At 51.2% G+C, this 71,502-nt stretch overlaps 2 gene segments (V, D, J or C); both read right to left on the minus strand.

Moving 5' to 3' along the window:
* Positions 1-11,759: 11,759 nt before the first annotated feature.
* On the minus strand, positions 11,760-24,673 carry LOC138401630 (immunoglobulin lambda variable 1-40-like). The segment is given in 7 exon segments: positions 11,760-11,787; positions 12,169-12,233; positions 12,799-12,932; positions 17,150-17,205; positions 18,411-18,441; positions 24,229-24,519; positions 24,628-24,673. Coding segments are annotated over 7 exon segments (651 nt in total).
* Positions 24,674-30,520: 5,847 nt separating this feature from the next.
* LOC138401631 (immunoglobulin lambda variable 4-69-like) lies at positions 30,521-37,480 on the minus strand. The segment is given in 2 exon segments: positions 30,521-30,855; positions 37,435-37,480. Coding segments are annotated over 2 exon segments (381 nt in total).
* Positions 37,481-71,502: the final 34,022 nt, after the last annotated feature.

The raw sequence follows: 71,502 nt of genomic DNA on the forward strand, positions 1-71,502 counted from the left end.
AGGAGCTCCTCCTGGACACGTCCCTGCCCCAGTGACCTGAGGCTCAGGTCAAGGGCAGCTTTTCTCAGTTGTGCAAATGAGCGATGTCTCTTTCTGTGGCTTCTCAGCTGTGAGTGGTACATTTGGACCCCCACCCTCCATCCATCTCCCTCCTGCTTATCCTGAAAGTCCCACAGGAGACCCCACCCTTGAGGATTAGGCCTCTGTGGCCCAACTCCCCACCCACCCGCATACACACACCACACGGACCCCTTCCCTGCATGGATCTCCAGCTCCACTCCTCACCTCTGCTCTCTCAGCTCCTCTCCCTGGCTGACGGTAAGAAACTGCGTTAGATCTTTAAAGGCACACATGACTGAGCTTTAGTTTTGGTTTTAATTGGGAAAATATTCATAATACCATCAGATGAAAATACACTTGCACAATGTCCTGGGGCCTCTACCCTTATTCTCAGCTTGGAGACCCCCAGCCTCAGGATACAGCACTTCACCCCCTGCTGGGTCTGTGACCACAGTCCCTCAGGGCCTATGACCTGCCTGAGGACTGTGGTACTAGCTCCACAATTGTGCCCATGACCTTGGATCTCCCTGGTTAGGGGCCCGTAATTTTGGGCCACACGGAAAATAGAAAGGACCATTCTTTCTCCTCTAAGAGGGATCTTATCAAAACATTTATGTTGCAGAAAGGAGAAATCTTCAAGTGATGGGACAGATTGCTCAACAACACAAGTTATTTAAACACAGTAGCCCTCGCGACTCTTGCGGAAGAGGGCTAAGGTTTGAGGCAAGAGGCAACAGAACCTAAATGTGCAACCAAACCGCCGGCTCCTTAAGGGCCCTTAGTGGCCCATAGGGAGGACTGGGGAGTCCAGGTGCAAGGGGGACACTCCCATCTAGAAACAGCCCCACCCTTTTTCTACAATTCTCTCACAGGCCTTGGCCCTTGGTGAACTTTTGACGCCAGGTTTCCTGGGAGCTGGCCACCCTGCCAGGACACATCTACCTAAGCCAGAGTAGGGGCCAGTAGGAGGCTACTGTGGGTGTGGAGCTTGGCTTATGGTTCCGACCTCCCGCACCTTCTGCCCTCCCCACAGGCTGCTCCAGCCTCCAGGCCTTTGCACCTGCTGGTCCCTCTGCTGGGATGTCCCCACCCCACGCCAGCTTGGCTCACTCCACCTCTTCTGCAGTGTAATTTCTATCCAGTCATATTTTCCCTTTTGAGTATCCAATTTATTCTGTTGCATTTATTTTTCTCTTACTTTTGCTGATTTCCATATTTTTTATGTACGCTAGGTGTCACTCATGTCATTATATGGGAATTATTGTTTCTTGTTCCACTGTGTGTTGATCAATTTCCCCCAGAACTCTGAATGCTTATTAATCTAATGTGGTTTTTTTTCCAGTACGTTTATTTGATTTTTCAGTTTTTAGAGACATAAACTGCAACTTTGCAATAACATAAATATTCTCAACAATTTATTTAGGACCTAATGATGATTTTTCTCATTAGCTTTTTGAAGACTATTTTACAGCAGTTTTAGGTTTATAGAAAAAGTCATCAGAAAGTGCAGAGAGTTCCTGTGTATCCCTCCCACCCACTCCCGCAAGCTCCCCTGTTTTTATATCTTCCATTGATGTTGTACATTTGATAGCACTGTATAAATCAATATTGACAAACCAATAGTGATACATCACCATGAAGTTATGTCTATGGTCTATGTCAGGGTCCACTTCTTGCGTGGTGCAGTTGTGTTGGTTTTGCCCGATGCACACTGGCATCTACCCCCCCACCCTCCATGACAACATGCTGGACAGCATCACTGCCCTCAAAATGTCCTGTGCTCTACCTGTTGATCCTCCCTTCCCTACCCTACCTCCTGGTGAACAGTCATCCTTTTACCATCTCTATGCTTTTTACTTTTCCAGAACGTCTTATTGCTGCAGGTAAACAGTGTGTACTGTGGTCATATTGGCTTCCTTCTCTCAGCAGTACACACTTAAGTTCCCTCCATGCCTTCTGTGGCCCAATAGCTCATTGATTTTTAATCATTGAATAATATTCCATTGTATTATATGTCAAACTCTGTATACCTGTTCACCTATTCAAAAACATTTCATTGCTGACAGGTTTTAGAAATTATTAGTAAAGCTACTATAACCATATATGTGCAAATCTTTGTGTGGACATGTTTTCAACTGATTTGGGTAAATATCTAATGTGATTTCCAGATTCTATGGTAAGAATCTGTTTAACATTTCAAGCATCAGCTGGGCTGTATTGTAAGGAGGCTGTGGCATTTTGCATTGTCATGGACGATGAAGGAGAGTTAGTCCATGGCTGGTTTAGCACCATTACTAGGTTCGCACATGTTTTCAACAGGAACTCTCTACTCTGGCAGGTTAAAACTCAGATATCCAGAAAAATTTTCATCAAATTCTTAATGTCAAACCTAGTCATTCGACCTCTCTGACATCTTTAGTCCACTACAGCTCTGCTATTTCCTGTGGCCTGGACGGTGGCTCTCTGATGGTGCAAACATATCATTCAGAAATTCCTACAGGGAATAAGCACGTGGAGAGATAATTTGAAACTCTTTCCCTCCCAACTCCTACCCCATCCCTTTCATTATTTCAACAGCTTTCTGATGTCCTATATAAGATGATCATATAATTTGCAATTACAATTCACTAATTGTAACTTGTAACAATTCACCTATGATATAAATCTCAGCAGAGAAAATATTTTACCACACACAAGTAGAATTTCAGGAAGGTTATTTTGAAAAGCTATTTCAGCCTCGGGTGAAAATCTGGTACACCTCTCTGGTCACTCGTATCTGGGGTAAAGAATATGGAGACCTGAAGACTGTCCCGTTCCTCCCCATACCCTCAGACTGATGCACAAAGTCAGGACTTTCCTCCCTCAGGGGTCACCTCTGTGTCAACTCCACCCGCACTCCTCAGTCCAGGGCAACGGCTGAGATTGGGGGAACTGTCCCCCCCTGAACAGGAGGCCAGTATTACTAGGCTACAAAGTTAAGTGTTGAAAATGGTGACAGCCACCAGGGGGTGCTGAAGTTTGCATTTAGTCTCCAGCCAAGTCCCTTTCGTGACTCAATAAAGCTCAACACACCCACAGTGCTCCCCTGAGCAGGACATTGCCTGATAACAGGCTTCAGATCACAAAGGCCAGGCTGCTCTAGCCATGAGGATGGTGCCCTACAGGGGCTGTGAAAGAACCTCCACAATACTGAGTAGCATCAAAGAGAAGACATCTGACCTTAACCGAGTTCCTCAGCACACCTGAGGGTCCAGGGCACCTGTGATACTGAACATAACCCCATTGCCACATGGTCAGTGACAATCCCAGCCAAGCAGCTCTCCGCCAACACAAGGGTGTGCCTCCCCTACCCAACTCATCAGCACAGCCGGTCCATGCTCCCCAAAATCCAATTCAGGAGGCCCATTGTCCTCACTGGGCACTGCCTGCAAATGCAAACAGCACAAGGTCCTGTGGTGTCAGCACCAATCAGGCTTTATTGGTGACACTTCCAAGAATGGGCTCAGCAAGGCTCACGGCTCTTCCACCTCTCCTGCGTGTCACAAGGGGCAGAGCTGGACTGGGCCGGGCTGGGAGCTGGGCCTGGTGTTACATTCCAGGACAAGCGCCCTCTGGAAGCTCCACCTTTTCATAAATTGGGAGGTGAGAGGGAATAAAGGGAGCAGTGAGGGGAGGAGAGTCAGCAGCTACTCAGGGGAGAAGCACAGCCAAGCCTCGGTCAGTGCCCCTGGCCCCCGGGGGACTCGGGGGGAGCTGAGGTCACTGTGGGAGGAGCAGAGGGCGGTCCAGGTTACCCCGGCCAGGCCATCCTGTGAGGGCCTTTGGCGTCACCCACAGACTGTCTTCCTGACAATCACTATTATTTGAAGCCAGCACAGAGGCCCCACCCTGCACTGGGGCTGACAGAGGGACAGTGGAGTCACTCCTGCTGAGCCGTTGCCAGCACCGCTTCAGTCTGTCCCTGTGCAGAGAGGGGGGTGAGGCGGGGAGGCCAGGCCCGGGTAGGTGTCCCCGGACTCACTTACTGAAACACCACAGCAGGGACACAGCTCTCCTATGTAACATGCTCATTCTTTTCAGTGCTTTCTGGGGAGTGCATCTTTTTTTATTTTAATATCTTTAATCCCTGGGTGTCCCCCACAGCACTAAAGACAGCATGAGCAGCAGGTGACTTTGGGATGCCGAGGGGGTGGTTGTGACAGGCCCTGACTCAGTGGGAAAGGAGAACTGATGCCGGGTGTCCTGTGCACACCGGGAGGGCACAGACACAGTCGCCTCTCACCATGGAGAAGACTGTTTGCCCAGCACCCCAGGAGCTCCAGAGACCTGCTTCCTCCGAGCCTCAGGAGGGAGGGGCAGCCCCAGAGACAGGCTGGCATGATCAGTAGCAGGGGGAGGTGGCCTCCCTGGAGCTGGTGAGCGGAGCTGGTCTTGGGGTGCTGGACCCAGTGGCCAACCAGAGGGCACAGCCCTGTCCTGAGGGTGGACACAGCAGCAGAGGGCAGTTGTTGTGGCCATGGAAGTGCCCACTCAGACCTCCCTCTAAAAGAACCTGCAGGGAGGAGCACAGGGGACTGAGCCCCTGACCCTGGGCTAGCTCAGGCAATGATGAGCCCGGGGTCCCTGTAGCCAGGTCTTCCTGCAGGTAGCAGCATCCTCTAATGCACACGCCATGGGCAAGGACCCGCTCAGCCTGCTGGGGCATCCTCAGACCTGCCTGTGGCCTGAGGCTCGTCCTGCCCATCCTTCCTCCCTCTCTGCTTTCACAGGGGTCAGAGCTGTGGTCTGCAGCCCCCTCCTGCCCCAGCCAATTCCCCATGTGTCTATCAATTGTGCCACACACACACAAAAAAAATCACTTTCTTGTCTAATTCCTTGTTGTCTCTGCTTCACAGAGGCTCCAAACTGAAATCAATTTTAAGGTAGGAACAAAAGCTCATCCATGGCACCGTGAGGAGCACGGTGTTTTCATGAATAGCCTTGTCCCCAAGCCGGAGCCCAGAGATGAACTGAGCCCAGCACTGGCGACGTCGTCCTTGCATCCAGAGAAGAGGCTGGAACCTGAGCCCTGGCGCTCACCTGAGTCTGAGTAGAGCCTCAGTAGCTATCAGACAGGGCTCTCCCTTGCTTGTCCTGTTTCCAGGAAGCGTCAGAGCCAACGCCATTTATGTCACCTCCCTCTGTTTTCTGTCAAACATCCCTGTCCTACGTTCTGTGCTGTCTACGGTTTTCAAATTCTTTAAAGAAGTTATTGCCCACTTCTCAAGTGGTTCATGAATTCAAGGTTTTCCATGTTATTCCATCAGGGTTGGAACTTTTGTTCCTTTAAATTTACATAAAAAGAGTCTCCTTAGATAGTCTCAATCTCACTTTGTTTTAAAATTGGAAGCAAATTTTACAATGTTCCATGCTTCTATTTGGACATGGATCCATTGTGTTTGTTCATGGAATTTGAAACCTATCCTAAGCCCCTTGCATGCCTAGTTCTGTTTCTGAACTGTTAATGAACCTTTCTTCCATTCGTTCCAGCAACAGCCTTATACTGTTTAAAGTAATTTTGCTTTAAGATAGGTCTCAAAATTTTAGTGTGTGTCCCACTCATTTTTTGTTCATTTGAGAAATATTTGAGACTATTTCCTGAATTTAAATTTTTTCATATTATTATTAGAAAAAAAAGTCAACATTTCCCAAACTTCTATCATTTATTAAAATATATTTATTATAGTGATATATAAAATATGCATAATTTTTACTTTGGTAATATAAAACCATCCTACCCATCCATGTAGCCTAAATCTATGTTTACTTGAGTCTCATTTTATTCCATTTAATAGAATTTTTATTTTTCCTCAGACTATTATTTTGCATTCTTTGTGACGAGACTGTCTAGTTTCTGTGCGGGCTGTGTGGTTAGTGATGCTGGCACCGTGTGAGCACAGAGAGAAGTTACTGCAGTCACGTCCCCATCCAAGTCCCAGTTCCCAGTGGAAGGAACATCCCCTGCTGAGGCATCAGGGGACACTCACTGGACCTGCTGTGTGTCCCCCTGTGGTGACCGAGGGAGTGGCACGCTCAGGAGCAGGCTGCAGACAGGCCTGGAGGCCAGTGTAGCCCTGGGCTGCTGTGCCCAGCACAGGCGGCGTCGGGAACACGCTGTGTCTGCTGGGCCGGGCCTGGGTGGACGCCTCCCTCCGCCCATCCACTGTCCCTGGCAGGAGCTCTGCTCGTGAACAAGCATGTTCTGCTTCACGGAGGGGAGCAGGCTGAGTGTGGGACTCAACACTGCCCCAGTCTAACGTGGCCTGAAGTCAGTGACTCACGAAGGGCCTCAGACCTTCAGCTGCTCATGTGTGATTAGAAACAGGTTGGCGTATGAAAAGGTTCTCGAAACCATTAGCCATTAGGGAAATGCGATCACATCTACAGTGGGATACCACCGCAGTCCCATTAGGGAGGCTACAAACAAAATGATGGATACTAACAAATGTTGATGAGAAGGTGGAGAAATCAGGACTCTCATATGGTGTTCATGTAAATGTAACCTGGGGAAACCCTTTAGAAAGGCAATCAATCATTTACTGCACAAGAGTTACTATGTCACCTGAAATTCCACAACTGCTGATCTAGCAAAGATCAATGAGCACACATGTCCACAGGGAAATTTGAATCTTGTCTGCCAGCGATTACAGTGACATTACTCATAACATCAAAAGGCTTAAGCAACACAAATGTCCGACCACTGGTGAATGGTTAAACAACCTGTTGTGTATTCATACTATTAGTATTTGAAATAAACAGAAATGAAGTACTTACATCAATAAATTACATTTTTATACATTGATGTCCAAAAAATTAGACTAATATTTTAATGTATTAATCTCTTAAATTATGTAGAAAATAAAAAATCAGATTTACAACCCACAGTTACAGTAATATTAGCTATTAGACTAATAATTGTTCCCTTGTATGGGATGAAAATATTCTAAATTTATATTATGCTGTTAGTAGCACAACTCTGTAAATACTAAAAAAATTGAATTGTATAGTTTACGTGGATGAAATTTATGATATGCAAATTATATCTTAACAGATGTTTTTAGAAAAACACTATGAAAGACAGCAGTGTCACGGATCCTGCAAAACAGGTCTGTGTTCTGACAGGCAGACCCTGTGATGTGGAACCTCTAGTGTTGGCCACAGTTGGTCTGTTGGCTGCTGTTTGTCACAGGCAGTCATGAGGGTGATCACAGGGGAGCAACAGCAGGTTTTTGTCTCAGTTCTCCCTGTGTCTGGAGCACTGTGTCAGCACTCAGGCTTTTGTCCCATGTTGAACAGTAATAATCAGCCTCGTCCTCAGGCTGGAGGCCCGAGATGGTCAGGGAGGCCGTGTTCCCAGACTTGGAGCCAGAGAAGCGAGCAGGGATCCCTGAGGGCCGAGATGTCCCAATCATCACAGTTTTGGGGGCCCCACGAGAAATCTGCTGGTGCCAGCCCACAGCATATTTTCCAACATTGTTGCTGTTCCCAGTGCAGGAGAGGGTGACCTTCTGTCCCACAGACCCTGACACCGAGGCTTCCTGGGTGAGTCCAGACTGTGCCCAGGACCCTGGAACAGAGCAGGTGGAGACACAGAGGTGAGTCTGGGGTCACTGCCCACCCCATGCTCTCCAAATAAATGGGGAAAGGCAACCCAGGTGTCCCCCAGAAACCCTTCTGCTGTCCACAGCCTGTCACCTGAGCAGAGAGTGAGGAGGGGGACGAGGAGAGGGGCCCAGGCCATGGTGGAGACTCCTGTGAGCTCTGATTCCTCAGGACCCACAGCTGCCTCAGAGATGCCCAGGGTCTCTTGTACCCACTTCCCCCACTGGAGGGGACTGAGGGGCCTTCCATGCAAATTAGTCCCCTCCCCACTCATGGCCTCTCATACCCTGAGCTCTCAGGCTTCTCTGCTCTGAGCCTCCTCAGGGCTGAGATGCAGCAGCCAGTTTGCCCCGGGGGACAGACGACAGAGAGCACCAGGTCCCCAACAGGGAGCAGGTGGCTGGTCTCCAGCTGGGCAGGCCCACAGCGCCCCCTGCTGCCCCAGGGATGGATTCACTGGGGTCTGGGATGCCCAGCAGGGGACCCTGGGACACACTGGCCTCCCCACCCTCTGGCCTGCTGCCCCCTCCTCAGAGAGAGGGACCTCTCCACCGCCGGCACCTGCTCGACAGGTGCTTCTTTACCTTGGCTCAGCCCTGATTCCAGTGCCGGGGCCTCCCCAGCAGTTGACACTGTGGCCATTTCTTCCACTGTGGATGTTCTGGAGTCAGTACAGCAGAACCACACAGGGGCAGGACAGACCAGACAAGAGCTATTGGTTGGAAAGTTCTAGAATCCTGAGTTTGTTCTCTCTTCTGCCCACATTACTCCAGGACTGGGGGTTTGTCTTTTTATTTTTAGTGGTGAGATTTTCTTGTGTGCTCTAGATGTCAGAGCTTTCTCAGAGATGCTGTCGGCACATATTGCCTCCACCAGTCGTTGGCTTTTCATCTGTTTGTGCCCTTTGCAGCCCCCTTTTTGAAAATTTCCATCAAGTCAAATTTAAATCTTTTCTTGTACGTTGTGATTTGGTGTCATATCTAACAACCCATTGCAAAATCCATGCTTGTTAAGATTTCTTTCTATGTTTTCTCTTAAGTGTTTTATACTTTTAACTATTGAATTTAGATATTTAATCCATTTTGAGTTAGTTTTTGTATGTTGTGTAAGTTAGGGGTCCCTGTTTATTATTTATCCCGTATCTATCCAATGACTTCAGCAGTGTTTCCTGAAGACCTGAGGAACCTGTCGTGTCATCTTGGATGTTAGATGCACTGTAAGTGTGTGGATTCATTCCTGAGCTCTCAGTAATGTCCCACTTAATTGCATGGCTGTCCTGATGCCTGTTCTACACTGTTTCGATTAATATAGGTTTATTGTCCGTTTAGAAAGTGTGAAGTGGAAGTTCTCCAACTTTGTTCTTCTTTTATGAGACTGTTTTGACTATTTAGGATTCTTTGCAATTTCACATCACTTTTAGGGTCAAATTTTCTATTCATGAAAGCAACAGCATCAACAGGAACAAAATGTGGGGCTTGATAGAGATTGTACTGAATCTGTGGCTTGCTGTTGGGGTACAGTTGACCCTCATTATCCAGAGTTTCCAAATCCATGGATTCAGAAAAATGCAATAAAAAATACATAGAACAAGCAACAATGCACGATAACACAAATAAAAATACAGCATAACAACTATTTGCATGCTTTCTGTATTGTATCTGGTACTGCAAGTAACCTAGAAATGATGTATACAGTAGGAGGTGCACAGGTTCAATGGAAATACTATGCCATTTTATAAATGACTGGAGCATGTATGGATTTAGTTATTGCAGGTGGTCCTGGAAACAACCCCACATAGATACAGTAGCACAACAGAACAGTATTCACTCACCCAGTTCATGGATACAAGATGTCTTTCCATCTACTTAAGCCATTTTTAATTTCTTTCACAAATATTTTGTAGTTTTCACCGTACATTCTTTTCACTTCCTGGTTAAGTTTATTTCTAAGGATTTTTTTTTTTTTTTTTTTGAGACAGAGTCTTGCTTTGTTGCCCGGGCTAGAGTGAGTGCCGTGGCGTCAGCCTAGCTCACAGCAACCTCAAACTCCTGGGCTTAAGCCATCCTCCTGCCTCAGCCTCCCGAGTAGCTGGGACTACAGGCATGCGCCACCATGCCCGGCTAATTTTTCTATATATATTTTAGTTGGCCAGATAATTTCTTTCTATTTTTAGTAGAGACGGGGTCTCGCTCTTGATCAGGCTGGTCTCGAACTCCTGACCTTGAGCGATCCACCCGCCTCGGCCTCCCAGAGTGCTAGGATTACAGGCGTGAGCCACCGCGCCCGGCCTCTAAGGATTTTTAATGCTATTTTAAGTTGAAATTTTCTCTTAATCTCCTATTTAAATTGTATAATACTCATGTATAGAAATATAACTTAATTTTTCATGTTTATTTTATATTCTTCAAATCTCACAAATGTATTAATTAACTGTGATATTTAATAAATTGTTTAGGAATATATGATTCATCATTTGGGGATGGAAATAGGCTTATCTTTTTTCCCCCCAACATCAGAGAATTTTGCTTGTTTTCTTGCCTAATTTCTCATTGATTTCACTTTCAATAGAATGTTCAATAGATATGGTGAAAAAAAGAACATTTCTGTCCTGCTTGTGATTTAAGGGAGGTAACCTTCAGTCTTTTACAATTGAAAACAATATAAGCTCTGAGTGTTACCTAAAATGTCTTTATATTTATTATATATAATGTTTAAGATAGATATATATATGAAATATGGAAGTTTGCTTCTGTTCTTATTTTATTGTCAAAATATTTTCTGCATCAATGTAGATGATCAGGTTCCTGCATTAATCATTCTATTAATGTCGTGTTATGGAGTTGGATGTTCTTTTATTGAACCACCTTTACATTCCTGGACACATCATGCTTGTTCATAACGCACAATCCTTTTAATATCCTGCTGGATTCAGTTTGCTAGTATATGCTAAGATATTTTTCATGTATATTCATACAGGCTATTGGTATTAATATTCTTTTTCTTTTAATGCTTTTGGATTTGATATCAGGTAATGCTCACTTAATAGAATGAGTTAGGATGTATTCTCACCCTTGCTATTTGTTAGAAGAGTTTGAGAATGACTGGATGTTATCCTTTAACTGTTTGTGTTTGTGTTGTGTTTCAGAAATTCTGTTTGAAACTACACATATACACTGCGGACTGATTCTAATGATATTCGATGACCAGCCTTCAAGATATGGAAGGACAAATTGGTATTTTGTCAGCAGACACACACAACTCAAGTGTTGAGGAGGGACAGGGAAGAGCTGCACACCCTGGTGGGGACAGGCTGAGGGCAGAGCCAGGGTGAGGATGCTCTGGAGGGTTCTTGTCTCACTTCCCCATGGTCTGGAGCACTGTGTGACTGTCGCTGCTATCATAAGACAGACAGTAGTAGTTGGCCTCGTCCTCAGACTGCAGCCCAGAGATGGTCAGGGAGGCAGAGTTGGAGGAGCTGTCGATGGAGCCAGAGAACCGATCGGGGACTCCGGAGGGTCTTTTGTTGTCCTCGTAGATCACAGTGGTGGGGGCACTGCCCAGGCGCTGCTGGAACCAGCTGACATAGTAGCTGCCAATGCTACCGCTGCTGCGGGTGCAGGAGATGGTGACCTTCTGCCCTGGAGACCCCGACACAGAGCTGGGCTGAGTCAGGACAAAGTTGGCCAAAGACCCTGCATAGCGGGAGAGACACAGAGATCAGTGAGAACAGACCAGACCCTGTTTCCAAAGAGGAGGGAGAGACCATCTTCCCAGGTGACATGCAGAGCCCTCCCTGAGTTCCCTGCAGGCAGCCACCTGTGCAGTGAGCGAGGAGGGTGAGGAGAAGCAGAGCCCAGGCCATGGTGGGGACACCCCAGGCTGTGTTTCCTGAGCTGATAGCCAGGACTGAGCCCACCAACCCTCCTTATCTGACATCCTAATGCCCAGGGTGGGAGGTCTCCATGCAAATTTCTTCCTTTCTGGAAGCTGCACAAGCCCCACCTTAGACTTCACAGTAGCTGTGGCTGAGAGATGGAGACACTGTCCCAGGGGGAGGGCTACACCACACAGAGGACACAGGGACACCTGCAGGTGGGGCAGGGGAGACAGCTGAGGCCCTGGGGAGCCTGAGCAGGCCCTGAGACCACAGCGCCCTCTGGTGGACGCGGGAGGCACAGCGGCCCTGGGAAGGGGCTGGTGCTCAGGACTCTGCCCTCCCCACCCCCACCCCTCACAATTCCAGCCACTGTCCCAGGGTCTCTGCTCAGCATCCTGTGCTCCCTGCACTTAAACCTCCAAAGCTGTCCAGCTGGTCCAACGGCCACTACTCTGGTGAAGACATCCTGATTCCCGTTCTGTCCTTGGAGGTGTGAATGTCACAGCAGAATGGGCTGTGTGGAAGGAAGGGAGGGGAGGGCTCCGCCTTCTCCAGGAGGGACCTCACGACCGGGGCTGCAAGCCCAGCACGGAAAGGCCTGAGAACGAGGGAGCAGCGCTCTGATCAGGTACCAGATTCCACCGTCAGAGACACCCTGAGAGCAGAAGGACCCTGAGGGCAGGGAGGGGAGGGCCCAGGTGCGAGTCAGGGGACAGTTTCACCAGAGCCCTTCGCCGGCCAGTGCCATGAAGGCAGGAGGGAGCGTCGGTAGACCAGGTGGGTGCAAAGGGGTCTGGAGAGAGACTCTGCAGGGCTGGCGATCGATGGCTGTCTGGGCGAGGGGAAGGTCAGGGTCGATGTCAGTGTGTGGTTCTCGTGTGCAGGTCAAGCGGGTGTCACGGCTGCCGCCCTAGGACACAGTATGTAGAGCCTGTTTTGGGTCCTGGGATGAAAGTTTGCTTCTTCCAGTGGGGACAACCGGGTAACAGGCAGTGGAGCAGGCGACAATGTGAAAGCAAAGCTCTGCAGTCCCTCGCCGTGGGCTGTGCTGTGTCAAGGGCGCGCTGTGTGGACAGTGAGTTGGAGGACGGAGACGGAACCTCAGGGGCCTCCGCTGCCTCCGTGGGGACAGAAGACCCTGAAGCTGCTTTTGTGTTCGGGAAAACCTGTCATTTATTTATGAGAGAAGCTACGCGAGCACGTGTGAAACAGACACTCACGAGGCACGTCCTCTCCTCTGCCCGGCGCCAGCGGAGCTGGGGGACCCGACGCTGTGCTGCGCTCACGCCGGGGTCTGTCGGGGCTGAGGACGGAGAACCTGCTGCCAGCTCGCCACGGCTGGAGGATTTGGGCCCTGGAGGCAGCGTCAGCGTCCTCGTCCCTCTCAGGTCCCTCTGCCAGGTGACTGTGTCACACTTTCCCCTCCAACCTCTGACATCACCCAGATTATCCACCTTGTATTTGACGCTGGTTCATCTTTTGTTTGACAAAGTTGGGGACATAAATCGATAATTTTCATAAACTTTTGTATGCACCTTGCAGTGTGGGATTCTGTGGAGGTGGGAAGACAGACTTTATCCAATGTCACTTGTTCATGATTTTTTAAATGCGTGTTGCACCTGGATTTGCCATGATTTCCCTATAATTTAATATTTACAAGTTTACTCTGAGATGTCTTCCCGTACTTTAATATCTATATGTTCACTCCAATATATTTATAGATTTATTTATTCATTCATCTGTTCCTGTAATAAATCGTTTTCAATTATGTTTTTACATGTTTTTAGGAAAGATTGAGTATTTACCTTCTGACAGGGTCACAGGCTCCAAATGTGTGTAAGTTTTAAAATAAAGGAAGGACATTTGCACCATGGGTTAATGTCCAGAAAGGCATATATTGTGTCCATAAGTGAGGACGTTTGCAAAGACGAAAGTGCACGGATTTATTCCAGAGCGATTTCATGCTCAGAGGAAATGGGACCATGTCAGTGAATGCTCAGGTGTGAAGGTGGCCATGGGTCATGTCTGTGTCTGCCCCACCTCCACCCTCCTTGGATGAGGGAGGAGAGAAATAAGGACACTTGGGAGGACACTTGGTATCCCCCATGACATTGATTCCCGTGGGAGGGGAATCTTCTCCATGTGTGGTGGTTGTCAAATCCCTGCGTCTACTCCACAGAGGACAGCCAGCCTCTGCCTTCTGTCCTGGACAGTCAGTGTGGCACTGAGGTTGCTATGAGAGGAGAAGCAAAGACAGAACAGAGGAGCAGACGCGATCAGAGGGGCGGCGAGGAATGTGGTCCTGGCAGGGCTGTGTCTGGGGAAACTGACCAAGGAGAGCGGGCTCCGCCAGGGCCCCAGGGGAAGTCAGGATGCTCTTCCTGTGCCTGAGAGTGACAGGTGTGTTAGGGCTGGGAGGAGCTGGTCAATGACCCTGAGGGACAAGAGTTCAGAGGTTTGGGTTCTCCTGGGGAGGCAGAAAAGGCAACATGGGGAGGACCAGGGGAGGGAGGAGCATCCCTGGCCCAGAGGAAGCCACCATGGGATGTGCACAGAGAGCCCTGCCCTCCAGGGGAGCCTCAGGGACCTGCAGAAGGGGATGGAGTGAATGGCTGGGGGTGAGAGGCAGCTACAGGCACAGAAAACCTGTGGGAAGATCGACCCGGTCACAGCACAGTCTGGTATCAGCTCAGTGAAGCCTCTGTGGGCTCACATGCCTCCATCTGTCACCTAGAGCATGACTTACAATGTGGGAAAGTTCCACACCCTTCATCCTCTCAGGAACCTAAAGATCCTCTTTCCCTCAAAAGGTCACTGTCCCCACCTGTCCTCCCTGGTCCTCTGGTCACTCTGGGCAGGGACCTGACTGTGCTGACTGACTTTGCTGCTGCTGCTCAGGTCTTCACAGTGGGAGCAGGTGGCAGCTCAGGAATTGCACACGGGCTGCGGGTGGGGAGGGGGGGTCACCTCATTGGTAGTGGGGACAGGAACCTGCCTCTGAGCTGCACTTGCATAGCTCACAGTGTTGTCATGTGGAGTGGATATGACATGTGAATGTCCATGGGGCCCTGTGGGGACACCCAGCCCGCAGCTGAAGCAGCTTCCCCAGGTCTGTCCTTGCCCTCTTCATACCCTGAGAGGGGAGGCTCCCTCCATGCAAATGAGCCCCAGCTTTCTGCCCCCACCCTGGGCCCTGGTCAGGCCCCTGTGCCTGAGGGTGTCAGGGGTGGGTGGGGGCAGGGCTGTGTGGTCCCAGGGGGTGGGGAGGTCACAGCTGTGCCCTGAGCAGAGGGCACCAGGCAGGGCAGGTGGCTTGTCCCAGCTCTGATCACCCACCCCTCTCAGGAGCAGGCCCCAAGCGCCCCCTGATGTCCAGTCCCAGACACACCATCGTGTGACCTGGTGACCATAGTGTCCCAGAGCCAGCCCTGTCTCCCGACTGCTCTGTCCACTGCCCAAGTGTCATATGACCCTGATTTGTGAGCGACATTAGGAATGACCCTTCAATACACGAGGCTAGGAGAAAATAGGGTTTGTACTGAATGAGGAGTGCTGTCAATCTTCTTAATACTGACAACATTTTAACAATTATCACCAAAAAGAATATGCAGTGTATATTATTTTGTCATAAAAATAAGAAAGCCTAGCAGAAAAGATAGTTCAAATTACTTAAATCACAAAAAAAGAAACAAGAGTTTGTGTCTGACTAGACACCCGTGCAAGTATTGTATCTGCCCCAGCCTGGCGTGCGTGACCGTCACAGTGAATTCCGATTCCCTTTTTCTCCCACCTGAATGAGCAGGGACTCACCCAGGCTGGGCAGTGTCTCTTGTAGAGAGGACGAGGCAGCCCGTGTCCCCTCCCTGCCCCTGAACATTCTCCCTGGGGGCTGTCCCCAAGCCTCAGGCTGAGGACAGAGAGAGGAGCAGGGCCACAGCTGAGTCCCCAGGTCAGCCCCACTGTGTCTGGGCACAGTGTGTGCGGTGTGGGGAGAGGCGGGGCTGCGTTTGGTAAATAGATACCGGGCACCTGCCTTGTGTTGGGTGCTTTTCAGCGCTGGGTGTGTCACTGTGCAGTGAACAGCCTTGTCCCTCCTCAGGGAGCTGCCCCTGATGGAATGACAAGGTGTGATGCTCACGGGGGCCTCCCTTCCTCATGTCACCACTGCAGGCAGAGACCAGGGGCCGCGGCTGCACTCCGGGTTCTGAGTGGGACGGAGGCTCCTGACAACACAGGGGAGGAGGGAATCAGAGCAAACGTGAGCTGAGGGACCATTTCTGGGTTCCAGTGAAGATGAGGAGAAGTTGGCAAAGTAGATCTAGAAGGAGCAGCTCGGGGATGAAGGGTGAGACCCAGGAGAAGGGGCCGCCAGGGACCGAGGACTGGGGTTCAAGGGGAGAAGGAGCTGGCAGGATCAGGGTCCCAGCCATCCGGGAGGTTGGATTTGTCAGGCCGAGGAGCTTGCTGACGGGGTGTCATGATCCACAGAGGTCGTGGGGCTGCAGGACAGGATGGTGGAAGCCCTGCCTTAGAGGGGGTGGCGAGAACGATGCAGGAGACATTGAAGAAGGGATGCAGATGCCCATTCAGGGGAGACTGGCTGGGAAGGTTCACACGGACAACGTCCAAAACCCACGCATCCTTCTCGGGTCCAAAACCCACACATCCTTCTCGGGAAACTTCGTACACATGGAATCGTGCTAATTTGCAGAATCTGTCAGAGGAGAAGATGAACATAAAGTTTCTGGTTTTATTAACAAGCAGGATGTCAACTAGCTCATCTCCAACACAGGCAGTTTGCTTCCAAGGTCCTTTCCTTTTGGTTTAGATGCAGTGATTTAAAAACCCTCATTGGCCAAGTTTCACCATCTCGCCGGTCTCCTTGGTAACATACCAGCTGAACAAAATATTGACACATGTTCATTCCATATATTATTAAGCAATGTGATCATTATTTTGAAAATTACACTCTTACCCCTGTTAAGTGATCCATTGAGAGTTCCAGAGAGATCCACCTGCCCTGTCTCCTTAAACTACGGCAGCAGAGATTTTACTATCTTTAGGCTCTGGGGTCTCTGCTTGGGCTCCCCAGAGGCACCACGTGCTCACTGTAGCTGCCCCTGCTGTTTTCTAGGGACCCTGCCCTTCTCAGGACAGTGGCCGTGGATGAAGGTTTGGGGTCATCAGCCTGCAGGTGAGGACTGGGCAGGGAAAGGGGACGGGACGCTAAGAGTGTATCATGTGAGACATGAAGTGGCCCCAGGCCTGAGGACACGCCACAGAGTCGGGCAGTCACTGAGCAGCCCCAATAGGAAGCTAGAAGGAGAGTCCAAGGTCAGGCGATGCAGGAGGGGGCAGTCAGGGCTCTAAGAGGTGGCTTTGTGTCCTGACGGGGCAGAGTCACAGCTGACTCAGGGCAAGGCCGACTCTGATCCCAGCCCCCAGGACACGGAAGAGGAGGGGGCAGAGGTAGCACCCCTGTGCAGAGGACCCCATGAGGGGGACCCTCAGCAGTGCCCAGGGATGACCTGGAAATGGCTGGGCTGGGCTGGGAGCAGAAGGGGACCTCACATGGCGGTGTGTTCCGGGGAGGGCTGCAGGTGCTGAGCCCCTGGGATGGTCCCCACCTGAGGAGGGGCAGGTAGAGGAGAGGCACCCGGAGGTGGCGGGCATTTGAGCCTCGGGTTCCATCACTGGGCCTTCTCCGTCCTCCTCACCTGCTCTGGGAAGACGAGGCCGCCGTGAGCGCTGTTGGCTCCTTTCTGCGTCTCCTGAGATCACTGAATTGCAGGTCAATGTCTCGCGGGCGAGAGTGGCTGGGACTTGACCTGGGACTGGTCAGTTGTGGGGACATGAGAAAGGTCAGAGGGCCTGTGCTGTTGCTTTATGAGATGGGGACACCTGGACAGTGTCCCTGCTCAGCTCCCAACATCCACAGGACATGACCCAGCAAGGACTCATGATGGGGGTGGAGGACAAAGTAGTGCACGTGGGGGGCCACTTAGACAAACCTCCTGTCCTTACTCTCTCCTGTCTGGGCCCCACATCCCCTGGCCGTGTGGGTACCAGGGCACTGACCCCAGCTGCGACTCCAGCGATGGACCCTGTGTTGCCGAAACCAGTGGGAAAAATTACCCCTGGTCACCATGACAGTGTCGTGGGAGACGGTGGAGTGATCTGGTCCAGTCGTCCTGAATGCCGGGGGTTCCTGGTCATGGGACAGGAGGGCAGGGCTCCGTCATTGTGGGGTTTGGTGTGTGGCTGTGATGTTGGGCACACGGAGGCATCTTGTCCCAAAGTGGGAATTCAGCCTGGGCACCAGGTCCTCACAGAGGAGGGACAGAGAACCTCAGAGAACCAGGCAGCCTCCATCAGCCCTGCCTTGTGGCCACTCTAACAAGTGGCCACTCAGCTTCCTGACAGCAAAGGCCAAATGTTAGAGCCAACTGTGACCTTACAGGTCTGAAGCAGAAAAACAGTCACCTCTGGTCCTTCTCCCTCTCAGAGGATTTTCCACAAACATGGTAAGAAAACACCCAGGCTGGAGCTCTTGCAGGGCAGGGCTCCCTCGTGCATGACAGGGGACCTGTGCCTGGGTCAGTGCTGGCTCTGTCAGTTTCATGTATGTTTCATCCAACAAGAGACAATCTGAACTTCTGTAAGGCCGTATTTTCTGAATAAAATTGACAGCTTTGAGGACCAAAGAGTTCATATCTGATGTCTAACCAAAGGTCCCCAGCACACCTGAGGATCCTGGGCTTCTGGGATGCTCAGCAGAGCTCATCAACACGTGGTCAGTGACAGTCTCAGCCAAGCAAGGTGTCCACAGCACAAAGGGGTCTCCCCTCCCCAGATCATCCCAGCTGGACCATACCCCAAAAAGTCCACACTGAGGAGGGACAATTGTCCTCATCGAGCACCACCTGGAAACGCAAACACCGCAGGTGCTGTGCTGTTGGTGCCAACCCAGCTTCACTGGGGACATTTCCAAGAACGGGCTCAGTGAGGGTCACAGCTCCTCTGCCTCTCGTGAGCCCAGTAGGAGCAGAGGGGGCTGGGCCAGGGCAGCGGGTGGGGTCAGGCTGTGCCCTGGGAGAAGTGTCCCCAGGTTCCCGTGTTTAATGAACTCAGTGGCAGAGGGGCTGTGCACAGAGGGGTGACGGGAGGAAGAATCTGCAGCTGCTCAGGGGAGACGAGGAGCCAAGCCCGGAATCGGTGCTCAGGAAACCTGGGGACTTGGGGGGAGTTGGGGTCACTGTGGGAGGAGCAGAGGACGGTCCAGGCTAGCCCAGCTCAGGCCACCCTGAGAGGGACTTTGGAGTCAGCCGCAGACCCTTGGTGGCAATCATTATTATTTGAAGCCAGTAAAGAGGCCACACCCTGCACTGGGGGTGACAGAGGGACAGTGAAGTCGCTCCTGCTTAGCCGTTGCCAGAACCCCTTCAGTCTGTCCCTGTGCAGAGAGGGGGTGAGGCAGGGAGGCCAGGCCAGGGCAGGTGTCCCCAGAGTGACTTCCTGAAACTGAAGTGGGAACACAGCTTTCCTATGTAACTCTGATCCTTCTTCAGTGATTTCTTGGGATTCGATCTTCTTTATTTCAATATCCTTAATCCCTGGGTGTCCCCCACCACACTGAACTCTCACCATGAGCAGCAGGTGACCTTGGGATGCAGAGGAGGGTGTCTCGTACAGGACCCGACTCAGACAGGGAGGAAGGCGGATTCTGGGTGTCCTGCGCACACTGGCAGGTCACAGACGTGGCCACGACTCACTGGTGAGGAGACTCTGCTTGCCCAGCATCCCTGGAGCTGCAGACACCTGCTTCCTCCGAGCCTCAGGAGGGAGGGGCAGCCCCCGAGACAGGCTGGCATGAGCAGTAACAGGGGGAGGTGACCTCAGCCCTGGAGCTGGTGAGCGGAGCTGGGCTTGGGGTGCTGGACCCAGTGACCAACCAGAGGCTCTCTGTCCCCACATGTCTCTGAGCCAGATGTGCACCCTGGGCTGGGCATGTCATGTGGTTTGCATGAACCCTCCAAAACTCATGGTGAAACTGAATGGTCAAAGTAATAGTATCAAGGGGTGGGGCCTTTAAAGGTGATTAAATAACTAGGGCTCTGCGTTCATGAAGGGATGAGCCGCTTTATTCTTGCAGTGGGAAGGTGATGGCAGGAGTGGGACCCTGATAAAAAGGATGAAGGGCCACCTGACTCGATCTCTCCTTGTCACACTGTTGATTCCCCGTCCACCGTGGGGTAATGTGACGGGAAGGCCAGCACCAGGTGCCAGCACCGTGCACTTGGACTTTCAAGACTGTGGAGCCCTGAGCCAAATAAACTTTTATTCTTTATAAATAACCCAACTTGTTGTATTCTTCTATAACACACAAAATTGGACTGGGAGAGCAGTGTGGGCCCACCCATCTCCTTCCTCTTCCATAATCTCCCTGCAAGGGGCTGATTCCTAAGAACTCATTTGCTCAGCTATAGACATGATAAGAGTGAGGCATTTTAACTAACAATGGAAACCTCACATTTTCACATACACAATTGCTAGGAAAATCAGGTGCTGGTTCAAAAAGTAACAAGGAAATTCAACCCTTAGCTTGATGTGGCCCCAGGCAGGCAGCAGTGACTGCACCAGGGAGAGCACAGGGGAGGTTTTAGTGTCACTTCCCCCTGGCTCTGGAGCACTGTGTAAGAGCCACTGTTGGGATGCCACGTACTACAGTAATAGCCTCGTCCTCAGGCTGCAGCCCAGAGATGTGCAGGATCCCTGCATTGGCCGAGGCATCTTTGGAGCCAGAGAAGCGGCTGGGGACCCCGGAGCCCTGGTGCTTATCTGAGTCAGACTTGAACCTCAGGAGATAGCGGGGAGGGCTCCCTGGCTTCTGCTGATACCAGGATATGTGATAGCCACCAACGACAGTGCCACTGCTCAGGGTGCAGGTGAGTCTGGTCGATGCTCCGGGAGACGCAGAGAGGGAGGGCGGCTGGGTCGGCACAGGCTGGGACAGGGAACCTGCAAACACAGACATCCGGGAGTGAGGAATCACAGGCAAAAGTCGAGCTGCTGGGAGATCTGAGACAGAGGGGCCTCACTCAGGCCAGGGAGCTTCCCCAGGACATGGTGGGCCTGTCCCTACCTGAGAAGTGGCAGAGGACCAGGAGGAGGAGAGAGGCCCAGGCCATGGTGGACACAGTCCTCCTGAGTTTCAGCACTGGAGTGGCTGCCCCAGGTCTCTCTTATCCCTCCACTGGCCTCACAGGGGAGGGGCCGTGGATACAAATGTCCCCCAACTGCCTACCCCCTCCCAGCCCCATGCACTTGCTCAGAACGTGGGGGCTGGTGGAGGAGGAGTCAGGCAGGCAGGACCTGGGAGGAGGCAGGTGCTGGGACCTCACCCAGAGAGGACACAGCTGCTGAGTCTGTGTCAGGCTCCCCTGTCCCAGCCTTGGGGAGTTTGAGGTGTGGCACAGCTGTGGGTGCCCCTGTGGGGACCCCGAGAAGACCCACAGCGCCATCTGCTGCTCACTGTGCAGACTGCAGTCTCTCAGTGGGAATCATGTGAGTGCTGTCACCTGAGAGCCTGGTCCATGTCAGTCCCCAGCGTCCACAGGCCACACCCTGCTCTGTCCCCCATACTGAAAACTAAACACTGTGTCCTAAACACTAAACACTGATGGGAATAAACAGCCTTTGCAGGGAGGACGCCTGGATCGCTAGGTGAGGCCGTGTGGGCAACATGTTGCGTCCGGGGTGAGGAAGCTGCAGTGAGCGGAGGATGCCGAGGGCTCCGGGGGTAAAGGCCCGAGTAGCCCCTCCCATGGTGACCAGGGAAGGAGGTGACTGTGCCCTGGGTCTGAGAGGAGAGTGGGCTCCCGCTGAGGGACAAACGCAGCAGACACTGTGTCTAGACGAGATGCACCGTCTAGAAGACAGAGTAGAACGTGCAGACGTTCAGACGCCACAGTGCGTGGGTGCCGGGGGAGGGCAGGGCCTCTCACCTTCCTGGGCCTCCCATTTCTTGCCCGCTCTGGGCATGTCCGAGCTGCTGCTTCCCCTGCTGCAGACGCTCTTTCCCTTGCCGCCCACCACCGTGCGTGGATGGGACAGCACAGCGGGGGCACAGGACCCTGAAAGATGTGAGACATCTGCTCTCATGGGACTTTGGGGAATGCATCCATCCACTCACAAAATGTTTATGAAATGAGTCGTCCACGGTAGCAGAGTTCCAGACGCGGGGCTAGTTCAGGGGAAACAGGAAAGGTCACGGTGGGTACAGCAGGGTACGAGAGTGCATGGGGGATGGGGAAGAAGGGAGATGTCCCAGTGGTGGTGACAGGTTTTGCCATGGAGAATGTGAAATTAACGTCATTAGTTTGCCTTAGTCCCCTGGACTTCATGTGGGGATTCATGATATGTTTGGGGCTTCCTAACAGCCGGGGCTCTCTCTCCCTTTCTCTCTTTGCTGCCCCAGCTTTACCAGGGTTTCCAAAGTGACCCTCACCAAGGAGCGTGAAAGTGCTACTTTGTCCTCCTCGTTCAGACATTCTCCATCTAATTCACCTGGTGAAGTGAATGAAAGACGAACATCTCTTCTACGTCTTGGTTGAGAAGTTCATTTCAGTCATCAGGGCTACAGAATTTGCACCTGCTGACGTTTTAATCATCTCATTTCCAGTGGACAAGGCTGTTTTTACAACACCAGCTCTGTCTGTTGTTTAAAGGTCAGGAGTACACGGAGGTGCCCCTCCCTGTTCAAAGAAACAGGGGGGCGACTGCTCCTGTCATCCTACCGTTGTTTGATGCTGGCAGGTGAGCAACAAAAACAACCAAGAGCATCAGGCCCCTCAATTTGAGGAATTCAATTTTGAAAAATCAGCATTAGGAAGAAGGTGCCCATTGCAGCCTTCCATTAATTTGTGTTCAATCATTTACCCCAGGAACGTTGATATAACATAATAAATGTGCAGAATTCCTGTAGGATGTCCCAGACTCCCAGACTCGGAGGATCTTTTGGTAGATAACTATGTCCAGGATCCTCTGATTCCCTCAGGCCTCCCTGCTCAAGGTACCCAGAGAGATCCTTCCATTCAGGTCTGGCAGGTGGACCTGGGATTAACTCCATCCTTCCCATCAATGTAGTCCACCTCTACACTTAATTAAGTCTCTTTTTATTCCATCTAAAGGAAGTTTTATTTTTTCATAGAACACTGTTTTGCATTCTCTGTCGTGAGGGTGTCTAGATGCTGATGGGCTGTTTGTCCACTGATGCTGGCACCGTGTGAGCACAGAGAGAAGTCACTGCAGTCACGTCCCCATCCAAGTCCCGGTTCCCAGTGGAACATCCCCTGCTGAGGCCTCAGGGGACACACACTGGATCTGCTGTGTGTCCCCCGTGGTGAGTGACAGAGTGGCATGCTCAGGAGCAGGCTCTAGAACAGGCCTGGAGCCCTGAAGCTGCAGAGCCCAGCGTAGGTGGAGTCTGCAAGATGCTTTATCTTCTGGGCCTGGGATGGAGGTTTCACCTCACTCTGCCCATTCCACTGTCTGTGGGAGGAGCTCTGCTCTTGGACACACATGTTCTGCTTCACGGAGGGGAGCAGGCTGAGTGTGGGACTCAACATGGCCTCAGTCCCAAGTGGCCTGAAGTCAGTGACTCATGAGGGGCCTGAGATCTTCATTGGTCCTATGTGACTGGAAGCAGGATGGCGTTTGCATAGATCCCCAACATCACCAGAGCGATCAAGTCTAAAGATACAGACCGCAGCAGACCCACTGGGGTGGCTATAAACAAAATGACAGGTAATGACAAATGTTAATGAGAATGTGGAGAAATTAGAACTCTTATATATTATTCATGGAAATGTAAACTGGTTCAACCCCTTTGGAAAGCAATCAGACATTTCCTCAAAAACAGTAATTATATCACCTTGAACGTCCACTCCTACCAAACCCAACAAAAATACACACATAGTCCACAGGGAAATTTGAAACTTGTGTACCAATGACTACAGCAGCGTTACTCATAAAATGGAAAGTCTTAAGCAAACTGTCCAACAACTCATAAACTTTTAACAATCTGTAGTACATACATAACAGTGGAATATATTTGGTAATAAAAATAAATAAAGTACTAAATTGTGTCTTGATGTATTTCATATATGAAAATCAACCTAATAAACATTTTCATGCACTAATCTGCTAAGTTATGTAGAAAACAAAAATTGGATTTATAAGCCACACTTATAATGCTAGCTATTAGACTAATAATTGTTTATTTGTAGCGTGATGAAAATATTCTAAATTCATGTGATGGTAATGGTGGCACAACGCAATAAATACTAAAGAAAATTTGAAGTGTATATTCTAAATGGGAGAAATTTATGATACACACATTATAATATATCTTAATAAAGATGATTCAAAAAACAATATGAAAGCGGGCAAGGTCACTGGGTTTGGAAGGTCCTTGACCATTTAAAGCAGGTCTGTGCTCTGAGAGGAAGATCTGCAGATGTGAATGCTCTGGGGTTGTCCATAATCAATCTTTTGCCTGGCGTTTGTCACAGGCAGTCATGACAGTGATCACAAGAAAGCAGGGGCAGGTTTTTGTCTCAGTTCCCCCTGTGTCTGCAGCACTGTGGGACCACTCAGGCTACTGTCCCAGGCTGAACAGTAATAATCAGCTTCGTCCTCAGCCTGGAGCCCCGTGATGGTCAGGGAGCCGGAGCTGCCAGACTTGGAGCCAGAGAACCGGGCAGGGACCCCCGAGGGTCTCTTGCTATTATCATAGATGAGGAGTTTGGGGGCCGTTCCTGGGAGCTGCTGGTACCACTGCACATAACTACCCTTGATGTTGCTGCAGGAGATGGTGACCGTCTGCCCCAGGGCTCCAGACACCGAGGGCGGCTGAGTCAGCGCAGACTGGGCCCAGGACCCTAGAAACGGGAGAGACACAAACAGGGTGATTCTGGGTCTGGAGACAACAGGAGAGTGCAGGGCCCCATGGTCTTCCCAGGGCCCTTCCCCTGCCCGAGTCAGGTCACCTGTGCAGTGAGCCAGGAGGGTGAGGAGGAGAGGGGCCCAGGCCATGGTGGCAACTGTCCCGAGTGCTGCCTTCTGTGCCCGCAGCTGAAGCAGCTTCCCCAGGTCTGTCCTTCCCCTCTTCATACCCTGAGAGGGGAGGCTCCCTCCATGCAAATGAGCCCCAGCTTTCTGCCCCCACCCTGGGCCCTGGTCAGGCCCCTGTGCCTGAGGGTGTCAGGGGTAGGCAGGGGCGAGACTGTGTGGTCCCAGGGGGTGAGGTGGTCACAGCTGTGCCCTGAGTAGAGGGCACCAGGCAGAGCAGGTGGCTTGTCCCAGCTCTGATCACCCCATACCTCTCAGGAGCAGGCCCCGAGTGTCCCCTGGTGTCCAGACCCAGACACACCATCGTGTGACATGGTGACCAGAGTGTCCCAGGGCCAGCCCTGTCTCCCCACTGCTCTGTCCACTGCCCAAATCTCATATGACCCTGATCTGTGAGCGCCATTACGAATGACGCTTCAATACACGAGGCTAGGAGAAAATAGGGTTTGTACTGAATGAGGAGCGCTGTCAATCTTCTTAACACTGACAACATTCTAACAATTTCTCACCAAAAAGAATATGCAGTGTATATCATTTTGACATAAAAAGAAAAAAGCTCAGCAGAAAAGATAATTCCAATTGCTAAAGCCACAAAAAATAAGCAAAAGTTTGTGGCTGAGTAGAAAACTTGTGGAAGTATTACATGTGCACCAGCCTGGCGAGTGTGTGTGTGTGTGTGTGTGTGTGTGAGTGTGCCCGTGTGCAGGGTGATGTGCAGGTATTTGTCCCACATTGTCCACTTTGATTTTCCCCGGGTCAAACCGGGTCCCTAGCTCTTCAGTCCCTCACTCCCTCATGTTCACTTTATTCTCACGTGGTGGGAAAACCTTCCCCAGTGACGGATTCTCAGATGTTACCGGCTCTTGAGTCGCTCCTGAAATTTCTTTTTAAAATTCCATCGATCGTATTCCTCAGTTCTTTAATTTGTGCTTGTTTTGAGTTTATGTATCTTAATTTTCTTACATTTTCTCCTTTCTGTTTGTTTAAAGAGTGGTCGTAGTTACTCATGGAAGGGATTTTATGGTCATTGCTTTACAAACCTCTGTGACATCATTTCAGCGTCTGAGCTGTTAATATCGCAGTGTTCACGTGTGTCGATTTCATCTTTCATTTAAGTTGTCATTTTTCTGGTTCCTGATAAGACAAGTGACACCCAGACACTGCGGTGTTCTATTAGGAGACTCTGGCTCCTATTTAACCCGCTGTTGTCAGGGGACCCTCCTGCCCAGGCGAAACACAAGGGCCCGGGGTTGCGGCTCAGCTCCCCACTGCCCAGCAGGGCGGGGCCCTGACTGTCGCCGGCCCAGGGCTGCTCACACCTTCCTGGGGAGAGGGGAGCAGTGATTTGCACAGACGAGTCCCCTTCAAGAGCGGCTGGGAGATTAGCTGCCCACTGGACTCTGCTGTGCCTCACTGACACCAGGCAGGGGAGGGGACAGCTGTAGCGCCGGTGACCCTGATCCCTCCCTCTGTCCAGCGTTCTCATCACCAGGGGGGAGTCAAAGCTCCGCTCCTCACTGGCTGTCGAGATCCCCCAAGTCAGGGGTCAGGGTGGGGTCCTGGGGTGCTGACTGGCTGTGCCTGGTCCCATGTCATTTATCTCATGGCTGGGGATGGGGGTTCAAGTTCAGGTCTGCACGGGGCCCTGCCAACCTCACACGGGGGATTGGAGATAACCAGCTCACACCAGCACTGCCTTGCCTGGCCTTGTTGATGCTGGTTGGGGGTGAAGGTTTGGCTGGTCACTGAACCCCACCGACTCTACCCAAATGGGCCATCGGAACATGGCCAGCTCCTGCTGGGCAGGGAGTTGTTGACAAACGTGTTTCTGAGTCACCACAGCCTGGGGGCTGCTGGTACCAGAATAAAAATCACATAAAATCAATAGATGCCCACAGCCAGCATCGCTGCTGCTTCTAGGGAAGGAAACGGGGGCCGCCTGCCCAACACGCTGGGTGCTGCCGACGGTCACATCAACACAGACTGGGTCCAGGACCCTGAACTTCGGGACAGAAAAGAGTGAGGGGGTGGGTCAGTGAACATAGACACACCCAGGATCCCTGGTCCTTCATCCCCAGCCGGACACCTGGCCCAAGCCCCTCTAATCCCCGCTGGCTGTCCAGGGGTAGAGAGAGACAGCTCATGCATCCAGTCACCCCCTGGGCTGTCACAGCCCCACCCTGAGCCCTGTCCCTGACCCCTGCCTGGAAAGCTGACCCTGGGAGGGGTGGGTCTGGGCAGGGCTGTTCTGTGGCTTCCCAGGGACCAGTGAGGACACAGCTGCTGGCCCAGTGAGCAGGGGGACAGAGGGCTCCAGACCAGGGCCAGGTGGGGCTCCTAGCTGGGACCCACAGCACAGGTCTCAGGGACAGGCCACAGCGCCCCCTGCTGCCCAGGGCCCAGACACACCCATGTGTCCTGTCTGCTCCACTGTGCACTTTTCCTCCCCCAAAGGATGGAGCTGGGCAGTGTCCCTGCCCCAACACACCTCAGTCTCAGGTCTGCACACGGCCTCCTCCTCCTGCCCAGCGTCCTGTGCGGTTTACAGGACAGTCCTGGGAGCTCAGCCTCCGTGAAGGGCCACCTCTGGGGACACAGCAGGAAGCCCAGTGGGGACAGGGAGAACCTCCCTCCAGGGCACCAGGAGCTGCTGCCTCTTTCTCCTCCCAGGCAGAGCTGAGCCTGCTCCCCAGATGGCCAGGAGCTGTCCTTGGGCCCAGCCGCTCAATCTGGGACCCCCTCTTCCTCTCAGCCTCTTGCTGACCTGCATTGCAGAATGAAAAGAGGAATATAAATACTCAATATCTGCCAATCCCAGACATAAATTGCACAGTGGCGCAGACACTGAGTGTGACTTTGAGGGAGAGGAGGCCGCTGAGCCCTTTGGCGGGAGCCTCCTGGGTCCTGAGCCTTCTCCGTCCTCCCTGGGCACTGAGCGGTGATCAGCGCCTTTTACGTGGGGACCAGCATCCTCTAGTCACGCTGTGGGCACGGGGACCAAAGGCTCCTGCCATCTCAGAGACAGCCCTGCAGAGTGTGGGGACAGTGCTGGGATGGAGGCCCTGGGCTGTGCAGGGCCCTCAGGCAGCCCTGAGTCCTCACCTGGGCTGAGGCTCAGTGAGCAGAGGGAGGGAGAAGGGGAGGGGAGGAGTCCAGGCGTGGGGAGCACCTCGGAGCTCTGCTCCCCAAGGCCCACTCCTCACCCACCCACACACGGGGCGAACATGGCCTTTTACCATCTGTGCTTCTCCACTGGGCTGTGCAAGCCCCACTCAGGGCTGGGTGTGACCTCCTCCTGGGAGCTGGTGCTCGGAGGGAGATCACTGGGAAGGGTGTGACCTGCACACCTCAGAGGCTCTGGGTGGGACAGCAGGTGGGACAGGGAGCCATGGACAGAGCACACAGAACATGGATGTCATGTGATCTTCTCCAGGGACACTCAGGGCCAGGCCCAGGTCCACTTCAGCTCCAGGGCCCAGGTCCTGCCAGGTCTCTTCTTTTTCATGGCTCTAGGCCCCATGTGTCCTCCCTCTTAGGGTCACAAAGGACAGTGTCTTCTTCATTGTGCACCCCTGTTACCACAGGAGGCCCCACGCCTGTCCTCCGACGTCTTTTGCAGACCACCCCCTGCTCACTGCAGTTTGCTTTTCTGCATAATCCTGGGGTCTCACAGGACAGCTGGGCCTGGGCCGCCTAAGGCTGAGCTTCTACAACTGCCCTAGGCCAAGCCAGAGACTCTCAGATTGCTGAGCCTGTGTGTCCTTAAGTGTCAGACTGCACTGTCACATCCAGTTCCTGAGGAGCAGATGTGGAGAGGGAGATGTTGTCTTCAAAGACTATCGGAAATGTGTTCTGATAATCGCAAACAGAAACTGTCTACCCATCAGGCAATGGCCACTCCCACCCCACAGTCCGAGGTCACCCATGGAGCATGGAGGGACTGGGGACCTGGATGAGGCAGAAGAGCCCAGGGTCCAGGAACACATCGCGGTGCAGGAAGGAGCAGGGAGCAGAGAGCAGCTCCCCTGGTGGCTCGTGGGAGATGCTGCCTGACCAGGTGACAGATTTCTGTGGGCTGTGATTTTGATCCCTCTAGTCCCCAAGGAACTGAGGTGCATTCCAGCATCATCCCAACCAGAGACCCAGAGAGGGGAAAGAATAAGGCTCATGGGATTAAAGTCGGGAAGGGAGGCAGTGCTGGGTCCCAGAGCCAGCGGAGGTCTCCTCCGGCACCTACGATTCCAGGGGCTCCCTGGGGACACCCTCTGAGGATACAGAGGACCCAGATCCTCTAAGGCTTCAGAGCTCAGGGAATGATCCTCAAAACCTCAGCCAAGTGCACCTGACATCTGGGGACCGGGCAGAGTGGACCTGGATCTGCCTTGTCACACAAGCTGCATTTCTATTCCCCATGATTCCCCACCCACGTGTGGGGGGCTCCTATAACCTCTGGAGACAGATGTTCTGTTCACACTGGGAAGGCAGTGAGAGGAGGTGTTGTTCTCACTGACCCCACGGAGATGAGCCAGGTTAAGAGCATCAGACCTTCTGGGAGCACAAGCGAAAGCAGAAGCCACAGGCTGAGCACGTTTGGGTCAGAGGCAGGGACAGGGAAGGGCTGGATTTGAGAGTGGGGCACACAGGGCACATTTTTCACTCACTCACCCTTGGTGGGGGCTCTTGGTGGCAGCGAGTTGTATTCAGCTGTGACAACAATGATACCTGACCATCAGCCTTGAGCCCACACGTGTCAAGGAGGCCGTGTGGACAAAGGAGAATCAGGCTGGGACTGTAAACATCCATCACTCTGTCCTAGTCACCAACTCAGGCTTTCTTTCTGGGAACCCCTGGTTCCAGCCCCCATAGTGACGCCCAATGTGTGTGCAGCTCCCTGTACAATAAAATGTGACCTTAAGACTTGGGCACATCACCAGCTCCACAGGTAGAATGACACATGCACAGGTTGGGTGATTTCTGGTCCCTGATGTCCCACACACCTTACATTATAGGCTGGACTGTTGAAAAACCTCAGTGGGGCAGCAGAGGAGGGGACACAAGTCAGTGCCAGTGGGCTCAGGGACACCCAGCCATGTGGTCCCCGTGTTCCTGAGTGGGATAAGCTGGTGGAAAGTCGCATTCATGGGACCTGCTTCCCCCGACTCCCCTGGAGCAGACTCAGCATTTCCCAGCAGTGGTGGGGTCTGCCCCTCCCCCTCTCTCCTCCCACTGGGAGGTTTGCTGGTCTCAGGCCATAGCTGCCCCATTCCCACCCCCCTGTCCTGACATGGTGACTAAAGCTGCAGGCAGACAAGAGCGAGCCAGGCCAGCTCTGTCCCTGGCACTGGCCCTGACCTCTGTCCTCAGGCACCATTTCACATGGCTCCGCCTAGTTCCTGGGATGTAGGGAGCCCAGGCAGCCCCCAGCACAGAGGACTGGGGAGGGAAGAGGTGGTGTCTGCTGTGACAACTGGAAGAGCACAGTCCCTGCTGTAGGACCGTCCACCTGCTCGGAGGGCCCCTGGGCACTGAGCAAGATGTGAGCAGGAGAGGCTCATTCTCCACCTTCAGGGGAAAAAAAGAAAAAAACAGCACATTTTCATAAGGAGGCAAAAATTCAGGTTCATCAAGGGTTTTTTGTTATTGATGTTAGTTTTCCTGAGACTTCAGAAACACTGACTACAAAGATGAGAGTAGAAACATTTTAAGCAGAGGTGCTTCCAAGTAGGGTTTGTGCACAGGGAACACGTTTTTAAATCTCAATATTGTCATAGAATAAGACCCTGAGCAGGCTGAGGTTTTTGTCCCACTTCCTCATCTGACTGTGTCACTGTGATTATTACCACTGCTGTCCCAGGTCTGACAGTAATAGTCAGCCTCGTCCTCAGACTGGATGTTGGAGATGGTTAAGTAGCGGTCAGCCCCGGAGCTGGAGCCCGAGAAGCGATCGGGGATCCCGTCCCCCTTGCCGTGGCTTCCATCACTCTTAACATACATCAAGTACCGAGGGGCCTTCCCCGGCTGCTGCTGATGCCACACAATGCCATAGTTGCTGTGTCCACTGCTCAGGGTGCAGGTGAGCTTGACCGAGGCTCCCAGGGAGGCAGATGCAGAGGGCGGCTGAGTCACCATAAGCTGGGAGAGGGACCCTGGAAACACAGACACACATTATGTCCTGGAGGAAGGACAAGAGGGAAGGACAGTGTGGCATGGGTCTGGGAGGTGGTGTCAGTGAGCTGGGGGTCAGGATGCTGAGGACTGCCCTGACCTGTGCAGTGAAGGAGGAGGGTAAGGAGGAGGAGTGGCGGCCAGGCCATGGTGCAGACACCCCAGAGCTGTGCTGAGGCTGCCACGCTGCAGGTGTCTCTTATCCACCCTCCAGCCCCAGAGGAGGGAGGGGGCCCTGCATGCAAATGTGCTGCTCCTCCCCTGCCCACCAAGCCCGCCCTGGGCCTGTGTGAAGCCCCAGTGACAGGGTGTCATTACTAGGACGGGGGCCTGGGCTGGGCCTGGTGCAAGTCTCCCCAGGGGCCCAGAGAGGACCCACCTGCTGGCACCAATGAGCTCTGAGCAGAGACCAAGTTCAAGTGTCTGGTTTCCCAGCTGAGCCCCACAGAGCCCTCAGTGTTAGCCCACAGGGCCCCCTGCTGCCCAGGACCAGGTGCAGTGTCTGTGACCAGATGCCAGGGGGTCCTGACAGAGGCTTCTGTCCCCACCAGGGCCTTGACCATTGCCAGCTCCCTGCACAAGGGCAGAGTGAGTCCCCTCCTCATTGCGGCTCCTACATTGTCTCGGTCTTGAACTGTCCTATTTCAGCCTTCTCAGTGGGAACAGGACACACAACTCTGCCTATATTCAAAGGGGAGCGGGGTCTCCTATACAAACTGTGCATGAAATAAAATGTGCATTTGCAGAGAACAAGGACAGTTCAGCCATGAAGCCACTTCCCAGGCTGCTCATGCAGCAGGTGTCTCCCTCCCCACGTGATTCCTCAGGAGATCACACACAGGGACAGAGTGGGAGTGTCTGGAGGGTAAGTGAGCAGGCTTGGTGACTCACTGGGTTCCCTGGGGAATGAGCACAGACCCCGGGAGGAGAAGGGGAAGGTCCCTGAGTGATGAGAAAAGGGAATCAGCTCACTGGGGGCTTCTGCTGAAGTGCAGGATCAGAGAAGTTCAAGAGAAATAGACGATGTGAGTAAAAATGCAGAAGAAAAGATATTTTAAAATTCCAGGACTTTTCTCATACAAATACTTCAGTAATTACCTGAGGAGCTCACAGGAGAGAAGGGAATTGGAACGAGGGAGACAGACCCGAGGGTTGAGAGTGGAAGTTGTGAATCAGAGACGGGAAGGGGAGGGTGAGGACGGTCCACACTGTAGAAGCGACTGGAGGAGAAGCCAGTGGGGACATTGGGCAGGAGCAGAGGGGGGTCAGGTCAAGGGAGGTTTGGGGTGTGTTGCTCCTGAGTCACCAGAGACTGAGAACAGTACCCTGGAACCCGAATCCCACACGTGTTAGGACTGAGAAGGAGGACAGGGGACCCTTCAAAGGCTGCTCTCTGAAACCTCTTTGTACCTGGGCAGAGAGTGAGGAGGGAGAGGAGTCCAGGCCATGGTGTGGCCTTGCCAAAAATCCTCTACACCCACAGCTGTTTCTGGTCTCTCGGCTGGTTCTGTGTCTCCTCCTCAGCTCCCTGGGAGAAGGGTGTGTTTGCGTCATGCTTCATGCAAATATGAGCCCTTCACCACCACCAGCACCATGGGATTCTGTGTCCTTGGCCCGGGGGCAACTCTCTTGTCAGGGACAGTCGGGCTGATGTCAGCTCCGAGTTTGCCCCTTGGGAGGAAGCAGCTGCTGTCACCTCTAACTCAGGCCAGTGAGCACAGGCCCAGGGACCCTGAAATTTGAACCATTTGAGTGTGTTTCAGGCCTGGCTCAGCTCTAGGAAGATCCACAGCGCCCCCTGCTGGGCTATGATAACTATGGCTTGTACTTTCTCTAACTGTATTAAATGTCTTCTCAAATGCCGGAATTTCAGTTTCATTCTCACTTGTTCTTGAATCTGTCCAAAGAGACTTTTTTAAAATTTAACGTAAAATTTTTTGCCTTATAATTTATGTTTAGTTTGTTTTTATGACTTGTAATTTTTTCTCAAATATTCTCCATTCTCATTTATTTCGAGAATATCAGAAATAGCTCATCATAGGAATTGTACGGTTGCTGACTTAAGTACGTGAGCGATATAATTTCACCACCTAGATCTTCTCAGTGTCTGTGTCTGTGGATTGTCTTTTCCTCACTCAAGTTGTAATTTTCCTGGTTCTTGATATGACAAGTGATTTTTTTTATTGTATTGAAAACATTTTGGATATCATATTATGAGACTCTCTAGAGGTTTTGTCAACACATCTGAAATAGCACCTGCTTTTGGTTTACTGGTTTTCTCTGTTAATTTTCCTTTGGTCATTCTAAGGAGAAATGGGCCACATTATCCTTTATAAGCATTTAGTTTCAGATTTTGCCATCAGTCAAACGATATTGAAAATGAGTCCCCTGCAGTCTGCTTTCCACCTGCTGAAATGGTCCTGGAGCCTCACGTCTCTCTCATCCTGTATCATAATCTTTGTCTTTGAAGTTGGCCAAATGTGTCCCATTGAAGCGTATGACTTGAGGAAGCGGAAATGTACATTTGCTCGAAAGTGACGTCTGTCACCAGATCAGCTCCCCACACCCTTAGTGACCTGCCTCCTGCATGTCTTCTCTGGAAACTTCAGGGCTGAAGGATGAGCTGTGTGAGGTCTCAACTTCCTGCCCTAATGGTCTAATTTTCCCCAAACCTAAGCCCAGCCCTGTGAACATTTTCTTGCCTGCACAGGTGAAATGACACCATGTCTTCTTTGTGGGTGACTAGAGGGTCCTCCTCCTTCCAGCAGTGAGACCCCTGGAAAATCTCAGAGCCCATGGCTGGGAGTGTGAAGGGACAGGGGTTTCTCGCTGGCATAGTCTGTAAACTGTGTGCAGTATAAGCAGCGTGGGGACCAGGGCTGTGGGTGTGACACACAGAGTGGTGCCGCCAAGTTTGGCTGGCCGCCCTTGTTCCCATAACCAGTGGGAGCTTCAGTGGAACTGCCCGTTTCTCAGAGGAGAAACAGTGTCATCATTAAAGTAAGAGACTCCTCCCAACTCCACACACAGCAAAATAGGTCATCATGTGTCACATAACCAGAAATTAAAAAAAAAAATGTGCTGTGTTTGCATGATTGGTGTGAACGTCATGGAATATGTACAAACACTTCATCTTTAAACTCTCCTGTGGGGCAGAAGGGACAGGGACACGTGTGTGTCTTTGTTGTAATGGACTCTATTTTTATCTCACCCACCCATGAATTTACATTTAGTGCAATTACTGATCCTGTGTCTGTGTCTACCTTTCTCTTCCTTCACCTGGGCTTGTTGCTTAATTCCTCCTTTCTCCCTTTTTATTTTTCATGAATCAAGCGTTTCCACTAAATCATTTCACACTCACTAGCTGTTTATTTTACATCCCACTGTTTCAGTAGGGACCCTAGATATTGCCAATTGCAACCTTGTCTCCTTAGGGCCCACATTAATTTCATATTTTGTCAAATTTCCTCCAACAGAGAATACTAAAAAAGTTTACACAATCCCTGTCCTTTTTGATAATCAATATCGCTAGATGGTGTACATGTTCACATGTATTATTTATGAAAACTATTGAAACTATCGCTGTTGCTGGCAGTGCTGGTGACTCTGACTTCAACATAACTGTGCATATTCTACACATTTCCGTCTCCCTGTGCTGTGACCCTGCAGGACTCTCAAGGGAGCCTCTGGCTGGCTTTTATCACTTCAGCACCAAAACATTGTGGAAATTCCCTCCATCTGGATTCCAGAGGTTTCTTCTCATCTCTTTTGCCCCTGCCACACGTGGGCTGGAATTCAGCATTTGTTTTCACAAGGACCTTGTGGTGATTTGAAACCCTCATCGTCCAGTTCATCTTTATAGCTACAGGAAATTGCATTACCCTCAAATGTCTTTTAGTTTCCTTGGGCATAATCTAGTGTCTTTTCCTTGATTAGTGTATTCTACAGTCTGTACCTTCTTCCTGCCTGCTTTTCTGGGGTGTCCCAGCCATCCATTCGAGGGAATGTTCCTGCCCCACTTGAGGACAGTCACAGGACCCTGCAGACGTCAGGAAGTTGCCTTAGGTAAAGCCAAGAGCAGGGACATGCGCGAGTTTCCTCTTTGACTGAACAAAACTCAACTCCTTTTCCCTGGACCACATGGTGACCATGCTCACTCCTAGCCACATGCCCGTCCTGAGACATGGGCACCAGCACAGATTAAGGACACATGCCCAGACATGTGAGATGACCAAGAACATTTTCCACCTGATCTGCTTTCCTTTGTAGCAATGATGAGGTTGGGATATTTCAGCCAATAGCTAAATATTATTAGGATCGGCTGGATAGAAATTTCTACATCCAGTGAGGGGCCTCAAAACCTTGGCCCTGGAGGGAGAAATGACTGCAGGAATGTCCCCTGAGCCTGATATTGGTCACTGGAGGTGAAAGAGAGTCTATGGTTCAAGATGGGGGATCGGACAGGAGACTTGTGCCTCATCGCCCTGTGGGGCAGGTGTCCTGGGGTAGCACTGGGCTCCTCCCACCTCCTGAGCAGTAATCATCACCCTCATCCTCAGACAGACACAGAGCATCGCAGGGGCCCCAGTGGCCAGGACAGAAGCAAGAGACACTATGTGGGACCCTGCAAGTTGGGAACCAACGAGTGTCAAGACCTGGGCCTTCACTGGGAGCTGGTGGGGCTGGAACATCCTGTCCCCCCAACTCTGCAGCTCACTCCAGTGCAGGAGGGGGTGATGTTGCTCCCAGATGACGGGCAGCTGAGAGAGCACAGCACCTGCAGGAGGTCGCACCTGCAGAGAGAGGTGCAGAGACCTGTGAGGACAGCACAGGGCCCCCTTGACGAGGGCAGAGCTGGGGAGGAAGCCTGCAGGGCCTCAGGAGCCTGGGCCTGGGTCGTGTTCCAGGACAGTGAGGAAGACGGTCTTAGGACACGATAGGGACAGCCCATAACCCTGTCCCTTAGGATACAAAGTGAAGACAGAGATGTCATGAATCTCTTTCCCTGCTCCATTCACAGAGCAAAGTCACAGGCACTTCATGGAAATTGGCATCATTCTGTTGCCTTTCTGGCCTTTCCTGGTTCCTGTTGTGTGGAACATTCTATAGTAGTTGTTGGGTGATGGAGAAGGCTTTGCCCTGGGTCCTACAAAAGTCCTGAAAGGTCTGAATCTCGAGAAACCCCCAACATGCATCACACTTGAATCTATACCCGCTTAAGACAAGACCAGCAGCACCAATGTGTGGAGGGACCTACCCAGACATTCTGGAACAGACCACGACAGCTAGTAGAGGGGATGCACTTTGTGAGAATGGTCTTGTGTTGCCTGTCCTGGGACTATAGATGCAGGTTCCACTTCTCACTCTTGGAAATATAGTCAGAAATCTTGAAATTATGAGGGTGTCCTCTCCTCTAAAGAGCTCTTTGGGTGATTCTCTTCAAACAGGTTGCAGGTCATGCCTTGCTTCATTGGGGTGAGGGGACAATCTGAACCACATCCCCTCAGGTCCACACTGCAGGTGACAGCACAGTCTCAGCACAGCAGAGCCCAGGCCCGGCCTGCTGCTCCCACACTCTGCCCATCGGCCTCAGAGCAGCGAGTCCTGCTCCTGGTCTGGGCCTCTGCCCCAACCACCTTGTCTGGTTCCCCTAACTTCATGCCAGCTGCCTACACCTCCCCTTCCTCACATACCAGCAGATCATGTGCACCCAAAGCAGCATCTCCCAGGACTACAATTCCACTGACATCTTTCCTTAGACTTTCTGCCCTGAGCTAGACATGACCCAAATGAACTTCTTTTGGTCTCCTCTAAAGTCTCCATTGACAGAATTTTTATCATAAATAAGGAATCTCTGTTGCAAAACATGGACAGGGTAGGAAGAAATGAACAGTGGATTAGTCTAGAAGTTGAACTGAAGAGCAGGATATGACATTGTCGGATCTGCTTGCCCAAGAAAAATCAATGGTGGTTGAAGATCTGGCAACAGAAGTCACCCATTGAACTAGACTTTGTCAGAGCCACTAGCAATGTGGCTCTTCTGACTGCACCAGACCAGAAGAATGGGGGAGATGTTTTTGTTCTACTTCCCCATGTGACCATAGCACTGTGTAAGTCTTAGAGCTGCCGTGCCATGTAAGACAGTGATAGTCAGCCTCGTCCTCAGGCTGCAGCCCAGAGATGTGCAGAATCCCTGCATTGGCCGAGGTGTCTTTGGAGCCAGAGAAGCGGCAGGGGACCGCGGAGCCCTGGTACTTATATGAGTCTGAGTAGTAGTACAGGAGGTACCAAGGATGGCCCCCTGGCTTCTGCTGGTGCCGGTGTATCCAGAAGTCACCAACACTGAAGCCACTGCTCAGGGTGCAGGTGAGTCTGGCTGATGCTCCAGGAGATGCAGAGAGGGAGGGCGGCTGAGTCAGCACAGGCTGGGACAGGGAACCTGCAAACACAGAAGTTCATGGGTGCTGGGGACCTGCCAGCATGAAGCTGCAGGGAGATCTGAGCCAAGGGGACTGGTCAAGCTTGTGTGCTGACCCTGGATGTGTGAGTCCTGTTCCTACCTGAGAAGTGGGAGAGGACCAGGAGAAGGAGAGGGGCCCAGGCCATGGTGGACACAGTCCTCCTGAGTTTCAGCGCTGGAGTGGCTGCCCCAGGCTTCTCTTATCCCTCCACTGGCCTCACAGAGGAGGGGTTATGGATGCAAATGTGTTACCCTCACTGACTGTCCCCACCCTTCTTCATGCATTTGTTCAGGCTCTGAGGGCTGACGGAATGGCAAGGTTAGAGGCAAGACCTAAAAGGAGGCCAATGCTGGGACCACACCCAGGGGGTGAGCTGCTGAGTCCTCGTCGGTTAGTGGAGGCCCCATTGCTCCACCGTGTGGAGTTTGGTGGGTGGGCAGCTGTGGGTGCCCCTGTGCAGACCCTGGGAACACCCTCAGCTCACTGTGCGGACTGCAGTCTCTCAGTGGGAATCCTGTGAGTGGAGTCACCTGAGAGCCTGGCCACTGTCAGTCCACAGCGTTCATGGGCCACACCCCGGTGTATCCCGAGTAACCGATGGTGACAAATAACCTTGCAGGGAGGACACCTGGACTACTAGGAGATGCCGTGTGGGAAAGATGATGACCTGCAGGGTGAGGAGCCTGCAGGGAGGGGAGGACGCAGAGGGCTCTGGGGACAAAGGCCTGAGCAGCTCCTTCCATGGGGACCAGGGAAGGAGGAGGCTGTGCCCTGGGTGTGAGTGGAGAGTGGGGCCCTGCTGTGAGGCCAGTCCTTACCCAGCATTCCTAGAAACGGTTCAGGAATCACAGGAAATTAGCAACGTGGGCAAACACTCAGACATGAAAGAGCACAGCATGTTGAGGGAACGGCAATCCCACAGGTCACGGTGCCCTGCGCTGGCTGCTGGGGCGCCCACACCCTCTGCCCCCAGGTGCAGCCCCCAGAGCTCTTTCCCCCTCCCCATGACTTCTCCATCTTGTGAGTTCCCAGGGACTCAAAGGTGGGTTGGGTCCCTTAGGGTCCCTGGGAAGGAGCCCCTGTCCAGAAGGAAACAGAAGAAACTGCCTCCCCTCCCCAGCAGGCCTAGGGCACCCTGGCAGTTCCTGATGAAGGAGGCCCAGGCATTTGGTCAGGAGGAAGAGGAATCCCAGGGTCAGGAGGAATAATTCAGTCATAAGACACAGGGGAAGGGGGACAGCTCTCAGGAGGGTGGGGACAGAGGGTGACTGAACCCAGAGCCCTTGGGGCTACGTGGGACAATGCCACCTTGGCCCAAATGCCAAATGCCAGGGCTGCCAAAGGTCAGGGGCTGCTGCCCATCTCTGCGAGAGAAGGATCTTCTCTCACGGAGACTCTTGCAGCTTTACTCACGATAATTATCTGCTTTGTCTTTCTTTTTATTTTGAAAAGAGTATGCAATGATATAATGGCAGATAAGAACAATTAACATTTGAGAAATATCATGTGAAAACAGGCAAGACCATGTTTCCCATAAGCATGGTATTGTAGGCTTTTCACGTTGTGTCCACATGCTGACGGTCCGTGCTCCGTGGGACACTTGTGTGTACGGGGACTGGGATCTACAGACGCTGCCGTGAGCTTCACGAGTCTGCAGCACTTTTATCGTTGAGTGGCACCGTGGGATACGGGTGGACCCCTGACTGCTTTGCCGTCGGTCCACTGAGGGGCATTTCGGTCGTTCCCAGTTACGTACTATGGCAAACAGAGCTGCCACCAACAGTCAGGTACAAGTTTTGCAGGCATATACATTTGTCTGTCTCTAGCAAAATTTCCCAGAAATGCAATTAAATTAAAAGGTGATACAGTGAGTATGTGATATATGTATGTGGGTGTGCATTCACTGACATATCTGTTAATGCCTTTGACCATGTCAATATATACATGCTATTAATATTTACCATAGTGACTTTACAGTCGTACACTTTGAGCAGCAATGCTTCATGGACCCATTTTCTCCTTATCCTCACTAGACTTCAATACTGTTTTTTCCCAGCTGTTCCAATCCATGTATACTGATATCTCATCTTAATCTTTATTTGCATTTCTCCAATGGTTAGTTTGGTTGAGCATCTTCTTATATGCTTATCACTTGTATATTCTATTCATGAAATATATGTTCATGCCTTTTAATTGTTTTCTAATTAGATTTCTTATTTTTTAATGTTGAGTTCTAAAAATTCATTGTATGTTCCATCTATGAGTCCTTTGTTAGATAAGTGATTTGAAACTATTTTCTCCCAGCCTGCATATAATGTTTTCATTATCTTACCAGGGTGTTTCACAGACCAAAAGTTTTCTTTCTGATGACATCCATTTATTGATGTTTTAAAATCCTATGGATTGTGTTCTTGGTTTCTTGTATGAGAACGTTGAGACATTTCCTAGATGCTGAAGATTTTCTCCTATGTTATTCTCTAGGTTAAGTTTTATATTTAAGTCTATGATACATTTTAAGTTATCTTTTGTTAAACCTAAAAAAAATTGAAAATGTATTATACTTTTGAGTGAATGTAAATGATATTATAATTTCTGTTTCCTCTTGTTCACTGCCCATATACAAAAGTCTAAGTGATCTTGTATCCTGTGACCCGGATAAGATTACTTATTAATATCAGTCTCAGTATTTTAAAAATATACACTCGTAGATTCCTATGTATTTGATATGTAGACCATCCCACCATCTGAGAATAGGGGCAGGTGCATTTTATTCTTTATAGTATGTTTGCCTTTTAATTATCTTGCGTGACTGACGGTGCTGGCTGAACTTTCTGGCCCTGGTTGTACTGCAGTGCTCAGAGTGCACCTGCTCGCTTCCTTTCCTACCTCCAGGGAAATGTTGTCAGTATTTCATCTTCATGTCTGATGTGAGCTGTAGGTGTAATGGAGGTTGATTATCATGTTGAGAATGTTCCTCTCCATTCCTGCATATCTGAAGAATAATTTTATCATGAATGGGCACTGAGTTTTGTCAAGTTATTCTTCTGTATTGATTGATAAGGTCATGTGCTTGCTCTTCCTGAGCCTGAATATATGGTGGATTGACTTGATTGATCTTTGCGTAGTGAAACATCCTTCCAATAAACTCCATCTGGCCATGATGTGCATTTTTTGTTATCTGTTCCTAACGTATGTTTAGTAATCTTTTTTAAAAAATCACATTTTGTGTTTCTGAGTGACATTTGATTTGTATTTTGTTGGTTGATTGGTTGGCTGGTTGGTTTTTCCACCAGGAGGGCTGTGGCACGAAAAACAGATTGTTTGATTAGGGAAGAATTATTATCTTAAAAACATTGTGGTTTTGATAATTGTGTTATTCAAATAACAAACTAAGAATAACTATTTATTTATATAATTTTTATTGATTTCCTTTCCAATGTTTTGTAGTTTCCAGTGTACAAAACTTTTGGTTTTCTCACATTTATCTTTAATTTATCATGTTGATTCTATTATATACTGAATATTGATTTTCAAAATAATGTTTGGGAATTCATCGCTAGTATATAGAATAAATATTATTTCTGAATGTTGCTATTGTATCACAAAATCCAGACTGAAGCGTTTAAACCAGAAGCATCTGAGTCACTCCTAGACACGGAATAGAGTGTGGTGAGAATCAAACTCATTTTGTCTCTTCCAATGTCTCTAGTAAGAGGTTTTTTTTAACCTCTAATCAAACAATTTTTTGCCTCAGAAAGCATGAACAGAACTGAATAAAGGTTTACAACATTTTAAGACGTACTGATTTGAAGAAAATTAAGTGTTGGTTGACGATGTGACAATAGAAGTCATTCTTTGAGCTAGATTTGGTCACAGCCACCAGCAGGGCTCACTGCACCAGGTAAGTACAGTGTAGTGAGGTTTTTGTCTCATTTCCTCACGGGGCTGGAGCACTGTGTAACTCTTAGAGCTGTCATCCCATATATAACAGTAATAGTCACCCTCGTCCTCAGGCTGCAGCCCAGAGATGTGCAGAATCCCTGCATTGGCCGAGGCATCTTTGGAGCCAGAGAAGCGGCTGGGGACCCCGGAGCCCTGGTGCTTAATTGAGTCTGTGTGGTAGTACAGCAGGTACCGGGGAGGGCTCCCTGGCTTCTGCTGGTGCCAGTGTATCCAGTAATTACCAACACTGAAGCCACTGCTCAGGGTGCAGGTGAGTCTGGCTGATGCTCCAGGAGATGCAGAGAGGGAGGGCGGCTGGGTCAGCACAGGCTGGGACAGGGAACCTGCAAGGAGAGACACTCGTGGGTGCTGGGGCAGAATCCAGGGTAAAGTTCTTCATGGGTCTTAGACAAAGGGGCTGACACAGGGTGGAAACTGAGACTTAGTTTACATGGCCTGTCCCTATCTGTGCAGTGAGAGAGGAGCACGAGGAGGAGAGGAGCCCACGCCATGGTGGACACAGACCCTGGTCCCCACAGTGGGGCTGGGCTGCGCCAGGCCTCCTTTTGTGCCCACCCTCTGCAGAGGAGGGGCTGCTTATGCAAATGTATTTCCATCCAGGGACTGCCCAGCCCCTCCCTGGGCCCTGGGCTGGAGCTCAGCTCTCCCTGCTCACTGAGGAGGAGGCAGCTTTGCTTTGCCCCTTGGGGGAGTCCTGGGAGGAAGCACCTGCTGAGACCACACAAAGGGCCCTGCTCAGGGGACTGTGCCAGGCCATAGAGGACACAGCTGCTGAGTCCCCATCAGTGAGCACAGGACACAGTCCTAAGGGCATTCCTTCTTGCAGTGACTGGTCCTCAGTGAGCAGCTGTGTAGGGACCACAAGGCAGTCCCCCAGCGCCCCCTGCTGGTCACAGGCATACACCTCCCCATGGCCCAGAGACCTGAGAGCCCAGCTGGTCCCTGCAGCTCCCCAGTCACTGTCTCTGGACACACAGCCATGGGCTGAGTCCCTGGTGGAGTGACCCCAACACACTGTGAGTGATCGCTGGGGTTTCTCACTCCCAGAAGGAGCCCTGGACCATGAGGGGTGCAATCATGTGCATATATAACTTTTTTAGGTATTAGCTCCCCATAAGTTTCTAAATTTCTATAAAAACCTAAATGTCCTCATGTGCCATCATTGTAGGCACCACAGATGGTGGAACATTGAGCTGATGTGAGCGGTAGGGACAGGCTGCTCAGGGCAGTGGGATGGAAGGACAGTGTTCCTGGAATTGGCTCCGTGATGTGTTTAAAATTCAGAAACTCAGAAAACATTTCAAAAGTCCCTCAATGAGGATACTGAGTAGACACGATTTCTGAAAAACTAGTAGTTGTGTAGAAATAACATTTACTTGCTCATAGTCTAACAGAGTTCTTAAGTTTTTGAAGTGAGCTTTTTTTTTCCTAAATTATTACTTTTTTGATTATCTGTGTCTTATATTTTGCTTTAGAGAGAATGCAATGTGTTTTTGTTCCAAACATAATTTTCCTTATTTTTATTTTCTTACTCATATTTTTTATAGTTTATTAGGAAGGTCAGTGTAACATTTTAATGTTTCTGCAGGAACATTGATGCCTGGACACAAGAATGCAGAGACCATCCCTTCCTCACTGTATCCCAGATGCAAATCTGCTTAACTGTGCAAATGGTCCCAGAGTCCCAGACTCAGAGGCTCTTTTGGTAAATAACTATGTCCAGGATCCTCTGATTCCATCAGGCCTCTCTGCTCAAGGGACCCAGAGAGATCCTTCCATTCAGGTCTGGCAAGTGGCCCTGGGATTAAACTCCATCCTTCCCATTGATATAGTCCACCTCTACACTTACTTAAGTCTCATTTTATTCCATCTAAAGGAATTTTTATTTTTTCATAGAACACTGTTTTGCATTCTCTGTCATGAGGGTGTCTGGATGCTGATGGGCTGTTTGGCCACTGATGCTGGCACCGTGTGAGCACAGAGAGAAGTTACTGCAGTCACGTCCCCATCCAAGTCCCGGTTCCCAGTGGAACATCCCCTGCTGAGGCCTCAGGGGACACTCACCGGATCTGCTATGTGTCCCCCGTGGTGAGTGACAGAGTGGCATGCTCAGGAGCAGGCTCTAGAACAGGCCTGCAGCCCTGAAGCTGCAGAGCCCAGCATAGGTGGAGTCTGCAAGATGCTTTATCTCCTGGACCTGGGATGGAGGTTTCAGCTCACTCTGCCCATCCACTGTGTGTGGGAGGAGCTCTGCTCATGAACAAACAGGTTCTGCTTCATGGAGGGGAGCAGGCTGACTGTGGGATTCAACACGGCCTCGGTCTCAAGTGGCCTGAAGTCAGTGACTCATGAAGGGCCTCAGACATTCAGCTGCTCCTGGGTGACTGGAAACAGGATGGCGTTTGCATAGATCCCCAACACCACCGGCCACTAGGGAAATGCAGTCGAGTCTAGAGAGATAGAACTCTGCAGACCGATCAGGGTAGCCATAAACAAAATGACAGGTTATGACAGATGTTGATGAGAATGTGGAGAAATTAGAACTCTTATATATTATTCATGGAAATGTAACCTGGTGCAACCCCTTTGGAGAGCACTCAGATATTTCCTCAAAAACAGTAATCATAGCACCCTGGAATTCCACTCCTAGCAATCTACCCAACAAAAATACACATATAAGTCCACAGGGAAATTTGAAACATTGGAAATTCCAATGCTTATAGCAGCATTACTAATAAAATCAAAAATTTTAAGCAAACTAAATGTCCAACAACTCATGAATGGTTTAACAACCTGAGTGCATACATACCATGGAATGTTTTTTGGCAATAAAAATGAACGAAGTACTCAATTACACCTTGATAAATTTCATGTATGAAAATTAGCCTAAGGAACATTTTCATGCATTAATCTCCTAAGTTATGTAGAAAACAAAAACTAGATTTACAAGCCAAAGTTATACTAATACTAGTTATTACACTAGTAATTGTTTATTTGTAGGTGATGAAAATATTCTAAATTCATGTTATGGTGATGGTTGCACAACTCAGTAAATACTAAAGAAAATTTGAAGTGTATATTTAAATGGGTGGAATTTATGACATACACATTATAATATATCTTAACAAAGACATTTTAAAAAACAATATGAAAGCGGGCAAGGTCACTGGCTTTGGAAGGTCCCTGATCATTTAAAGCAGGTCTGTGCTCTGAGAGTTGGATCTTCAGATGTGAATGCCCGGGGCTTGGCCACAGTCGATCTTTTGCCTGGTGTTTGTCACAGGCAGTCATGACAGTGATCACAAGAAAGCAGGGGCAGGTTTTTGTCTCAGTTCCCCCTGTGTCTGCAGCACTGTGGGACCACTCAGGCTGTCATCCCAGGCTGAACAGTAATAATCAGCCTCGTCCTCAGTCTGGAGCCCCGTGATGGTCAGGGAGGCCGAGCTGCCAGACTTGGAGCCAGAGAATCGGGCAGGGACCCCCGAGGCTCTACCGCTATCACCATAGATGAGGAGTTTGGGGGCCGTTCCTGGGAGCTGCTGGTGCCAGTGCACATAGTTACCCCCTATGTTGCTGCTGCTTCCCGTGCAGGAGATGGTGACCGTCTGCCCCGGGGCTCCAGACACCGAGGGTGGCTGAGTCAGCACAGACTGGGCCCAGGACCCTGGAAGAGGGAGAGACACAGACAGGGTGATTCTCAGTGTGGAAACACGAGGACAGAGCAGGGCCCCAGGGTCTTCCCAGGGCCCTTCCCCTGCCCGAGTCAGGTCACCTGTGCAGTGAGCCAGGAGGGTGAGGAGGAGAGGGGCCCAGGCCATCGTGGAGACTGTCCCGAGTGCTGCCTTCTGTGCCCGTAGCTGAAGCAGCTTCCCCAGGTCTGTCCTTCCCCTCTTCATACCCTGAGAGGGGAGGCTCCCTCCATGCAAATGAGCCCCAGATTTCTGCCCCCACCCTGGGCCCTGGTCAGGCCCCTCTGACTCAGGGTGTCAGGGGTGGGTGGGGGCAGGGCTGTGTGGTCCCAGGGGGTGGGGAGGTCACAGCTGTGCACTGAGTAGAGGGCACCAGGCAGGGCAGGTGGCTTGTCCCAGCTCTGATCACCCCATACCTCTCAGGAGCAGGCCCCAAGTGTCCCCTGGTGTCCAGGCCCAGACACACCATCCTGTGACATGGTGACCAGAGTGTCCCAGGGCCAGCCCTGTCTCCCCACTGCTCTGTCCACTGCCCAAGTCTCATATGACCCTGATCTGTGAGCGTCATTAGAAATGACGCTTCAATACACGTGGCTAGGAGAAAATAGGGTTTGTACTGAATGATGAGCGCTGTCAATCTTCTTAAAAATGACAACAGTTTAACAATTTCTCACCAAAAAGAATATGTAGTATATATTATTTTGACATAAAAAGAAAAAAGCTCAGCAGAAAAGATAATTCCAATTGCTAAAGCCACAAAAAATAAGCAAAAGTTTGTGGCTGAGTAGAAAACTTGTGGAAGTATTACATGTGCACCAGCCTGGCGAGTGTGTGTGTGTGTGTGTGTGTGAGTGTGCCCGTGTGCAGGGTGATGTGCAGGTATTTGTCCCACATTGTCCACTTTGATTTTCCCCGGGTCAAACCGGGTCCCTCGCTCTTCAGTCCCTCACTCCCTCATGTTCACTTTATTCTCACGTGGTGGGAAAACCTTCCCCAGTGACGGATTCTCAGATGTTACCGGCTCTTGAGTCGCTCCTGAAAATTCTTTTTAAAATTCCATCGATTGTATCCCTCAGTTCTTTAATTTGTGTTTGTTTTGAGTTTATGTATCTTAATTTTCTTACATTTTCTCCTCTCTGTTTGTTTAAAGAGTGTTCGTAGTTACTCATGGAAGGGATTTTATGGTCGTTGCTTTACAAACCTCTGTGACATCATTTCAGCGTCTGAGCTGTTAATATCGCAGTGTTCACGTGTGTCGATTTCATCTTTCATTTAAGTTGTCATTTTTCTGGTTCCTGATAAGACAAGTGACAGTTTTTGTGCCCCAAACACTGTTGTGTTCTATTAGGAGACTCTGGCTCCTATTTAACCCTCTGTTGTCAGGGGACCCTCCTGCCCAGGCGAAGCACAAGGGCCCGGGGTCACGGCTCAGCTCCCCACTGCCCAGCAGAGCGGGGCCCTGACTCTCGCCGGCCCAGGGCTGCTCACACCTTCCTGGGGAGAGGGGAGCAGTGACTTGCACAGACGAGTCCCCTTCAAGAGGGGCTGGGAGATTAGCTGCCCACTGGACTCTGCTGTGCCTCACTGACACCAGGCAGGGGAGGGGACAGCTGCAGCGCCAGTGACCCTGTCCCAAACTTCTGTCCAGTGTTCTCATCACCAGGGGGGAGTCAGAGCTCCGCTCCTCACTGGCTGTTGAGATCCCCCAAGTCAGAGGTCAGGGTGGGGTCCTGGGGTGCTGACTGGCTGTGCCTGGTCCCACGTCATTCATCTCATGGCTGGGGATGGGGGGGTTCAAGTTCAGGTCTACACTGGGCCCTGCCAACCTCACACGGGGGATTGGAGATAACCAGCTCACGCCAGCACTGCCTTGCCCAGCCTTGTTGATGCTGCTTGGGGGTGAAGGTTTGGCTGGTCACTGAACCCCACCGACTCTACCCAAATGGGCCATCGGAGCACGGCCAGCTCCTGCTGGGCAGGGAGTTGTTGACAAATGTGTTTCTGAGTCACCACAGCCTGGGAGCTGCTGGTACCAGAATAAAATCACATAAAATCAATAGATGCCCACAGCCAGCACCGCTGCTGCTTCTAGGAAAGAAAATGGGGGCCGCCTGCCCCACATGCTGGGTGCTGCCGACGGTCACATCAGCATAGACTGGGTCCAGGACCCTGAACTTCAGGACAGACAGAGGGAGGGGTGGGTCAGTGGACAGAGACACACCCAGGATCCCTGGTCCTTCATCCCCAGCCGCAACCTGGCCCAAGACCTTCTAATCCCCGCTGGCTGTCCAGGGGTAGAGAGAGACACTTCATGCATCCAGTCACCCCCTGGGCTGTCACAGCCCCATGCTGAGCCCTGTCCCTGACCCCTGCCTGGAAAGCTGACCCTGGGAGGGGTGGGTCTGGGCAGGGCTGTTCTGTGGCTTCCCAGGGACCAGTGAGGACACAGCTGCTGGCCCAGTGAGCAGGGGACAGAGGGCTCCAGACCAGGGCCAGGTGGGGCTCCCAGCTGGGTCCCACAGCACAGGTCTCAGGGACAGGCCATAGCGCCCCCTGCTGCCCAGGGCCCAGACACACCCATGTGTCCTGTCTGCTCCACTGTGCACTTTTCCTCCCCCAAAAGGATGGAGCTGGGCAGTGTCCCTGCCCCAACACACCTCAGTCTCAGGTCTGCACACGGCCTCCTCCTCCTCCCCGGCGTCCTGTGCGGTTTACAGGACAGGCCTGGGAGCTCAGCCTCCCTGAGGGGCCGCCTCTGGGTACACAGAGCAGGAAGCCCAGTGGGGACAGGGAGCACCTCCCTCCAGGGGACCAGGAGCTGCTGCCTCTTGCTCCTCCCAGGCAGAGCAGAGCCTGCTCCCCAGATGGCCAGGAGCTGTCCTTGGGCCCAGCAGCTCCCTCTGGGACCCCCTCTTCCTCTCAGCCTCTTGCTGACCTGCATTGCAGAATGAGAAGAATATAAATACTCAATATCTGCCAATCCCAGACATAAATTGCACAGTGGTGTAGACACTGAGTGTGACTTTGAGGGAGAGGAGGCCGCTGAGCCCTTTGGCGGGAGCCTCCTGGTTCCTGAGCCTTCTCCCTCCTCCCTGGGCACTGAGTGGTGATCAGCACCTTTTACGTGGGGACCAGCATCCTCTAGTCACACTGTAGGCATGGGGAGCAAATGCTCCTGCCATCTCAGAGACAGCCCTGCAGAGTGTGGGGACAGTGCTGGGACAGAGGCCCTGGGCTGTGCAGGGCCCTTAGGCAGCCCTGAGTCCTCACCTGGGCTGAGCCTCAGTGAGCAGAGGGAGGGAGGAGGGGTGGAGAAGAGTCCAGGCGTGGGGAGCACCTCGGAGCTCTGCTCCCCAAGGCCCACTCCTCACCCACCCACACACTGGGCCAATATGGCCTTTTACCATCTGTGCTTCTCCACTGGGCTGTGCAGCCCCACTCAGGGCTGGGTGTGACCTGCTCCTGGGAGCTGGTGCTGGGAGGGAGATCATTGGGAAGGGTGTGACCTGCACACCTCAGAGGCTCTGGGTGGGACAGCAGGTGGGACAGGGAGCCATGGACAGAGCACACAGAACATGGATGTCATGTGATCATCTCCAGGGACACTCAGGGACAGGCCCAGGCCCACTTCAGCTCCAGGGCCCAGGTCCTGCCGGGTCTCTTCTTTTCATGGCTCTAGACCCTATGTGTCCTCCCTCTTAGAGTCACAAAGGACAGTGTCTTCTTCATTGTGCACCCCTGTTACCACAGGAGGCCCCATAACTGTTCCGACCTCCTCTGCAGACCACCCCCTGCTCACTGCAGTTTGCTTTTCTGTATAATCCTGGGTCTCAGCCTCCCTGAGGATGTCTCTGCAGGAAACTCACACTGCAGACAGCTCAGCCCTGGACAAGACAGCTGGGCCTGGGCCGCCCAAGGCTGAGTTTAGCTCTGGCTTCCCGTCTTCACCTGCCCTAGGCCAAGCCAGGGACAAGCCTCTCAGAATGCTGACCTGCACGTCCTTAAGTGTCAGACTGCACTGTCACATCCAGTTCCTGAGGAGCAGATGTGGAGATGGCGATTTTGCCTGCAAACACTATTGGAAGTGTTTTTAATATTCCCAAACAGAAACTCCCTCCCTGTTAGACAATTGCTCCTCCCACCCCACAGCCCCTGGACACCCATGGAGCATGGACAAATTGGGGACCTGGATGAGGCAGAAGAGCCCAGGTCAGGAAAATATCAAGATGCAGGAAAGAGCAGGGAGCAGAGAGCAGCTCTCCTGGTGGCTCTTGGCAGATGCTGCTAGACCAGGTGACAGCTTTCTGCAGGCTGTGCTTTTTATTGCTCTAGTCCCCAAGGAACTGAGGTGCATTCCAGCCTCATCCCGACCAAAGACCCAGAGAGGGGAAAGAATAAGGCTCATGGGATTAAAGTCGGGAAGGGAAGCAGTGCTGGGTCCCAGAGCCAGGGGAGGTCTCCTCCGGCACCTGCGAATCCTGGGGCTCCCTGGGGACACCCTCTGAGCATACAGAGGACCCAGCTTCCCTAAGGCTTCAGAGCTCAGGGAATGATTCCCAAAGCCTCAGCCAGGTGCAGGGAACATCTAAGGGACCAAACAGGGATGCCAGGCTTCTGTGTCTAGCACCATCTGCTCCCCAAGAGGCCCCCACCACACATATGGGTGCTCTTATAGCCTCTGGAGAGAAATATTCCCTTCGTGCTTGGATGCCAGTCAGAGAAGGTGCTATTGTCATTGACATCTTAAAGATTAGCCAAGTTAAGAGCATCAGACCTTCTGGGAGCAGAGGTGACATCAGACCTGAGTAGGTGTTGGTCACAAGCAGGGACAGGGGAGAGATGGATTTGATGGCAGCATGGAGGGAAGATCCTTGCCTCACTCCCGCATGGTTGGGAGCGCCTGGTGGCATCTGGTTATATTCAGCTGTGACGATGATGATTAGCCTGTCCCTAAGCCTGGAGCCCAAGGGTGTCAAGGTGCTGTGTTAACACAGAGAATCAGGCTGGGACCCCTGAGGGTCCATCACTCCTGTCCTAGGTCACAAACTCTGGCTTTCTTTCTGGAACCCTCGGCGCCAGTTTCCATGGTCACCCCCAATGTCTCTGCAGCTCCCTGTGTAGTAGAAGGTGACGTTGGGACCTGGGCACATCACAAGCTGCAGGGGGGATGACACCTGCATATCTTGGTGAGTTTCTGCTCCCTGGTGTCCTTCAGATCCCACATCACATCCTGGACCATTGAGAAGCCCCAGTGGGGCAGGACAGGAGAGGACACAAGTCAGTGCCCATGGGCTCAGGAAAACCCACCCGTGGGGTCCCCGTGGTCCTGAGACGGATGAGCTGGTGGAAAGTCACATTCATGGCACCTACTTCCCCCGACTCCCCTGGGACAGCCTCAGCATTTCCCAGCAGTGGTGGGGTCCGCCCTCCCCCTGTCACCTCCCACTGGGAGCTTTGCTGGTCTCAGGGACACAGTTGCCTCCACAGTTACCCTCTACCTAGACCTGACAGCTGCAGGTTCCAGCAGCAGCAGGGGAGCCAGGCCAGCTCTGTGCCTGGAACCCCTCCCTGACCTGTGTCCTCAGGCAGCATTTTGCATCTCACTTCCTGGTCCCTGTGACACAGGGGGCCCTGGACAGCCCTGAGCACACGTGACTATTGAGGGAGGGGGAGGTCTCCGCTCTGATCCCTGGAAGAGCAGAGTCCATGCTGTAGGGGACTGTCCCCATTCTGGGTTGGTCCCCAGGCCCTGAGCAGGATATGAGCTAAAAAGAGATCATTTGCCCCTTTCAAGAAAAAAAAAAAAAAAAAAGATCCACATGGCTAAGGAGGCAACATTTCAGTGTCATCAGGAGTTTTATTTTCATTTTTAGTTTTCCTGAGACTTCAGAAACATTGAAGGGAAATTAAGAGTAGAAATATGTGAAACCATAAGGTGCTTTCAAGTTTGTATATGTTTAACGTATTTTAAAATTTGAAAATCTTCACAGAACAAAACCCTGAGCAGGCTGAGGTTTTTGTCCCACTTCCTCATCTGCCTGTGTCACTGTGATTATTACCACTGCTGTCCCCGGTCTGACAGTAATAGTCAGCCTCGTCCTCAGACTGGATGTTGGAGATGGTTAAGTAGCGGTCAGCCCCGGAGCTGGAGCCCGAGAAGCGATCGGGGATCCCGTCCCCCTTGCCTTGACTTCCATCACTACTAAGCCACATCAAGTACCGAGGGGCCTTCCCCGGCTGCTGCTGATGCCACGCAATGGCGTAGCTGCTGTGTCCACTGCTCAGGGTGCAGGTGAGCTTGACCGAGGCTCCCAGGGAGGCAGATGCAGAGGGCGGCTGAGTCACCATAAGCTGGGAGAGGGACCCTGGAAACACAGACACACATTATGTCCTGGAGGAAGGACAAGAGGGAAGGGCAGTGTGGCATGGGTCTGGGAGGTGGTGTCAGTGAGCTGGGGGTCAGGATGCTGAGGACCGTCCTGACCTGTGCAGTGGAGGAGGAGGGTGAGGAGGAGGAGTGCGGCCCAGGCCATGGTGGAGACACCCCAGAGCTGTGCTGAGGCTGCCACGCCGCAGGTGTCTCTTATCCACCCTCCAGCCCCAGAGGAGGGAGGGGGCCCTGCATGCAAATGTGCTGCTCCTCCCCCGCCCACCAAGCCCGCCCTGGGCCTGTGTGCAGCCTCAGTGTCTGGGTGGCATTACTAGGACGGGGGCCTGGGCTGGGCCTTGTGCAAGTCTCCCCAGGGGCCCAGAGAGGACCCACCTGCTGGCACCAATGAGCTCTGAGCAGGGACCAAGGTCAAGTGTCTGGTTTCCCAGCTGAGCCCCACAGAGCCCTCAGTGTTAGCCCACAGCGCCCCCTGCTGCCCAGGACCAGGTGCAGTGTGTCTGTGACCAGATGCCAGGGGGTCCTGACAGAGGCTTCTGTCCCCACCAGGGCCTTGACCATTGCCAGCTCCCTACACAAGGGCTGAGCGAGTCCCCTCCTCATTGCAGCTCCTACCTTGTCTCGGTCTTGAACTTTCCTATTTCAGCCTTCTCAGGGGGAACAGGACACACAACTCTGCCTATATTAAAAGGGGAGGGGGGTCTCCTATACAAACTGTACATGAAATGAAATGTGCATTTGCAGAGAACAGGGACAGTTCAGCCATGAAGCCATTTCCCAGGCTGCTCATGCGGCAGGTTTCTCCCTCCCCACGTGATTCCTCAGGAGGTCACACACAGGGACACAGTGGGAGTGTCTGGAGGGTAAGTGAGCAGGCTTGGTGACTCACTGAGTTCCCTGGGGAATGAGCACAGACGCAGGAAGGAGAAGGGGAAGATCCCTGAGTGATGAGAAAAGGGAATCAGCTCACTGGGGCTTCTGCTGAAGTGCGGGATGAGAGAAGTTCAAGAGAAACACAGGATGTGAGTGAATATGCCCCAAAAAGATATTGTAAAAGTCCAGGGCTTTTCTTATACCAATACTTTAGTAATTAGCTGAGGAGCTCATAGTACAAGAGGGAAGGGGAATGAAGGAGAGAGACCCGAGGGTTGAGAAGGGAAGTCGTGAATCAGAGACGGGAAGGGGAGGGTGAGGACGGTCCACACTGTAGAAGAGACTGGAGGAGAAGCCAGAGGGGACATTGGACAGGATACGGGGATGGTTGAGTCCAGAGAGGTTTGGGGTGTGTTGTTTTCATTTCTGTTTTGTTTCCTGAAGAAAGTGGAGCCTCTCCCAGCTCCTCAGCTGCCCTCTCTGGTCCTCTCCCTGCCTGGACTCGGGATCCTTCTTTGATCAAAACCCTTTAGTTCCCTCTGTGAGCGGTTTCTCCTTAGTTTCTATTTGCCAGTGGCTCTGCTTCCTGTTTTCCACCATCCTTATACACTTGGTGATATTAAAGCATCCGTGCTGATGTTGGGCTGGGTCCCCGAGAGAGCCCGGGCAGCTTTGCCCCCAAGGAGGGAAACTGAGGACCAGGCGGGTATCCAGGAGTGTTTGCTGTTTGGGTCATAAATTAATGTCCTGGGGACTTGGCCAGACTTCTGCTGGATCCCGTGTGAATAGTGACCATCAGTGACTGTGCCAGCATTGGAGCCACAGGGAAGAGTGACTGTCCCTCCGGGAGACACTACAGGAGGGCTCCTGAGTCACCAAAGACTGAGAACAGAACCCTGAAACCCAAATCACGCACGTGTTAGGACAGGGGACCCTTCAAAGGCTGCTCTCTGAAACCTCTTTGTACCTGGGCAGAGAGTGAAGAGGGAGAGGAGTCCAGGCCATGGTGTGGCCTTGCCAAAATTCCTCTACACCCACAGCTGTTGCTGGTCTCTGGGCTGGTTCTTGTGTCTCCTCCTCAGCTCCCTGGGAGAAGGGTGTGTTTGCGTCATGCTTCATGCAAATATGAGCCCTTCACCACCACCACCACCAACATGGGATTCTGTGTCCTTGGCCCAGGGGGCTACTGTGTTGTCAGGACGGTTGGGCTGATGTCAGCTCTGAGTTTGTCCCTTGGGAGGAAGCAGCTGCTGTCATCTCTAACTCAGGCCAATGATCAGAGGCCCAGGGATCATGAAATTTGAACCATTCAACTTTGTTTCAGGCCTGGCTCAGCTCTGGGAAGATCCGCAGCGCCCCCTGCTGGGATGTAGTAACTGTGGCTTGTGCTTTCTCTAGTGTGAAATGTCTTGTCGAATGCCCAAATTTCAGTTTCACTCTCATTTGTTCTTGAGTCTCTCCAGAGAGATTTTTTAATTTAATTGAATTTTTTTCTTATCATTTATGTTTAGTTGGTTTTTATGACTCGTAATTTTTTCTGACATTTTGTCCATTCTCATTTATTTCAAGAATATCAGAAATAGCTCATCAAAGTTATTGTATGGTTGCTGACTTAAGTACATGAGCCATATAATTTCATCACCTAGATCATCTCAGAGTCTGTGTCTGTGCATTGTCTTTTCCTCACTCAAGTTGTAATTTTCCTGGTTCCTGATATGACAAGTGATTTTTTTATTGTATTCAAAACATTTTGGATATTATATTATGAGATTCTCTAGAGGTTTTGTCAACACATCTGAAATAGCACCTGCTTTTGGTTTACTGGTTTTCTCTGTTAATTTTCCTTTGATCATTCTAAGGAGAAATGGGACACATTGACGCTTGTAAGCATTTAGTTTCAGATTTTGGCATCAGTCAAATCATCCTGGAAATGGGTCCCCTTCAGTCTGCTTTCCACCTGCTGAAATGGTCCTGGAGCCTCACGTCTCTCTCATCCTGTATCATAATCTTTCTCTTTGAAGGTGTTCAAATGTGTCCCAGTGCTGCTTATGACTTGAGGAAGGGGAAATACACTTTTGATCTGAAGTGACATCTGTCACCAAATCAGTTCCCCACACCCTTAGTGACCTGCCTCTTGCATTTCTTCTCTGGAAACTTCAAGGCTGAAGGTCTCAACATCCTGCCCTAGTGATCTATTTTTCCCCAAACCTAATCCCAGCCCTGCGAGCATTTTTTTGCCTGCACAGGTGAAATGACACCACGTCTACCTTGTGGGTGATTAGAGGGTCCTCCTCCCTCCAGCAGTGAGACTCCTGGGAAATCTCAGAGCCCGTGGCTGGGAGTGGGAAGGGACAGGGGTTTCCGGCTGGCATAGTCCTATAAACAGTGTCTAGTAGCAGCAGTGTGGGGACCAGGGCTGTGGGTGTGACACACAGAGTGGCGCTGCCAGGCTGGGCTGGCCACCCTCCTTCGCTCTAAGTAACTGCCCATAACCAGCGGGAGCTTCAGTGGAACTGCCCGTTCAGAGGAGAAACAGCATCTTCATCAAAGTAAGAGACTCCTCCCAACTCCACATACGGAAAAGTGGGACATCATATGTCGCAAAACCAGAAATTTTAAAAAAATGTGCTGTGTTTGCATGATTTGGTGTGAACATCATGGAATATGTAAGAACACTTCATCTTTAAACTCCCCTATGGGGCAGAAGGGACAGGGACACATGTGTGTCTTTGTTGTAATGGACTCTATTTTTATCTCACCCACCCATGAATTTACATTTAGTGCAATTACTGATCCTGTGTCTGTGTCTACCTTTCTCTTCCTTCACCTGGGCTTGTTGCTTAATTCCTCCTTTCTCCCTTTTTATTTTTCATGAATCAAGCGTTTCCGCCGAATCATTTCACACTCACTAGCTGTTTACTTTTACATCCCACTATTTCAGTAGCGACCTTCGATATTGCCAATTGCAACCTTGTCTCCTTAGGGCCCACATTAATTGAATACTTTATTGAATTTCCCTACAACAGAGAATATTTAAAAAGTTTACACAGTCCCTGCCTGTTTTGATAATCAATATCGCTACATGGTGTACATGTCCACATGTATTAATTATGAAAACCATTGAAACTATCGCTGTTGCTGGCAGTGCTGGTGACTCTGACTTCAGTGTAACTGTGCGTATTCACACATTTCCCTCTCCCTGTGCTGTGACCCTGCAGGACTCTCAAGGGAGCCTCTGGCTGGCTTTTATCACCTCAGCACCCAGAAATTGCAGACCTTCCCTCCTGTCTTTTGCCCTTGCCACATGGGCAAGGGTTCCAAGTACATTAACTCCAAGTTGCCACCTCACCCCCGAAGACCAGCCTGCAGGTCCTACTAACTCCCCTCCCAGATTATGCCCGGCTGTGTGAACTCATAGCACCTTAGCAATGACACTAAGGGAAAACACTAACATTTCCCCAAAACGTAATTTAGTAATACAAAAATGATATTGATTAGCATATCCCCTATTTGTAAATTCTCTTTCATTAAGAAATCTTGAAAATTAGATCCATCTCCCCTTATAGGGTAAAGTCTCAGGACATTTGACTCTGCACATGTCCCTCTTCCATCCCTGCTGAGGCCACAGGGCACCGCCCTGCTCAGCATGCAGGGAGCATCCTGCCGGGGCCGCGGCGGTGCTGGCCCTGCTGGAATCCATGAAGCAGCTTCTTCTTCTCCTGCACTGAGTTCTTCTCTCCCAGGGCTTTAGAGGAGATGGCCAAATCCCCAGCTCTTTTGTTAGTTCTCTCTGGCAAATGGGAATCGAGAAGCCAACACATCATGAGGTCTAGAACATGCCGGTGCTCGTTGCAGACATCATGCAGGTGAAGGAAGGCAGACAGAGGGTGCATGGAAACAAGAGAGGAAAACAGTTATTGGGTTTGGCTTGTCTCAGTGCCAGGAAAGTTGTTCTTGTCTTGAGGGCACGACCTCTGAGCGTCAGCTAAGACAAGAAACATCACCCATTTAAGTGAGTTGTCAAGTGTTTTTTGTCTCATAAACACCCATGGCAGTGTGAGGCCTGTGCTCTGCTTCTGGTCCTTCTGACCTCGGCCACGGCTCCTCCTCCAAAAGCTGCCTTTTCTCAGCACTCGGCTCTCCAGGGCCTTGGTCCCCGTCACTGCAGTCGCTGTCACTGAGCCTGAGCCTGCCACGCAGCACAGACCATCGCGCACCTGCACACGTCTGGCCCAGCATCGCTCTCACCGTCTGAAATTGGCTGTCCCCCAAGGACAGTCACATCCAAAGCCTTTGTCCATGTGGGCCACCTTGGTCCCCACAGCCAGACCCAAGGGAGCACAGCACTGTGCCACGCTGGGCACAAACAAGGTGGAGGCTCAGTGTGGGCTTGTGCCCGAGTCCCACACCCATCCCTTGATCACTTCTGATCAATCAAGCATAAATAGGCAGAGCTAAGCAAGGTATCTGTGGGGTGGAATCTAGGGCCTGCAGCAGTTGGCTTTTGGGACAGGAAGAGGAGACAGAGTCCCTGAAGCAAAGGCAGGGGGAGTGATGGGGACAGAGCCGGAGGGGAGAAGCCCCCTCTGAATTCTCCTGCCCTCAGGGCACCATGGGTGTCAGACTCACCCCTCCCTCGTTCTAAGTCTCTGTCCTCCCATGAGGACAGTCACACTAATTTTCTCTCTCTCTCTGACTCGCTCTCACACACAGACCCACACTCGCTCTCACACCCCCACACAGGTGCTTACAGACCCGCACACTTGTAAATCCCCCTCATTCTCTCTCTCTTTGTTTCTGTGGGGAACACACACACACACACACACACACACACACACACATTCCCTTTGTGTTTTGCTATTTCTGGCCCTTTGTGGGTCCTCTCCAAGAAACAATCTGTCATAAGTGGTAGAGGGCAGGAAAGCTGTGTCCTGGGTCCCTGGACAGACTCTGGGAGGGCACAGTCATGGAACCACACATGCAGGATGTCCCCATTATTCACCGTTGTCCACTATTGAGAACCCCACGAGACCAGGCCAATAGTGCCACGTGTTGGAGGACACATGCTCACTCTTTCGGGGACAGGCCACGGCCGCTGTTGGAAGTGATCCTTGCTTATGTTAGAAAGGACTCCGGACTCTCTGTGCAGCAATGATGGACGCAGTTTCCATTTCTAAGCTTGTAATATGCAACCAGGGACCCTGAAATCACACTGCCGACCTCGCCTCTAAAGAGCCTTCTCAGTCCATATTATCTTCCAACCAGTAACATATAACCGGGTCTTCCACGTGCAGTGAGGGACAATCAGAACGGTGTCCCCCAGGTGCACACTGCAGGTGACAGCACAGTCTCAGGCCAGCAGCTCCCAGCCCCAGGCCTGCTGCACCCACACTCTGCCCATCAGCCTCAGAGCAGCGTGTCCTGCGCCTGGGCCGGGCTTCTGCCCTGACTGTCACTGTCCTCCCCGGACTCACCTCCATCACCCAAAATGAAATGTGGCTCTGGGACTCCAAAGCGCCTTCCTGGCCGTCCCGAGCCTCAGACACAGCCAGGTGACAGGGCATTGAGCACGACAGGCCCAAGGCCTTCGTTTGCTTCATCATTGCATTTATTTAATATTTTCATTTCTTTCCTGAGATTTTCTACTGCGTCATTCAACGCAAACTTATTTTACCCAAAGATCTTACAGTGAATCTTTAGATGAATTTGGGAAGAATAATTATATTAACCACAATGTGTTTTTCAACTATAGAAAAAGAATACCTATCAATGAATTTAAATTCCCTTTCATTTTTTTGCAATGTTTCATAATTTTCAGTTTAAGTACTTCCAATTTTCTCAGATTTACCATTGAGTATTTCATATTGATATCATTATAAATTGTATTGTTTTTTCTTTAGAAATTTGTGGTGTTTCATTGCTCGTGGAAAGAATAGAACTCCTTCCCGCAGGGTGGCAGCAGATACCCTTGGCCACATTGAGGCTCTCAGGCTGGAAGCATCTCTGAGACCCTCCTGGGCCCTGAGCTGGGTGTGGCTGGAATCAACCTCTTCGGCCCCTCCCGAGTCTCCACTGAGTTTCAGCTTTGAGAAGGGATTTCTGCCCATAGAAATATTAGTAGGGTGAAAAGATATGAGTGAAGGACCAGTCTAAAAGCTGAACCATATAAAAGAATGTGACATTGTCAGAACTACTATGCTGAGGATAATCAGGTGCTCACAGATAAAGTCATGCCTGAGCGAGCCTTTGGCAGAGCCTCCAGCAAGAGGAGACTCTACCAGACCAGGACAATAGGGAGAGGTTTTTGTCTCACTTCCGCATGTGATTGGAGCACTGTGTAAGTGTTAGAGCCGTCATGCTATGTACTACAGTAAAAGTCAGCCTCGTCCTCAGGCTGCAGCCCAGAGATGTGCAGAATCCCTGCATTGGCGGATGCATCTTTGGACCTAGAGAAGCGGCTGGGGACCCCGGAGCCCTGGTACTTATATGAGTTTGAGTAGTAGTACAGGAGGTACCAAGGACGGCCCCCTGGCTTCTGCTGGTGCCGGTGTATCCAGAAGTCACCAACACTGAAGCCACTGCTCAGGGTGCAGGTGAGTCTGGCTGATGCTCCAGGAGATGCAGAGAGGGAGGGCGGCTGAGTCAGCACAGGCTGGGACAGGGAACCTGCAAACACAGACGTTCATGGGTGCTGGGGACCTGCCAGCATGAAGCTGCAGGGAGATCTGAGCCAAGGGGACCGGTCAAGCTTGGGGGCTGACCCTGGATGTGTGAGTCCTGTTCCTACCTGAGAAGTGGGAGAGGACCAGGAGAAGGAGAGGGGCCCAGGCCATGGTGGACACAGTCCTCCTGAGTTTCAGCGCTGGAGTGGCTGCCCCAGGCTTCTCTCATCCCTCCACTGGCCTCACAGAGGAGGGGTTATGGATGCAAATGTGTTGCCCTCACTGACTGTCCCCCACCCTTCTTCATGCATTTGTTCAGGCTCTGAGGGCTGACGGAATGGCAAGGCTAGAGGCAAGACCTAAAAGGAGGCCGGTGCTGGGGCCACCCCCAGGGGGTGAGCTGCTGAGTCCTCGTCAGTGAGTGGAGGCCCCATTGCTCCACCGTGTGGAGTTTGGTGGGTGGGCAGCTGTGGGTGCCCCTGTGCAGACCCTCGGATAACCCTCAGCTCACTGTGTGGACTGCAGTCTCTCAGTGGGAATCCTGTGAGTGGAGTCACCTGAGAGCCTGGTCACTGTCAGTCCGCAGCGTTCATGGGCCACACCCCGGTGCATCCCTAGTAACCGATGGTGACAAATAACCTTGCAGGGAGGACACCTGGACTACTAGGAGACGCCGTGTGGGAAAGATGACGACCTGCCGTGTGAGGAGGCTGCAGGGAGGGGAGGACGCAGAGGGCTCTGGGGACAAAGGCCTGAGCAGCTCCTTCCGTGGGGACCAGGGAAGGAGGAGACTGTGCCCTGGGTGTGAGTGGAGAGTGGGGCCCTGCTGTGAGGCCAGTCCTTACCCAGCATTCCTAGAAACGGTTCAGGAATCATAGGAAATTAGCAACGTGGGCAAACACTCAGACATGAAAGAGCACAGCATGTTGAGGGAACGGGAATCCCACAGGTCACGGTGTCCTGTGCTGGCTGCTGGGGCGCCCACACACTCTGCTCCCAGGTGCAGCCCCCAGGGCTCTTTCCCCCTCCCCATGACTTCTCCCTCTTGTGAGTTCCCAGGGACTCAAAGGTGGGTTGGGTCCCTTAGGGTCCCTGGGAAGGAGCCCCTGTCCAGAAGGAAACAGAAGAAACTGCCTCCCCTCCCCAGCAGGCCTAGGGCACCCTGGCAGTTCCTGATGAAGGAGGCCCAGGCATTTGGTCAGGAGGAAGAGGAATCCCAGGGTCAGGAGGAATAATTCACAGTCATAAGACACAGGGGAAGGGGGACAGGTCTCAGGAGGGTGGGGACAGAGGGTGACTGAACCCAGAGCCCTTGGGGCTACGTGGACAATGCCACCTTGGCCCAAATGCCAAATGCCAGGGCTGCCAGAGGTCAGGGGCTGCTGCCCATCTCTGCGAGAGAAGGATTTTCTCTCATGGAGACTCTTGCAGCTTTACTCATGATAATTATCTGCTTTGTCTTTCTTTTTATTTTTAAAGGAGTATGCGATGGTATAATGGCAGATAAGAACAATTCACATTTGAGAAATATCATGTGAAAACAGGCAAGACCATGTTTCCCATAGCATGATATTGTAGGCTTTTCACGTTGTGTCCACATGCTGACGGTCCGTGCTCTGTGGGACACTTGGGTGTACGGGGACTGGGATCTACAGACGCTGCCGTGAGCTTCACGAGTCTGCACCACTTTTATCGTTGAGTGGCACCGTGGGATATGGGTGGACCCCTGACTGCTTTGCCGTCGGTCCACTGAGGGGCATGTCGGTCGTTCCCAGTTATGTACTATGGCAAACAGAGCTGCCACCAACAGTCAGGTACAAGTTTTGCAGGCATATACATTTGTCTCTCTCTAGCAAAATTTCCCAGAAATGCAATTAAATTAAAAGGTGATACAGTGAGTATGTGATATATGTATGTGGGTGTGCACTCACTGACATATCTGTTCATGCCTTTGACCATGTCAACATATACATGCTATTAATATTTACCACAGTGACTTTACAGTCGTACACTGTCAGCAGCAATGCTTCATGGACCCATTTTCTCCTTATCCTCACTAGACTTCAATACTGTTTCCCAGCTGTTCCAATCCACGTATACTGATATCTCATCTTAATCTTAATTTGCATTTCTCCAATGATTAGTTTGGTTGAGCATCTTTTTATATGCTTATCACTTGTATATTCTATTCATGAAATATATGTTCATGTCTTTTAATTGTTTTCTAATTGGTTTCTTATTTTTTAATGTTGAGTTTTAAAAATTCATTGTATGTTCCATCTATGATTCCTTTGTTAGATAAGTGATTTGAAACTATTTTCTCCCAGCCTGCATATAATGTTTTTGTTATCTTACCAGGGTGTTTCACAGACCAAAAGTTTTCTTTCTGATGACATCCAATTATTGATTTTTTAAAATCTTATGGATTGTGTTCTTGGTTTCTTGTATGAGAACGGTGAGACCTTTCCTAGATGCTGAAGATTTTCTCCTATGTTATTCTCTAGGTTAAGTTTTATATTTAAGTCTATGATACATTTTAAGTTATCTTTTGTTAAAGCTAAAAAAAAAATTGAAAATGTATTATACTTTTGAGTGAATGTAAATGATATTGTAATTTCTGTTTCCTCTTGTTCACTGCCCATATACAAAAGTCTAAGTGATCTTGTATCCAGTTGCCTAGATGAGATTATTTATTAATATCAGTCTCAGTATTTTAAAAATATACACTCATAGATTCCATGTATTGTATATGTAGACCATCCCACCACCTGAAAATAGGGGCAGGTGCATTTTATTCTTTATAGTATGTTTGCCTTTTAATTATCTTGCGTGACTGACGGTGCTGGCTGAACTTTCTGGCCCTGGCTGTACTGCAGTGCTCAGAGTGCACCTGCTCGCTTCCTTTCCTACCTCCAGGGAAATGTTGTCAGTATTTCATCTTCATGTCTGGTGTGAGCTGTAGGAGTAATGGAGGTTGATTATTATGTTGAGAATGTTCCTCTCCATTCCTCCATATCTGAAGAATAATTTTATCATGAATGGGCACTGAGTTTTGTCAAGTTATTCTTCTGTATTGATTGATAAGGTCATCTGCTTGCTCTTCCTGAGCCTGAATATATGGTGGATTGACTTGATTGATCTTTGCATAGTGAAACATCTTTCCAATAAACTCCCTCTGGCCATGATGTACACTTTTCGTTATCTGTTCCTAAGGTATATTTGGTAATTTTTTTTAAAAATAACATTTTGGGTTGATTTGCTTTTTGTTGGTTGATTGGTTGGCTGGTTGGTTTTTGTACCAGGAGGGCTGTGGCACCAAAAACAGATTGTTCGATTAGGGAAGAATTATTATCTTAAAAACATTGTGGTTTTGATAACTGTGTTATTCAAATAACAAACTAAGAATAGCTATTTATTTATTTAATTTTTATTCATTTCCTTTCCAATGTTTTGTAGTTTCCAGTGTACAAAACTTTCGGTTTTCTCACATTTATCTTTAATTTATCATGTTGATGCAATAATATTCTAAATATTGATTTTCAAAATAGTGTTTGGGAATTCATCGCTAGTATATAGAATAAAGATTATTTCTGGATGTTGCTATTGTATCACAAAACCCAGACTGAAGCGTTTAAACCAGAAGCATCTGAGTCCCTCCTAGACACGGAACAGGGTGTGGTCAGAATCAAACTCATTTTGTCTCTTCCAATGTCTCTAATGAGAGTTATTATTTTAACCTCTAATCAAACAATTTTTTGCCTTAGAAAGCATGAACAGAATACGAATATATTAGCAATCTAAAAGGAGAACTGAATAAAAGTTTACAACATTTAAAGACGTACTGATTTGAAGAAAATTAAGTGTTGGTTGAAGATGTGACAACAGAAGTCATCCCTTGAGCTAGATTTGGTCAGAGCCACCAGCAGGAGTCACTGCACCAGGTAAGGACAGTGGAGTGAGGTTTTGGTCTCATTTCCCCATGTGACTGGAGCACTGTGTAAGTGTTAGAGCTGCCATCCCATGTACTACAGTAATAGTCTGCCTCGTCCTCAGGCTGCAGCCCAGAGATGTGCAGAATCCCTGCATTGGCCGAGGCGTCTTTGGAGCCAGAGAAGCGGCTGGGGACCCCGGAGCCCTGGTGCTTATCTGAGTCTGAGTAGTAGTACAGCAGGTACCGGGGAGGGCTCCCTGGCTTCTGCTGGTGCCAGTTTATCCAGTAGTTACCAACACTGAAGCCACTGCTCAGGGTGCAGGTGAGTCTGGCTGATGCTCCAGGAGATGCAGAGAGGGAGGGCGGCTGGGTCAGCACAGGCTGGGACAGGGAACCTGCAAACAGAGACACACGTGGGTGCTGGGGCAGAATCCAGGGTGAAGTTCTTCATGGGTCTTAGACAAAGGGGCTGACACAGGGTGGAAACTGAGACTCAATTTACAAGGCCTGTCCCTACCTATGCAGTGAGAGAGGAGCATGAGGAGGAGAGGAGCCCAGGCCATGGTGGACACAGATCCTGGTCCCCACAGTGGGGCTGGGCTGCCCCAGGCCTCCTTTTGTCCCCACCCTCTGCAGAGGAGGGGCTGCTCATGCAAATGTGTTTCCATCCAGGGACTGCCCAGCCCCTCCCTGAGCCCTGGGCTGGAGCTCAGCTCTCCCTGCACCTGAGGAGAAGGGACCTTTGCTTTGCCCCTTGGGGGAGCCCTGGGAGGAAGCAGCTGCTGAGACCACACAAAGGGCCCTGCTCAGGGGACTGTGCCAGGCCAGAGAGGGCACAGCTGCTGAGACCCCATCAGTGAGCACAGGGCCCAGGCCACAGGGCCAGGCTCCTTGGAGTGACTGGTCCTCACTGAGCAGCTGTGTAGGGACCACAGGGCAGTGCCCCATCGCCCCCTGCTGGTCACAGGCACACACCTCCCCATGGCCCAGAGACCTGAGAGCCCAACTGGCCTCTGCAGCTCCCCAGTCACTGTCTCTGGTCACACAGCCATGGGCTGAGTCCCTGGTGGAGTGACCCCAACACACTGTGAGTGATCACTGGGGTTTCTCACTCCCAGAAGGAGCCCTGGACTATGAGAGGTGCAATCACGTGCATATATAACTTTTTAAGGTACCTACTCCCCAATAATTTTCTATATTTTAGAAAAACCTAGATGTCCCTCATGTACCATCTTTGTAGGCACTTCAGATGCTGGAACATTGAGCTGATGTGAATGCCAGGGACAGGCTGTGCAGGGAAATGGAATGGAAGGACAATGTTCCAGGAATTGACTCAGTGATGTGTTCAAAATTCAGCAACTCAGAAAACATTTCAAAACTCACACAATGAGGATACTGACTAGACATAATTTGTGAGAAATTAGTAGTTGGGTAGAAATATCATTTACTTGTTCATAGTCCAACACATTTGTTCAGTTTTTTAAGTGAGTTTTTTCTTCCTAAATTTGTACTTTCCTAATTATCTGTGTCTTATATTTCTGGTTAGTATTTTGTTTTAGACAGAATGCAGTGTGTTTGTATTTCAAACACAATTTTCCTTATTTTTATTTTCTTACTCATATTTTTCATAGTTTACTAGGAAGGTCAGTGTGACATTGTAATGTTTCTGCAGAAATGTTCATGCCTGGACACAGGAATGCACACACCATCCTTTCCTCTCTGTATCCCAGATGCAAATCTGCACACAAATGGTCCCAGACTCCCAGACTCGGAGGATCTTTTGGTAAATAACTATGTCCAGGATCCTCTGATTCCCTCAGGCCTCTCTGCTCAAGGGACCCAGAGAGATCCTTCCATTCAGGTCTGGCAGGTCACCCTGGGATTAAACTCCATCCTACCCATCGATGTAGTCCACCTCTACACTTAATTAAGTCTCTTTTTATTCCATCTAAAGGAAGTTTTATTTTTTCATAGAACACTGTTTTGCATTCTCTGTCTTGAGGGTGTCTGGATGCTGATGGGCTGTTTGGCCACTGATGCTGGCACCGTGTGAGCACAGAGAGAAGTGACTGCAGTCACGTCCCCATCCAAGTCCCGGTCCCCAGTGGAATACCCCCTGCTGAGGCATCAGGGCACACTCACTGGATCTGCTGTGTGTGCCCCGTGGTGAGTGACAGAGTGGCATGCTCAGGAGCAGGCTCTAGAACAGGCCTGGAGCCCTGAAGCTGCAGAGCCCAGCGTAGGTGGAGTCTGCAAGATGCTTTATCTCCTGGGCCTGGGATGGAGGTTTCACCTCACTCTGCCCATCCACTGTCTGTGGGAGGAGCTCTGCTCTTGAACACACATGTTCTGCTTCATGGAGGGGAGCAGGCTGAGTGTGGGACTCAACACGGCCTCAGTCCCAAGTGGTCTGAAGTCAGTGACTCATGAAGGGCCTGAGATCTTCATTGGTCCTATGTGACTGGAAGCAGGATGGCGTTTGCATAGATCCCCAACACCACCAGGCACTAGGAAAATGCAGTCATGTCTAGAGAGATAGACCAGTGCAGACCCATTGGGGTGGCTATAAACAAAATGACAGGTTATGACAAATGTTGGTGACAATATGGAGAAATTAGAACTCATATATTATTCATGAAAATGTAAACTAGTGCAACCCCTTTGGAAAGCAATCAGATATTTCTTCAAAAACAGTAATTATATCATCGTGAAATTCCACTCCTACCAATCTACCTGACAAAAATACACACAAAAGTCCACAGAGAAATGTGAAACGTGTGTACCAATGATTACAGCAGCGTTACTCATAAAATGGAAAGTCTCAAGCAAACTAAATGTCCAACAACTCAAGAATGTTCAAAGGCCTATAGTACATACATACCATGGAATATTTTGGGGCAATAAAAATGAATGAAGTATTAAATTACATCGTGATAAATTTGATGTTTGAAAATTAACCTAATAAACATTTTCATGCATTAATTTGCTAAGTTATGTAGAACACAAAAATTGGATTTACAAGTCAAAGTTATAATAATACTAGCCATTAGACTAACAATTGTTTATTTGTGGAGTGAGGAAAATATTCTAAATTCAAGTTATGGTGATGGATGCACAACTCAATAAACACTAAAGAAAATTTGAAGTGTATATTTTAAATGGGAGCAATTTATGATACACACATTATAATATATCTTAATAAAGATGTTTAAAAAACAACATGAAAGCGGGCAAGGTCACTGGCTTTGGAAGGTCACTGACTATTTAAAGCAGGTCTGTGCTCTGAGAGTTGGATCTTCAGATGTGAATGCCCGGGGCTTGGCCACAGTTGATCTTTCGCCTGGCGTTTGTCACAGGCAGTCATGACAGTGATCACAAGAAAGCAGGGGCAGGTTTTTGTCTCAGTTCCCCCTGTGTCTGCAGCACTGTGGGAGCACCCAGGCTACTGTCCCAGGCTGAACAGTAATAATCAGCCTCGTCCTCAGCCTGGAGCCCCGTGATGGTCAGGGAGGCCGAGCTGCCAGACTTGGAGCCAGAGAATCGGGCAGGGACCCCCGAGGGTCTGTTGCTATCATCATAGATGAGGAGTTTGGGGGCCGTTCCTGGGAGCTGCTGGTACCAGTGCACATAACTACCCTTGATGTTGCTGCAGGAGATGGTGACCGTCTGCCCCAGGGCTCCAGACACCGAGGGCGGCTGAGTCAGCACAGACTGGGCCCAGGACCCTGGAAGGGGGAGAGACACAGACAGAGTGATTCTGGGTCTGGAGACAAGAGCAGAGAGCAGGGCCCGATGGTGTTCCCAGGGCCCTTCCCCTGCCCGAGTCAGGTCACCTGTGCAGTGAGCCAGGAGGGTGAGGAGGAGAGGGGCCCAGGCCATGGTGGAGACTGTCCCGAGTGCTGCCTTCTGTGCCCGCAGCTGAAGCAGCTTCCCCAGGTCTGTCCTTCCCTCTTCATACCCTGAGAGGGGAGCTCCCTCCATGCAAATGAGCCCCAGCTTTCTGCCCCCACCCTGGACCCTGGTCAGGCCCCTGTGCCTGAGGGTGTCAGGGGTGGGTGGGGGCGGGGCTGTGTGGTCCCAGGGGGTGGGGAGGTCACAGCTGTGCCCTGAGCAGAGGGCACCAGGCAGGGCAGGTGGCTGGTCCCAGCTCTGATCACCCTATTCCTCTCAGGAGCAGGCCCCTAGGGTCCCCTGCTGTCCAGGCCCAGACACACAATCGTGTGACATGGTAACCAGAGTGTCCCAGAGCCAGCCCTGTTTTCCTACAGCCCTGTTCACTGCCCAAGTGTCATATGACCCTAATTTGTGAGCGCCATTAGGAATGACCCTTCACTACACGAGGCTAGGAGAAAATAGGGTTTGTACTGAATGATGAGCGCTGTCAATCTTCTTAAAATGACAACAGTTTAACAATTTCTCACCAAAAAGAATATGCAGTGTATATTATTTTGACATAAAAATAATAAAGCTTAGCAGAAAAGATAATTGCAATTACTAAAGCCACAAAAAAGAAACAAAAATTTGTGTCCGAGTAGAAAACTTGTGGAAGTATTACATGTGCAGCAGCCTGGCGAGTGTGTGTGTGTGTGTGTGTGTGTGAGTGTGAGTGTGCAGGGTGATGTGCTGTTATTTGTCCCGCATTGTCCACTTTGATTTTGCCCGGGTCAAACCGGGTCCCTAGCTCTTCAGTCCCTCACTCCCTCATGTTCACTTTATTCTCACGTGGTGGGAAAACCTTCCCCAGTGACGGATTCTCAGATGTTACCGGCTCTTGAGTCCCTCCCGAACTTTCTTTTTAAAATTCCATCGATTGTATTCCTCAGTTCTTTAATTTGTGCTTGTTTTGAGTTTATGTATCTTAATTTTCTTACATTTTCTCCTTTCTGTTTGTTTAAAGAGTGGCCGTAGTTACTCATGGAAGGGATTTTATGGTCGTGGCTTTACAAACCTCTGTGACATCATTTCAGCGTCTGAGCTGTTAATATCGCAGTGTTCACGTGTGTCGATTTCATCTTTCATTTAAGTTGTCATTTTTCTGGTTCCTGATAAGACAAGTGACAGTTTTTGTGCCCCAAACACTGTTGTGTTCTATTAGGAGACTCTGGCTCCTGTTTAACCCTCTGTTGTCAGGGGACCCTCCTGCCCAGGCGAAGCACAAGGGCCCGGGGTCTCGGCTCAGCTCCCCACTGCCCAGCAGAGCGGGGCCCTGACTCTCGCCGGCCCAGGGCTGCTCACACCTTCCTGGGGAAAGGGGAGCAGTGACTTGCACAGACGAGTCCCCTTCAAGAGGGGCTGGGAAATTAGCTGCCCACTGGACTCTGCTGTGCCTCACTGACACCAGGCAGGGGAGGGGACAGCTGGAGCGCCGGTGACCCTGTCCCATCCTTCTGTCTAGAGTTCTCATCACCAGGATGGAGTCAAAGCTCCACTCCTCACTGGCTGTTGAGATCCCCCAAGTCAGGGGTCAGGGTTGGGTCCTGGGGTGCTGACTGGTTGTGCCTGGTCCCACGTCATTCATCTCATGGCTGGGGGTGGGGGTTCAAGTTCGGGTCTGCACGGGGCCCTGCCAACCTCACACGGGGGATTGGAGATAACCAGCTCACGCCAGCACTGCCTTGCCCGGCCTTGTGGATGCTGGTTGGGGGTGAAGGTTTGGCTGGTCACTGAACCCCACCGACTCTACCCAAATGGGCCATCGGAGCACGGCCAGCTCCTGCTGGGCAGGGAGTTGTTGACAAACGTGTTTCTGAGTCACCACAGCCTGGGAGCTGCTGGTACCAGAATAAAAATCACATAAAATCAATAGATGCCCACAGCCAGCATCGCTGCTGCTTCTAGGAAAGAAAATGGGGGCCGCCTGCCCCACATGCTGGGTGCTGCCGACGGTCACATCAGCATAGACTGGGTCCAGGACCCTGAACTTCAGGACAGACAGAGTGAGGGGGTGGGTCAGTGGACAGAGACACACCCAGGATCCCTGGTCCTTCATCCCCAGCCTGACACCTGGCCCAAGACCTTCTAATCCCCGCTGGCTGTCCAGGGGTAGAGAGAGACACTTCATGCATCCAGTCACCCCCTGGGCTGTCACAGCCCCACGCTGAGCCCTGTCCCTGACCCCTGCCTGGAAAGCTGACCCTGGGAGGGGTGGGTCTGGGCAGGGCTGTTCTGTGGCTTCCCAGGGACCAGTGAGGACACAGCTGCTGGCCCAGTGAGCAGGGGACAGAGGGCTCCAGACCAGGGCCAGGTGGGGCTCCCAGCTGGGTCCCACAGCACAAGTCTCAGGGACAGGCCACAGCGCCCCCTGCTGCCCAGGGCCCAGACACACCCATGTGTCCTGTCTGCTCCACTGTGCACTTTTCCTCCCCCAAAAGGATGGAGCTGGGCAGTGTCCCTGCCCCAACACACCTCAGTCTCAGGTCTGCACACGGCCTCCTCCTCCTCCCCGGCGTCCTGTGCGGTTTACAGGACAGGCCTGGGAGCTCAGCCTCCCTGAGGGGCCGCCTCTGGGTACACAGAGCAGGAAGCCCAGTGGGGACAGGGAGCACCTCCCTCCAGGGGACCAGGAGCTGCTGCCTCTTGCTCCTCCCAGGCAGAGCAGAGCCTGCTCCCCAGATGGCCAGGAGCTGTCCTTGGGCCCAGCAGCTCCCTCTGGGACCCCCTCTTCCTCTCAGCCTCTTGCTGACCTGCATTGCAGAATGAGAAGAATATAAATACTCAATATCTGCCAATCCCAGACATAAATTGCACAGTGGTGTAGACACTGAGTGTGACTTTGAGGGAGAGGAGGCCGCTGAGCCCTTTGGCGGGAGCCTCCTGGTTCCTGAGCCTTCTCCCTCCTCCCTGGGCACTGAGTGGTGATCAGCACCTTTTACGTGGGGACCAGCATCCTCTAGTCACACTGTAGGCATGGGGAGCAAATGCTCCTGCCATCTCAGAGACAGCCCTGCAGAGTGTGGGGACAGTGCTGGGATGGAGGCCCTGGGCTGTGCAGGGCCCTTAGGCAGCCCTGAGTCCTCACCTGGGCTGAGCCTCAGTGAGCAGAGGGAGGGAGGAGGGGTGGAGAAGAGTCCAGGCGTGGGGAGCACCTCGGAGCTCTGCTCCCCAAGGCCCACTCCTCACCCACCCACACACAGGGCGAACATGGCCTGTTACCATCCGTGCTTCTCCACTGGGCTGTGCAGCCCCACTCAGGGCTGGGTGTGACCTGCTCCTGGGAGCTGGTGCTGGGAGGGAGATCATTGGGAAGGGTGTGACCTGCACACCTCAGAGGCTCTGGGTGGGACAGCAGGTGGGACAGGGAGCCATGGACAGAGCACACAGAACATGGATGTCATGTGATCATCTCCAGGGACACTCAGGGACAGGCCCAGGCCCACTTCAGCTCCAGGGCCCAGGTCCTGCCGGGTCTCTTCTTTTCATGGCTCTAGACCCTATGTGTCCTCCCTCTTAGAGTCACAAAGGACAGTGTCTTCTTCATTGTGCACCCCTGTTACCACAGGAGGCCCCATAACTGTTCCGACCTCCTCTGCAGACCACCCCCTGCTCACTGCAGTTTGCTTTTCTGTATAATCCTGGGTCTCAGCCTCCCTGAGGATGTCTCTGCAGGAAACTCACACTGCAGACAGCTCAGCCCTGGACAAGACAGCTGGGCCTGGGCCGCCCAAGGCTGAGTTTAGCTCTGGCTTCCCGTCTTCACCTGCCCTAGGCCAAGCCAGGGACAAGCCTCTCAGAATGCTGACCTGCACTTCCTTAAGTGTCAGACTGCACTGTCACATCCAGTTCCTGAGGAGCAGATGTGGAGATGGCGATTTTGCCTGCAAACACTATTGGAAGTGTTTTTAATATTCCCAAACAGAAACTCCCTCCCTGTTAGACAATTGCTCCTCCCACCCCACAGCCCCTGGACACCCATGGAGCATGGACAAATTGGGGACCTGGATGAGGCAGAAGAGCCCAGGTCAGGAAAATATCAAGATGCAGGAAAGAGCAGGGAGCAGAGAGCAGCTCTCCTGGTGGCTCTTGGCAGATGCTGCTAGACCAGGTGACAGCTTTCTGTGGGCTGTGCTTTTTATTGCTCTAGTCCCCAAGGAACTGAGGTGCATTCCAGCCTCATCCCGACCAAAGACCCAGAGAGGGGAAAGAATAAGGCTCATGGGATTAAAGTAGGGAAGGGAAGCAGTGCTGGATCCCAGAGCCAGGGGAGGTCTCCTCCGGCACCTGCGAATCCTGGGGCTCCCTGGGGACACCCTCTGAGGATACAGAGGACCCAGCTTCCCTAAGGCTTCAGAGCTCAGGGAATGATTCCCAAAGCCTCAGCCAGGTGCAGGGAACATCTAAGGGACCAAACAGGGATCCCAGGCTTCTGTGTCTAGCACCATCTGCTCCCCAAGAGGCCCCCACCACACATATGGGTGCCCTTATAGCCTCTGGAGAGAAATATTCCCTTCGTGCTTGGATGCCAGTCAGAGAAGGTGCTATTGTCATTGACATCTTAAAGATTAGCCAAGTTAAGAGCATCAGACCTTCTGGGAGCAGAGGTGACATCAGACCTGAGCAGGTGTTGGTCACAAGCAGGGACAGGGGAGAGATGGATTTGATGGCAGCATGGAGGGAAGATCCTTGCCTCACTCCCGCATGGTTGGGAGCGCCTGGTGGCATCTG

The sequence above is a fragment of the Eulemur rufifrons genome, chromosome 21 (genome assembly GCF_041146395.1).
Source record: "Eulemur rufifrons isolate Redbay chromosome 21, OSU_ERuf_1, whole genome shotgun sequence".
Lineage (NCBI taxonomy): Eukaryota > Metazoa > Chordata > Mammalia > Primates > Lemuridae > Eulemur > Eulemur rufifrons.